This window comes from Lycium barbarum, chromosome 3 (assembly GCF_019175385.1).
Source record: "Lycium barbarum isolate Lr01 chromosome 3, ASM1917538v2, whole genome shotgun sequence".
Lineage (NCBI taxonomy): Eukaryota > Viridiplantae > Streptophyta > Magnoliopsida > Solanales > Solanaceae > Lycium > Lycium barbarum.
The window spans coordinates 6941886-7013974 of record NC_083339.1 but is presented as its reverse complement, the minus strand read 5'-3'; the positions used below and the strand labels follow the sequence as shown (position 1 = coordinate 7013974).

Genomic DNA, 72089 nt, shown 5'->3' with positions numbered 1-72089 from the left:
AGTAACCTCACGGTTGCGCGATGAAGATCAACTCAAAGACACAAGGGCTACAAAGAAGCCCGCTACACCTAGCAAGCCAGCCTCACCATCCGAAAGTTCCTCCTCGTCTGATGAGGAGAGTTCTTCTAGTTCGTCAAGCTATAGTAGACCCAGGGATACTGTCACACCACCATACTGGCCTCAACCACCCATTAGACAGCCTACTGCGGAGGAGCGCGAACAAGAGCGCGAGCGGGAAAGAAGAGAGACTGACATCCGGATGAGGGTTGTGTATGAGCAGGACCTCCGATTTTCTGTAAAGGGGTGTGAAGAACTGTACAACAAAGGGTGTGAGCTAGCAAAGCATAAGGGGCAGGGCCCGAAGAGAAGTATTTTTGAGGAACGGAACGTCAGCTTCGATGTTCTCGATGGATATGCGGGCATCCGTGACACTCTCCGCTTTCACAAGTTAGAGTTTTTGAAAAACCCTGCGGGGTCCTACATCCCGGCTCTTGTTCGGGAATTCTACGCTTCTTATGGGGCTGCTGTATTCAAAGCACAGAAAAAAGGGCAGCGCGCAACTCAAGTGTCGGCCATGAATGAGGTAGTAGTGTGCAAAAAGAAGATTGATGTTTCTCCGATGACCGTTAATAAAGTAATATTCGGGGAGGATTATATTGCACCTACAGCGGCAGAAGAAGGAGAGTTTGTCTACAAAATTGCACAGAAAGATACAATCTCAGTCAGAAGATGGGTGGCCTCAGTGATTGCACGGTCGGCAGATCCCGAATAGGCAATAGTGCCAAAGTTGACAGCCACTACGAGGATTTGGAAAAACACCCTCACACCTGAGGCAAAGTTTTGGTGGCAGATTGTTCTGTTCCGCATCCGTCCTACCCGGGCAGATAATTATTTGACCCCGGACAGAGCTGTTCTTATGGCTGCCCTTATGTCGAGGTATAAGATCAACATCGGAAGCCTAGTAGCCGCAGATCTCCGGGAGAGCCACATAACTAGCCACTTCCCTGATTCATCCATGTTTGCTCACGTTCTTATGCCCGCACGAGAAACCAGAACCCCTCCCATTTATCAACCACAGTGTGATCGCCAGGAGTATCTATGACATCACAAAGGGCAGAGACGATATGTTGGGCCAAGGTACAATGTCATTTGCCTCGTCTTCTTATGTGCCCGAGGGGCCAACGGGATCAGATGTTCTACCCTTAGCTATCATGGGTGCTGAGGCAACTGCTGCGGGTCAGCCCACAAATTTTAAGGCTCCACCGGCTGACTATGCTCCACAGCCCGTGCCAGCTCCAACTCCACCTACTTCGGGTGGTCCTACCTCTTCCACTGGAGCGAGCCCAACACCGGCTCAGTCCATACCGGCAGTCCCACCCGAACTTGCGAGAAAGATGATTTTCAACCGAGAGAATTTTGGGGCAGTGATCCTACAAACAGATAGAACATATAGGCAGGTCAAGCAGCTCAAGACCGAGCTGAAATTGTACACAAAAAAAGGCTATTGATGCAGCGTTAAGGCCGATAAAAGAACAAATGGCTGATGACCACCTACAGATCCACTCTCGGATAGATGGTATTGAGAACAGAATGACGGAGCTGACTAAGACACACCCCGCTGTGGAATTGGGGATTGTTCGGAGTGAGTTGTGGACACTAAAGGATGATGTGCAGAAATTGAAGGCACAGGAAGTGGCTGTTGTGACGGACCAGATTCCGAAAGTACACACAGAGTTGGTACAGAGCTTATATCAGCCGGTTCAGAGTCTACTTGGGGACGATGAGATCGAGAAACGGTTGATGAGGAGCAAGAGGAGGAGTTGGAAGAGGATACCCACTCTTTGGCTAAAAGGAAGCGCAAGAGAGTCAGGCTAGATGATGAAAACCTTGATCCTATTCTCAAGAGTCTTGATCCGTTTGATGCCTTGCGCCCACAGAATAAGGAGGAGGAGCGGCGAACATTGAAGAAGATCCGACATGAGTCCCGGCTGAGTTCTGACACCACTGGAGCGACTTCTAGCTCAGCCTATCCCATTGAGTCGGCTCCCCATACTTCTGCTCCACCCACTGAGACTGGGACTTCTAGTGTTGACAAGCCTGATACCGCCACTGCTCTTACCTCCGAGGTTATCCAACCTCATGATGCTGCAACAGATCCAAGCGCCTAGTGCGCTCCGGGTGGCCCTACATTCTATTGATGGATTATATAGATGCCTTGAAGGCAATGCATGTTATTAAGTTGGGGGTGTAGGGTAAATGTTGGTATTGTTGGTATTGTTTTGGTATCGGATATTGTTTGTATTGTTTTTGTTTTTATTGGTATTGTTTTTATCTTAAATTGTGATATTAAGTATGTGTTTAGGACCCTCTTCGGCTGTTCTTTGCCATGTGTTTTTTTCCCAAAGAGTGTTATTTTATGTTGAACCTGGCATGTTTAGAATGTTTAGTTAAAAGTAAAGTAAGGATGACTTAAGTGGTGGTGGTCCGTGTTTTCTGGCATATCTAAAAATGTTTTACGAGTCAATGATATCCCTCTGAAAAATAATTTGTGATGTACATCAAGAATGGGTTGTTAATATTGACATGCATGGTTCTTTTAATGACATTGCAAATAAAGGGTGTCCATGTGTGTGAAATCTTCAAACGGAAGTCAAGTCAGAGTATTAAAACAATCCTTATGCCATTGTGTTGTGAGTTCTTAGTTTCTATGTGTGTATGATGCTTGTAATCTAGAACTTGCCTGGTTGGTCGTGCGTGAATTCGAAGGAGAGTTTGATTGTAAAGTGATCTTAGGCTTTCTTTGTATTGACTCCAAAGCCTGTTTATCTTAAATGAGCCTAGCCTGTACAGAAAATGATCCCTAGTCTCCCATTTTGAGCCTATAGACTTTTTCTTTGATTAGTCGTTAACGAATCTACACCCCTTCTGTGAATAAACCCATTTGGCACCAAGTCCCTCCTTGACCCTAAAGAATGACAAAAGAGGCTAAAAGCCTAAGTTGGGGATGATAAGCGAAAGATGCGGAAAATGAGGCTAAAAGCCTAAGTTGGGGGTGATAAGTGAAAGGTGCGAAAAATGAAGCCAAAGGCCTGTTGGGGGTGATCATGAGTATTGCGGGGCATGATTCGGTGTGGTTAGAATAGATATAAAAAAATGGTGTATATATATAGATATATATATATATATATATATATATATAGATATATAAGTTCTAAATAAATCCACGCCGGAGCTGTAGAGTCAGAAATAAAACGAAGAAAGGTGAATGAAGTCAAAATAAAGTGTCAATGAGGGTGAGTCACCACTATCCAAATACTTATCCTACCCGTCTCTAAGCCAATGTTACAAGCCTCAAAAGTCCTAATGTGATCACAGTCGAACTGTTCAAAGTCGAAGGCTGTGAATTTCGGCACATTTTATGTCTTTTTCACTAGAAGTGTTGCTTGTTTTTAAGTGTTTTTACATCGTTTCTTATGTTATTTTGGTGTTTTGTAAGGTTGGTTGACTAAGGACCGACAATGATAAGAAATGCTGAAAAACGGACAACTTGGAGCAAAAGGACGGTCCGTAACTCGAGTTACGGACCGTAACGTGATCCGTACCCAGAGAGGAAGATCCAGCTATGTGTCGCTATAAAGGACGGTCCGTAACTGATGTTACGGGCCGTAACGTGTACCGTAAGCTGAAGGAAATTTCCAGTAAGAAGCCTAAGTAGTGTCACATGTTACGCCTAGAAGGACGGTCCGTAACGCAGGTTACAGGGCGCAACATCATGGCGTAACGCATTGGCCACTGAACACTGAAGCCATGATCCGCTGAAAGATACGGACCGTAACCTGTGTTATGGTCCGTCGCAAGAAGCCGTAACGGTTGACCTATATAAGCTGACAATGGACGGAACCGAAAGACGGACCGTAACTTGTGTTACGGTCCGTAATGATGCCGCGAAAGGGTGTTTTTGTCCAAAATTTTGGCACGATTTTTGGCCCTATAAATACTTAAAGTTAGGTTTTTAACATTCATTCTGATCTTTTGGAGCATTAACTTTAAGCCTTGGATATTTGTGAAGGGGTTGGAGCATTTAAAGCACCAACTTCACCTTCATTCCATATTGTATTAGCATTGTAAGTATATTATGTTAACTTTTAAGCTTTCTTTGTTAACCAAAATGATGAGTAGCTAATTTTAATTCTAAGGTTATGGACCCCATGATGGGTATTATGTGAATGGGTTTCTACTATTGATATATGCATAATGGTTGTTGGTATTTATTCTATCTTTGTGTGTTAGCGTTGGGTAATGATTGCAAGCATTAGCCTATGCCATTATACTAACTTTTTTTGGGAGAGAGAGTTAGTATTGGTAAGATTGAATAACAATGACTCGGGGCGTTAATCCTCGTTTAATAGACTAACTTAGGGATAAGAACAAGTCTAATTGGCATTATTGGTCGCTCTTTGAGTTCAACTCTTTTACATTTGGAAAAATCATAAAGAGGAAATACGGCCTAACTGTTGGAAAACATTAGGAAGTCCTTAAGAGATCAAGTGCATACTCTTAGAACAACCATTAGAAGTATATCACATTGAAACCTGAAGCATAATATCTAATCAAAGTGGGGAATACAACCTTAGTCTCTCTCTCGCATTAAGTACAATTCAAGTCAAAGTATTCAATTACATTACACAACAAATATTTCAAACTATTCAGAATAGTATTAAAGCCTTTAAAGACTAGTATCGCATACAATTAGTACCCTTTTCTCTCCATATTCCCTGTAGGGTTCGACCCCAACCTTGTTTGGGTTATTATATTTGACAACGACCGCTTTACGCCACTCATAGGTGTAATTTGAGCGTATCAGCTATCATTCGTCTTTTTCATTTTCATGTAAAATCCTTTTAACATTGCAGCCTAGCTTGCACTTCGATTTCACAGTGCAAACAAAAAAGAGAAAGAGGTACAAAGAGATCCTTTAAACATTTGAAAGGATGACTGATGATAATACAACATTTGCTGTACAAATTTTGAGGTGAAGCTAGTTTTTCCCACATTGGAGAAATGTTCTAAATACATATTTACACAAAGTTTATGCCAATAGGTCATAACTAAATAGATCATTTTTCTTTCATATCGTCGTCATCCAAAGCAGTTTTCTTGCAGATCGGACACGCGTTCTTCATCGACAGCCATTTTCTTATGCACCCCACATGAAAATCATGGATGCACGATTTCAGCGTCCCGACATCAGCCATGTTCACATACTCTTCCTGTCAAACGCAATCACATACAAAGCCCACTTGTTATAATTTAATCTTTCTCCTTAATCGCAAGAAAAGCAAAAGCTCTATATGAACTAATAGGCTGGTGGTAAAAACTACTCAATGCAGAGTCCGGTCTCAATGAGTAAACTCGCACAGAATGATAATGACGAAAGGATTGAGTTACTTTTTACACTATCAGTGTAGTTAGTTACAAGTAATGTTTGTCACAGAGATTTACTTGTAATTACTTAACTAGTTACACGATTATGTATGCATAGAATTTAAACTCATCGTAAAAGCACCTAGGACAATCCACAATGCTTGAAGTCATAATATCTATATTTGACCTGAATGATATACATTTCTGACAAGATAACAATACTCACCAAACAGATAACACAATTTCCTTCCTCGTGAATTTGGTCTGAGGAACAATAAATTGACTCGGTCAGACACTTTGAAATCAGCTCCTCCGACAAGCCAGTATTTACATGGCCAATTCTTTCTCCCAGTGCAAGAAGTTCCTGGTCAAGTTGAAAGTATTGAAGCTGAGCAGATGGCTGTAAGTTGAAAACAGAAAGCGAGACAAAGGTGAAAGTAGAGTTTCAGCATTTACCTCATAGCCCATGTCGTCAATGTCAAGTCTCATGTCCCTATGCTGATCAAACATGCTTCTGGATCCATAATAAGTGGAACGATCTGGAATAATAACACCCTGAAAGAACCCCCAAAAGATTCACATTCCTGGGAAGTAATGTATTTATGTAGCCACTATTCTATATGTACTTTGGTTTTTGGAATTAATAAGCTCCATAGTTTTGCTTTTTTTGGTTGTTTGTATTATTTGTTTTAAATGGCTCTTGTAGCTTGTGCTTTGTTCAACGATTATGGTGATCAATAAAGTTGCATACTATTTATCAATTTGAATCTTATTTTGGTCATATGGAACACCCACATATGGGGGAAATGAAAGACGAAATTGTTGGAAATAAACCCGCCACAAAAATAATATTCACGGTATTTACAGCGGAATAATAATATAGCATCGTGATACGGTTAATCAACAAGAATAAAAGAGAGCGATAATGACACCAAGATTTTTACGTGGAAACTCAAAAGGGAAAAAACCACGGGCCGAGAGGAGCAACTGATATAACTATAGCAAGGATTTTATACTTTATAGGTCTGAGTAAAATACTCCAAAGACTACTACACACTCAAAAAAAAAACCCTCTTTTAAGATTTTCTCACCTCACTACAATATCGCTTACACTATCTATTTTTCCTCATAAAGATTTTAGAATTTTGGGAATCTACATTGGTTGGTACTAATTTGTCCATGTTAGTTCTCCTATATTACTTACTCTGTATAAGGGGCTAGAAGCACATAGGTCTTGGTCGACATGTGTGCTTCCTAGGGGCAGTTTTGGTATTTTGAATTTTTTTGTGCTTTAAAGACGATGTACTGTGTTAGGTTGTGTGTGTACTTTTTATTTTTGGACTATAAAGTCACATTATCGGGCTGAATGAATTTGCTGAAATGTGAGTCCTCAGTTGAAAATTTATGCGACGTGCTGCATTGGCAGCATTTTTAAATGACTATTCTAAAAAAATGGTCCCCATTAAACTCTTATGTTACAGTCTCTTACTTATCTCCCTCTCCATCTCCATCTCCATAGCTTGTTTTAGTACTCTTTTGTAATATTAATGTTAAATACACCGAGAAAGTATAGGTAAGGATTAATTTTCCAAAAGTACTTCTTTAGTTTGGAATATATTATTATCAAGCTTCATTTTTAAAAAGTTACAACTATAATTGATTACATTTTGTAGTTCCTTGGGCGATGCCTTACCTCACTAACTGTAATTCTGTAATCAAATTAATTGAATATTGTTACAACTGATGAAATAAATTATTCAGATGTTTTTTACAATATTGTTTAATATCCTAAAAAGAAACTAAGATAGGTATTACATAATCAAAAAAGCATTTCCAATGTATTAATTTTATAATTATGGAGCACCATAATAGCCAAAATAATTTATTAGTACATGATCAGTGGCGGAGCTACTCATGGCCAAGGGTGGTCACCTGCACACCCTTGGCTGGAAAATGGTACTAGTATATGGATTAGATATTATAGTTAACTGGATATAAATTAACTTTTGAACACCCTTAAAATAATTGAGATAGATAGCTTAGAGGTAAAGAGTGTTCAATTTTATCTAAAAGTCAAGGTTTAAAGTTAGCGTCAAACGCTAGCCATCTTCTTTCTTTAAAAGAAAACATACAAACAATGTCTGAAGCTACTTGGTTAATTTGTATTTGCACTTATTTCCTTCCATGTTCTGACTAAACTTATTTGTATGTGAGTTACGACTTGCATTTAGTTTAAAGCTTGGGTTTTCTAGCAATGAAATTTATGAAGAATAACTTGCAAAATCAAATGGACCTTAAATTTTTAGGCCGGTGTGCAGTGATGATGTCAAAAATTTCGTTGCACTCATTCATCGAAAAAAAATTATATACTCATCAACATTTGAACAACCTTACCAAAATTTATGGCTCCGTCACTGTACATAATTATGATAGGTCAAGTAGATAGAAAGAGTATTTTATACCACATCTATGCCCGTGTTATATGACACAATAGACACATAATCACCATATGTATAAAACATTTTATGTTTTAGTTTAGGGGGATGGTCGTTCAAATTACGTTTTCGTATTTAAAGTAGCTAAAATTCAATAAGTTTTGAAATGCTGGTTAAAATTTGGTTGACGCGTGGTTGAAAAAGTGTTTATTAGTCTTTTCTTCCAATTTTTTTTAATAATAAAGTCACATAAAATGAAACAAAGGAAATAACCTCATAACACAAATTATTGAATCCATACTTTCAAAATTTCTATCTTTTCATACATGACTTTGAAGAAATAGTAGAATATATTAAAGATTTTTATAATTATATAAAAATAAAATTATAAATATATGTTGGGCTTATGCTGGCACAGACTTCGGTATCTAGTAAGAAGAGAGAGAGCTACAGCTCAAGCAAACATGTCTTCGTTGACATGCTGCTTGCAGCGGGGGTACTATCGGAAATTCACATTATTTATATGATTTAGATGCATTGTATTTCTAGTCGTATCACTTGTACATGAGTGAATAAATTTGCTGATAGGATGGGGACCACTTCAATTTGACATTTCTGCCATCTTTCAATGCGGGTCCCCCAATGAATGCATTAGCTTAGACATTGATTTTAGGTGTTTTTCAAATTTTAAATATAACTTCAAATTATATTTAAAATTTTCATAGTCAAACATTGATTTCCAAATAAAGTGAAATAATCTTCCAGAAAAAAGTGAAAAATTTTCATGGCCAAACGGGTCCTTAATATTTTACATAAAACATTACAAAAATTTACATAATCAACACTGCTTAAAAAATTTATATGGATACTTATTGGGCCCGTGCACAGCACGGGATTCTTCTCACTAGTTATGTATATATCAAGCAAGTTATTGTCATGAACTTGCCTTTTGTACGGAACCAATTTAAGTAAACTTTAAATATTTACTTATTTAATTGAGGTATCTATTTAATCTTGACTAGTAAATTTATCCACGCTTCGTACGGTTGTGAAAGATGTCAGTAATTTTACAAAAAAATAAAAAATTAGTAGACCTCTTACAAACATCAATGTTATCCCGCTTTTCCAAGGCAGGAAACTTATAAACAACGTAGATTTGAGTTAATTCATAAACTTGGTTTTTCCTAGAGCATATTAAAGGCTTCACTTATGTAATATATAGTTAATCATTATTTACAAATGAAGAGTATTTAACTTTATCTACGAAGAAATATTTAAGGAGTATTAGAAAACACCTTATCTATGCCCAACCATTACATGTTAATTTCTTCACTTCAGAAAAACTTTTCTTTCGCGTTATACATCTTCCTTTCTTCATCTTCATTTTCCCACCATTTTGTTACATCTTTAAGAATATTGCTTTCTTTTCAATTTATGTGATACATTTTGGATTTTGAGAATTAAATAAATTTTTCTACTGCGATTTTTTCATATGTTATTAAATTATTTTAAATTATCAATTACGATGACTTATAGTACTTTTTACGTAGTTTTTAAGTATGTAAATTTCAATCTGAGAGCCAATTTTTAAATTTTGACGGTAAATTTAGACATGAAATCTTTAAGTTTTTAAAAATAAAATTAACATATTTTAAAACTTCGTAAAAAGTACTATATGTTATCATAATTAGTAATTTAAAATATTTTTAAAAAGATATGAAAAAATCGCGATAGAAAAATTTGTTTGACTCTCAAAATTCGAAATGTGTCACATAAATTGAGACGGAAGTAGTATTCTTAAGGACATACCAGAATGGTGGGAAAGTGAAGTTGAAGAAAGGAAGATGTATAAAGCGTAAGAATAGTTTTGCAGAAAGTGAAGAAATTAACCTACAATGATAGGCGGGGTACCTTATGCATTTTAGTTGGCAAATAGAAACATCTAACAAGACGAAATAAAAGAGTGACGATGTATAAGAAACCTAACACCACCACCTTCCAACTGTGTCATAGTAACTTAGCAATGAGGAAGAAAATGGTTCCCAAGATATATCTTCTTGGCACCATTAAAATGACAGAATTTCGTGCAGAGATCAGACCAAAATAGCACTAACTACTTAATCACGTATGCTTTATAGTAGTGCAAAACTGATGAATCATAGTCATAGCACATGAAGGACAAAGTAGCGGAAACAACATATATAGCTATTAATATGAACTAATTTATTAGTTTAATTAGAGAATTAAAATAGTTAGTGGTCTTTCCAAATTCCATCTTGCAGTTATAAAAGAGCACACGATTGGGAAATTAATGAGAGTAAATTGTAAGGGATGAGTGACTTTCAGTAGTAATCATTCAAATTTAATATTACAATAAAATGAATAAAAATATGAGAGAAAAATCAAAAAATTGAAAAAAAAAAAAGATAAATGCAATTCTAGGCCATAGAGAGGTGCCACATCACCTTGTTTATGCCTGGCTTTATAATATATATAGATTAACTGATACAAATTTGGTTCTTCTAATCTGATAAACAATCAAACATATTTGCATATTCCTACTGTCGTATGTTTTTCCATCCTAAACTATAGTTCGTGAAATTCAACCATGAAAAAACATTTCTATATTTAAACGATGATTTTCAACTCAATCTACACCCCCAAATAATCATCTAAACTCGTATTTTGAAAATGGGGAAGATATATAACCTTTTGGGTTCAAAACCCTAGCTTTGAATTTCTTGTATAGATTGTTGAGGGGGCTAGTTCTAGCCAGAGACAAATTTAGGATTTCTATAACATGGTTACACCATTTAAAAAAAGAAGGAAAAATAATTAAAGTGGGAATTGATCCCTAATGCACTAGGTAATAAACTCAGCATTGAACCCAGTGCACTGTTAAACCTTTTGGAGCATCGGTGTCAAAAGCTAATATTATATCAATTCTTAAAAGATATCTAATTTTACGGGAAGACCATAGGTTCACATTGTTACACTTTGTAGTTTTATGCATTGAGATTCGTAGTACGTTGATATCTTAGTTTTGGACATTGGGATTTGTTTCAAGGATATATGAGGTTGGACATGCTTAACTTGTGTTTATAAGTGTTTAAATTCATGTTTGGTGAGTTACGGAAGGATTGGAGAATAAGTGAATCGAAGTGGGAAGGTTCGTCAGAAGTTGTTTTTGGAATTGTTTTTGGAAAACATGGTATATGGGTTGTATAAGTAGAATATGGTCCGTATTTCGAGATATGGGCCGTATTTAAGGATTTTAAAATTTCCAGAGAAGGTAATTTTGGAGGTGGTATTATATGGCCAACTATACGGACCGTATAATTTTATACGGCCAAGGATACGGATCGTGTATATATATATATATATATATATATATATATATATATATATATATATATGATGTTACACCTCACAAATTTTCGCGTTGGTTGTGAGGTAAACTAGCGTAAGCCGGAGAGGTCATGAAACCTTTATAAGGTTAAGGAAGACTTTTAACAAGTGTTAAGCAAGTATCTAAAGGTACCGAGCGGGATCAAGCGAATCGAAGAAAATAAGTTTGTTGAAACCTTGGGAAAACTTGGCAGAATTTTGGACAGGATTTTTTATCCAAATTTAGAGAGGTATATCTCTTAGCATATGAGGAGTTACGGAGTGCATAACCTATGTAAATTCAAGTTCAGAGAGTCTTCTTTCCAATGCAACTGACAGATTGCAAATTTGAGAAACGAGGCCAAAGTTACAGCCCGTATAAAATTATACGACCGGAGATACAGACCGTATAATGTTATACGACCAATAAATACGGCCAGTATAATACAATGTCGGTGGAAATTTCCAGAATTTAAGTATGATGACCCCTCTTCATTTTAATCATTTTAGCCATAACCCCAAGTCCTAGAAACGTCTAGAGACCTCTCCAAATACATTCAAACATATTTCCAAGCCTAAATCAAAGATCAAGGTGAAGATTAAAGTGTTTAGGGTTTCCAAGTGAGTTTTACACTTGTCTCCTCTTCTTGAAGAATCTTGGGTGAGTGTTTTTAAGGTGGAGTAATCTTGGAATTGAAGTGTTCTTGAATTTTGAGGTAAGATTTCATCTTAGTTTCATGCTTATGAGTTTATTTGGTAATTATGTCAAGATTTGAAGGAAAGAAATTGGAGGAAAAGTTCAAATATTAAATTGATGATATTTTGAGTTGTGAATTAACTTGAGCTATAATTATTAGCATGTTTTTAGCATAATCTTGTTATGAGGGATAATAATGATGTTAAAAAAGTGTCGTATACAAGTGTATAAGGGGTTGTGTTGAAGTTGTTGTCATGGATTGATTATGACAAGAAGTTTTGGGATTAAATTGAGTATAATTTGAATGTAATCTTTTGATTATGGAATTGTTGCTGTTTTATTGTGGTTTGGGAGTTATTTTTGAGTTGGAGGAAATAGAAAATATAAGGGGAAATGCTGCCCAATTTTTGTTAACTCATTTATTAATCTAGTTTGACCTTATAAGCGTTTAAATGACTTACCCTTAGTGCGAATCATCTGGAATGTAGATTTACAAACTCGGGAGGATAGGCATTAAGTACGCTAAGGAGACGACAATGTACGTTAAGGTTGTTCCTTTGTTTCTTACAACATGATCATTTTGATACAAACCTATTCACATGATATCCATAATGTCCATATTTTTGTAGAAATGCTAGAAGCTTATGTTATTGATTCTCTTACGACATTATTGATCCTTGTCTCATGACTTTTGGTTATTGATCTTGTCTTATGATTATTGATCTTGTTTATTGACATTGAATCTCATCTTATGATTATTGATTCCTTCAAGATGAGACATGTTGACAATGATAGATCCATAATGATAATTGAAGGTTTACCGACCTTGCGTCACTCCGATAGAGTCATAGCTTTTATTTGGGCTCTCATGCATGTTTTATATATGTGTATGTATTTTCTCACACTGCGTCGCGCTATAGTCGACCGAGCAGGCACTAGATGTGCACACCACTGCAATAGGCAGGTTATGATGTTATCCCGGACGCGGGATGATGATATGATGATAACACCGAGCCTAAATGGTCAGGCAGGATATTATATATATGTATGTATAAAAGTGTTTTTTTTTTAAAACTAAGCATGCATGACATCCACCTTAAGAGGCATTCAGAGGTACAGGTTGATCTCTTTTATCTTATGTTCTTTTCATACTTTCATTATGTTGTTACTCATGTCTTACATACTCGGTACATTATTCGTACTGACATCCTTTTGCTTGTGAACGCTGCGTTCATGCTCGCAGTTAGACAAGGAGACGGTTCAGACTCATAGGCGGCCATCTCAGTATTGGTACAGGAGCACTCCACTTGTTCTGGAGTCGCAGTCCAGTTGGTATGGTTCTTTTATGTACAGATGGGTATGGCGGGATCCTGTCCCGTCCTTATTATGTTATGCATTCCAGTAGAGGCTCGTAGACAAATATGTACAGCTAGATGTTCTGTGACCTTCTCGGTCCCTCTTGTGTTGTATCATTATTTTGGTAGCCTTGTCAGCTCGAGCACTTGAGACCAGTTTGATGACATGTATATGTATATACCTTTTGGGCTTGTGTCCCTTACAGATTATGGCCTTTAATAGTTAGCATTATGGCCTACTCAAGTATGGATATGAGATGCATGTACGTGTTATGGTGCTCGGTAGGTTAGCTCCGAGTGCCCATCATGGCCCTCCGGTTGGATCGTGACATACGTACCCTGAAATTCATACTCCCTCTGTCTTATATTACGTGATCACTTTCCCTTTTGCACACTTCTTAAGAAATTATAAATAAAAGAAGTATTTCACTATCTTACCCCGATCTTATCCAATAAATACATTCTAATCAATGTTGACTATTTTCAAGAACATTTAATACTAAGGGTAAGATGGAAAAGATTTAATTAATTTTATCTTAGTTTTGTAAATGAACAAGTAATTTGGGGCAAATATTTTTAATAATATGGCCAAGTAATATGGGACGGAGGGAGTATGTAAATTCGCCCCTGGTTCTAGCAATAGAATTATGTTATTCCACTATTAGAGCACCAAGAAATGTTACCTCAAAGTGTAATTATGGTACCAAACCGAGATATGCTCTCTCTAGGATTCAATACCCAAAGTTTTCAAATGTATTTTTTGCCTGGAAGGTCCACTTATCCGACGCATCTACAATGTATCTAATGAATGTAAATAAATTTTTTGGTTTGATTTTAACCAGAATAAAACTTACAAGTAAATTATTGTGTTTCAGGACTGTGTTTACCTTGCAAAGGTAGTGTATTGAATCCTCTAAAATTATTGTAGTGTATGTGGTTTCGATAAACATAATATATATATGGGTATGTTAAGAAAACGCGTCACAATTTGATACATGTAAAATGATGAAATTTAAAAAGAAATATTTTGCATCATGCTTAATGGAGCCACATTCGTGTTTGAAATTATGATTTGATTTTATATGTTTTGCTCGAAGAATAATCTAAATTATTGAAGTCATATTATGTACGTATATGTATAATTTGAATGATAACAATTCAATATTTATGTTCTTATTGCACAGAAACTAAAAACCCATTCCTTTTCATGATGAGCAACAATAATATAGATTGATCTCGAGAGGGAAAAAAGTTATGCCATAACTAAAAATGAAGATTGTGCATTCAAATAACTAACTTCATACATGTTCATTCAAATAACTAACTCCATACATGTTCAAGACCATGAATATATCTTTATAAAGGAATAATCCATGTATAATAGCCACTACTTTGAAAATTCACTTTAAAATTCTTTGCACATATAAATGCTTTAGAATTTTCAAATATTTAGTGGTTTTAAAGACATTTCGTACAACCTAAGTGCAGAAACAATGTCCATCTTTACACTTGGCAGCATAAGTAAATGGATAACAAAGATAATAATCTAAAATTTGGCTGATAACATAGCATTTGTCGTGGAGCGTTATTGTTAACGTCACATGCATCAATCAGACAGGTTAATTTAAGCAAATGTCCTTTTGTTTAGGCCACCATACAAAATTGTCCTTCTTTCTTTTTTTTTTTGTCACAAATATAGCCTTAAATCCTTTCAGACAAAATCATATTCGACTCTAATGTTTGCTCGTGTCGGACGAAATATTCAGAATGTCATCTAATAATTTCAATAACTTATAAAATTTTAAAGTGATATAACATCTTCTCGTAAATTTTTAATTTGTTTAAAAGGAACCTTTATACATAATTGAGCTTATTGTAACCTTTCATAGGTCTCGCTGCCCTTTAAATATGTAATAATATAGCAAGAATTAAAAATATAATTAGACTTTTTATTTAATCAATTAATTTGATATTACGACACGGCTCACTCTTTTTTTTTAAGACAAAATTAACGACACAACTTAATTTTTATTTTTCCGCCAAAAGTCACTTTTTTTTTTTTTTTGACAAAATTAACGACATAACTTAATTTTTATTTTTCAGCCAAAAGTCATAAGTTGATCACTTTCGACTTGTTGCTATTTTATTTCTACTCTTTTTTGTAATCCCTAAAACACTCTTTAGAACACAAAATCCCTAAGTCCTTGCTATCATTCGTTTTTTTCTTTTTCACTTAAAATCCTTTTAACATTGCAGCCTAGCTTGCACTTCGATTTCACAGTGCAAACAAAAAAGAGAGAGGTACAGAGAGATCCTGCAAACATTTGAAAGGATGACTGATGATAATACAACATTTGCTGTACAAATTTTGAGGTGAAGCTAGTTTTTCCCTCATTGGAGAAATGATCTAAATACATATTTACACAAGTTTATGCCAATAGGTCATAACTAAATAGTAGATCATTTTTCTTTCATATCGTCGTCATCAAAAGCAGTTTTCTTGCAGATCGGACACACGTTCTTCATCGACAGCCATTTTCTTATGCACCCCACGTGAAAATCATGGCTGCACGATTTCAGCGTCCCAACATCATCCATGTTCACATACTCTTCCTGTCAAACGCAATCACATACAAAGTCCACTTATTAGAATTCAATCTTTCTCGCAAGAAAACAAAAGCTCTATATGAACTAATAGACTGGTGGTAAAAACTACTCAATGCAGAGTCCGGTCTCAATGAGTAAACCCTCACGGAATCATAATGATGAAAGGATTTATGTTATTTTTTACACTATCAGTGTAGTTAGTTACAAGTAATGTTTATCTCAGAGATTTACTTGTACTTAATTAGTGACACAATTGTGTATGCATAGAATTTAAACTCATCGTAAAAGCACCTAGGAGAAACCACAATGCTTGAAGTCATAATATCTATATTTGACCTGAATGATATACATTTCTGACAAGATAACAATACTCACCAAACAGATAACACAATTTCCTTCCTCATGAATTTGGTCGGAGGAACAATAAATTGACTCGGTCAGACACTTTGAAATCAGCTCCTCCGACAAACCAGTATTTACATGGCCAATTCTTTCTCCCAGTGCAAGAAGTTCCTGGTCAAGTCGAGAGTATCGAAGCTGAGCAGATGGCTGTAAGTTGAAAACAGAAAGCGAGACAAAGGTGCAAGTAGAGTTTCAGCATTTACCTCATAGCCCATGTCGTCAATGTCAAGTCTCATGTCCCTATGCTGATCAAACATGCTTCTGGATCCATAATAAGTGGAACGATCTGGAAGAATAACACCCTGAAAGAACCCCAAAAGATTCACATTCAACACGTCATGAAGCTGATATGTTCAGAGATAGTAGAAATGATTAACTAAAACATCATATTAAAACCAAGTTGCCATCTGCAGTTATTTGTATTTCCCAGTGTGCCAAATTGAAATAAACAAGTGTCAATACCAAAAAGCAAAATAAATCCACTAAATTATAAGTTATGAAAATTGAGGAGCTCTGACTGAATTTCATCAAAGACTGACTGGATATAGGAAGGATCACAAGTCAAACAGCTTAAATTAATGACACGACCCTAAATATCATAAAACTGTGTGCATGCATATTCTCAGTTAATCTTTCAAAGTGAAGCACATAATTCCCAACATTAGCTGGTTAAAGAATTGTACGAAGTACACCTGGTAGCATCTATGATTTAACTATAAAGAATTTACACCAATATGTATACACACATGTAAAGCAGAATAAGACTTTTGACATTCTTGTGGAATGAAGCAGAAAGGTCATTTTTTTATCAGAGGATAAGAAAAAGGAAGTCCTGGACATTCATGCAGTGGCATGAACCAAGACGACTAGATGCATGTCATGATGGCAAAAGACGGTGTATCTGCTATAGGGAGCCTAGACAGGAGCTAAGATCTTCAAAAACACGACATGACAATTTCTTGTATAAGATGAGCATACACACCTCAGATGCAAGTTGCTCACGGAAACCTGCATCACCAGCCAATGATCTGTACCTATCACTAGATACCCTAGCTCTCCCATTTCGGTCGCTACTACGCAGTCCTAGAGTAGACAATGGCCGTGAATGTCTTGAGGAGTAACCTTCAGCAAACATCTGTGATGCGTCATCTGAAGTACCAACATGCCCATGGCGCAAATAGCTTGAAGAAGCCCTAAAAGCAGGTGAAGATCTTTGATTGTAGCTACTTCGGACTCCCCTCGAAGATTGCAAGTTGCCAGGCAAATGTTGAGGAAGGGAACTTCTGTTGGGGTTGAAATCATTGTGGTAATTTCCCATCTCCAGAGAAGTAGAGATATTGCCGGTAACCATATCATAGTGGTTCATATCATAACAATAGAAGCTTGTATCTGCAGTTTGCAAAACATTACTATTAAATTCAAAACATAACAAAGGATAACAAAATAATTTAAGAAACTAACCAGGAGGGAAATTCCTCCCATGAGCAGCAGCAGGCGGCATGACTGCATGGTTCCATTCCCTTGCTGAAGAATTTGAACTTGGAGCTAGATAGTTCACTGAACTACAATAATCAGTGCTTGTTCTACTGCTATTAGAATGATGTGGAGGAGTACTTGTTGTATGAGCCCTTCCTACATTATTTTGCAGGTCAAATGCGGCTCTGCTTCTTACATTCCTCTGAGAACCTTCACCTCCAATAGACAGACTATTACCTCTGTAACTAGGGTGTAAACCCCAACTTGTGTAATGGGAGTCCGGATTTTGTTTCTCATGCCAAGAGTCAGAAGGGAGATCAGATGAACTGCCAGCATCAAAGTATCTGCTCGTACTGCCACTTTCACCACCTGCAGGTATACTAGGACTCTTCCGTTTGTATGGCCCTCTCCCACTACCCATTGTGAGGTCAACAAGGCCTCCATCCACCCCATGATATGTCTGTCCACCGTGGCTTGATGAAGATGCTTGATGTGGATAACTCTCATGGATCATATGAAAGCCTCCACCAGTACCTGAATGCAAAAAAGGATCATGAAGAGGACCTTGAACCTGTGGCTGACAGTGTGGAATTTCCATATTTGGATTCGAGGAAGAATATCCACTTGGCCTGGAGGCATGACTTCCCTGAGCAGGATGGTGAGTCCCGTCGATCGACATACTGTCCACAGGATAAACAAGATTACTGCTTTCAGGAGCACCAGCTCTTGCTGCAATAAAAAAAAGGAGACATCGAAATGAGAAGGTTCATTACTGTTTAATTGTATCTTTCAGAAAATATAAATGGTCAATAAAGTATACTTTCAATTTTATACAGCCAGAAGGCATTATTTTGTTCACTACCCTCGGCAATTCCACAAGAGCATTTGTCAAGACTGTTAATTTCCATGTTTAGCCAAGGTCAGTTCCTTTAATCAAAAGCCAAACTCTGCTGTTCTCAGTCCAACGGTATAGTTCAAGCCCATCCACTGGTACTATATGTAGGTAGACTTTACATGGACCAATAAAAATGCCATTTTCATATAGGAGACAATCCATCATGAAGCACCAGAAAGGCACATCTCCATTTTTTAAAAAGAAGTTTCCAATGATTTAACTACTTTTAGCACTAATGTGATGATAGGATCATCTCCGTAATATAATTAGTTTACAGGCATTACATGGCAATAACCAAAGGAAGGGCAAGAATGAAAAGGAACGATCATGGTACGCTTAGACAAAGAGGGCTAGTGGCATGCTATGAACTTGCAGCTCCCAAGGCATGTGATACATTTACTTAGAGACTAATTTCGGACAAAACTTAAAAAACCGAAAGATTGGTCAAGCTTTATCTTAAAAAATGAAATCTGTACACCTAAAAGGAATATCAATTGTTACCGAAAGGCAAAGGTGGCTGCTCTGGATGATTCCATCTCTGATCATCTTCTGTCTCAAATATTTGAGACATGTTGAATGAATTTCTGTGCCCCATTGTACGTGAATGTCGGCAATAAATTTATCTCTACGTGAAAAGAAACCTGCATTCAAATAACAGGAGTTACTTCACAGAAAACATGATGAAATTATTTGCGCTTTTGGTTTCACCTCGCCGTTTTTTTCTTTATATAGAACGGAGATATAAACAGTTACTTGGTGACAAATAATTTGACCATTCAGCTATACACCACAAAATGACACATCAAAGATCCACATTAACCAACCATGACTAAGAAAATATCAGCATAAGCTAATGTACAAGTACCTTAAAGAAGCACCTTTATGATATTCTCTCTCTCTCTCTCTCCCCCTCCCTCCCTCCCTCCCTCTCTCCCCCTTTACCTTTTAGTACACATAGTAACGTATTGGAAAAGTATTATCGATCTTCCCTCATCTTCAGAACCCGACATAATTCTATATAATTTCTCATCAAACTAACTTCAGACTTTAATTTCTATAAACCTACTCAAACACATCTTGTTACACATATTTACTGATAACAGATACAAGCCAACATAGAAGAAAGAACTTATCAAAAGTAATTTTAAGGAAAGTCGGGGAATAAGCTTGGGATTTCACAACGAAACAGGAAATCCTGATTTAAAATTGTCAAGCCCCTTGACAGAAAGTAATCAAGATCAGACATCTAGATGCGGTAGAATTCTTGCACTGAAAGCCACAATCAAAAGTCACAGAGATGTGAAACTTACGTAGCAGCATGCAGGATAAGTCAAACAGAGCTAACTTATAATCTTAACGGGCACAAGACATAAGCTAATTGATATGGCCAATCTGACACAGATGACTGTTGCTATATGCTAAAACCATTTTTTCCTTTTGATAGTTTATGTCAAAAGTCGAGAAATAACGTTGTTATATGTTGAATACATCCAGATTAGTGACATTAAATATTATTCTGTGATTGGTAATCCAAAACATTAGGACAATTCCTTCTTCTTCTTTTTTGTGGAGAATGATAACAGTAAAACATCAGGACACTTCCTTCAGCCTAAATTTTCTTCTTTCTTGTATTCCAAAATTTCCTAATTTCATATTAGCCCATACTCCTGTGTAAAGAATCCTTATATGTGTAGGTTTTCTCTTTACTAGTTCCCTTTTACATGGTAAGCCTCTATAAACTTGATCAACACATAAGCAAGCAGATTCTTTATGCTAATTGTCTGGTCAAAATTTTCCCTTCTTTTTTACAAGTTACTATTTTCACTCTGATGACCGTTCTGGTGGCACCACATCTTTTCCATTGGCACCATCTCTTCAGACCACTATTCCAGTCATTCTTCTAGCAACTTTCACGTAAAATGTTCTCTAAAACTTTTCCTACTCGTCTTTTTCTTTATTTATTTTATTTTATTTTTTTAATCAACAGTTCCACCTTGCTGGTAGGGGTTAGGCATTGCCCAACCTGGTATATTTATCAAAAACCAAAAGTACACGGAGGAGGACATAGACCTTTGCCTCCAAAACATAAAATAAGAAGGTGATACTATGATCAGATCCCTCTTGCCAGAACTTCCCAAAACCATCTAGAGAAAGTTCAATAATTACATGAGATGGAGTAAAGATGGGAAACCACAGAGCCATAAGGATGACTGATAGTTCACTATTACACCAGATCATAGAAAGTATTTTCTTTATAGTTTCTTTATTTATTAAGTACAGTATTTTTCTTACTAATCACTACCAAGCGAGTACCATAAATACAAAAAAAGGCTTAATCACGGCTAAAAGTTAAGGGAATCTAGTACAGTTGACATGCTATTTCAAAAGTTCACCATGTCACATAATTATATTTTGTATAGGTCTAGATTTAACATGAGAAATGCGATCTTTCTCCTCTTAAAAGCATTTCTCTCTCCTTGCAAGGCAGACAATCCATACAATGCATAAACGGGTCGTCTGCCCCAGCTGTCTCTATTATTTGTCTGTTTTCTGTCTCTGCCAGCAGTTTAACAACTGCTTCAGATTCTGTGCATAACCCAAAAAGCACCAAATATGTCTAGAACCAAGCCCATATCTGACGTTTGGCTGCAGTGAAGAAATAGGTGACTAGTTCAAGGGATTGCTCCCATACAAAACATCTGCTGCAGAGAGTAAATCCTCCGCACTGAAGCTTATCTTATGTTAAACATGCTTCATGTGTTGCTATCCATCCAAATATTGCTACCATTGTTTTCTCTTCATGATATTGAAGTTTGGTATCGCTCCTTGGAAAATTGTTCCCACAACTTTTTTATTACTCTTCCGATGCCAATTCAAGCTACACTAATGATGTCCTAAAATTAACGTCACTGCACCTATTTGCAGTAATTGAGTTTAGATTTATTTTTTTTTATTTTTTTTTGGGGGGTGGAGGGTGTTTGGGGTTGTATTCAAAACAGTAAGAAAACAAAAGTACATCCCATCCTAGATATGTAGGGCTTCTAGCAGCTAATAGAGTATAGATTTATTTCTATGTATGTTACTAGCACTTTCTTTCACAATACAATTCATCCCAACCGCTTTCTTTCCGCTGATGGTTTACTTGTTCAAATACTACTCCGCCAACACTACTCGAGTGATTGATTACTATTTCTGTTATTTTTTTAGTATTTCTCTTTCGGGATTAACAGACTCAAGTTATTTCACCACCTTGAGCTGAAAGTCAAGAGAATTATGTCATTTTACGTTAATAAATCTAGGTTAATAGTGTGAAACATTCTTCATTGTACATAATTAAGAATTTAAGAATACTAAGAATTATAAACTTTACAACGACGACATACCTAGTGTAATCCCACAATCGGGGTCTGGGAAGGGTAGGATGTACGCAGACCTTAACCCTACCTTTGTGAGGTAGAGAGGCTATTTCCGGTAGGCCCTCGGCTCAAAAAAGTGCAATCAAAACAGGATAGAAAAGAAGATAACGACAAGAAAATAGCAAGATAAACAAAGCAATCGAAGTAACACGTAGTAGTAAATATGAAGAATGCAATACTATGCGAATACTAGGTAAACTAATAAAAAATTATAAAAATAAAAAATAAAAAAAAGAAGTATAAATTTTATTTCGCTTAAATTTTATCGATTTCATTCTTATGTGTTCTCACTGCTTAATAAGTATTTCTTTCTTTCTTTCACTTTATTCTTTTCACAACTCAAAAGCTAAAACCTCAAAGAGGAACCTCGACAAATAATTAGAAGTACAAGTACAATATTGAATTTCTTTTTCCCGCAGAGGGTTCAACAAAGCTATAGAAGTAAATAAAAGCAGAACTTTCTAGGCGGAAGGTTTACTCCTTTATGTATTCAACAAAACAAAAAAGTTTGCATGTCGAAACAAATTGCTCTCTATTCAATAATGTAAAGCCCCAACTTGCATACATTGCAGGGAAGAATCCCTTTCAGTTGTGTACTTTATGGAGAAAGACTTCCAAGAGCAAGTAGATATTTACTTGTCAAACACATTCCTCTTCTTGTTGTCACACTAGCTACCATTTTTATCATTCTCTGTCGCTTGTGCGTATAGTTAGTCTCTTAAGCGATAGGAGGACCATAATGCCTGGGGCAATGATTGAAAAGATAGATAGAGATTTTCTTTGATTTTTGAAAGGAAGAGAATAAAGGAAGCTCTAGGTCTCCAACTGGACTATTGTGGTCAAGATTAGCATCAAGATAGAATTTTCTTTTTCTTGCCCATACCATTATTCTTGGCCCCTTGGTGGAAAAAGTTAAGAACCTAAAAGAAGATTATTACAGTTCAACTTGAATTATGTTTATTAGTTATCCATTTTCCATCTCTAACACGAGTATTCAAGGTGAAGACGTCATCCGCCTCCTCCTTTTCGGAGTATTCTACTTTAAAAGAAGTTATGTTTTCACAAAAACAATACTTGCAAACTGAATCCCCTTCACAATAGAGCTTATGCAACAAACATTAGCTATCTAACCCTTTCTTCTTTCCGTTCTAGTTATATTTTATCTTCCTACCAATTAAAGCATAGAGTCTACTTAAACGGTTATCTTAACTTCAAATAGGTTTGCTGACAAGAGGAAACTCTCACGTTTATACATCTCCACAGTGCGATGGTCTATAATGGTTAATGGAATTTCGTTTGAACATTTTCAGGAATAGCAGGATGTGCACGCAGAGATCATTTATCCCCATTACTTTACTGCTTTGCCATGGAAACGATTAATAAGGTGCGGGCAAAGCAATAAATGCAGCATGTCTGAATGGTTTTATGATAAAAGCTATCAGTAAACCATAGATTGAAATATCAGTTCTAATATAGGCAGATGATACCAATTTACTAGGATCCTCAATTGACACAGATCTGTTTGCCGTTTAAGACCTTGACATAGTTTGTGGCAGTGTATTGTCTCTGAACAGGTAAAATAAAATCGGAGTTCAAACATTTGGGAGGTGCATAATCACCATTGATCTGCCTGAATCTTCCCCTAGAAGGCAAATTCAAGGAGGGAGAGCTTTGGCTACTACAGTTCGAGAGAGTATTGAAAGGATAGAAAAAAACGTACATGTCAAAACGAGGGAGAAGTATTTGATGAAGAGAACTCTTATCTACATTTTCATATTCTACCATTGGTGCCTAAAAATACTGAAAACCTTAAGAGGGTAAATGAATGAAGTAGAAATTTCACCTGGTGCGTTGGGAGAGCTGGAGAGAGACAGAGCCCCTATACGAACAGAAGAGCCTCAGTAGGAGTGGAAGCCTTACTATCTGGGAATAACTGTGTTCGACTGAGCCCTTTTGGGATGGTTATGGGAGATAGAAATTGATGAGAGTGCTAGATGGAGGGAACTATGAATAAAATGTATAAACCCATACATCTTGGATGGTTATCAAAGAGGCGATTCATTTTTATAAAACAAGCTAATGGAAAGGATCATGAAAAAGAGAGGATTTCATGAAGTTCATAGGAATCTCTTTTAGGGACGAAAACTGTACACGATGTTGGCTCGATATTTGGTGAGATGGTATTATTCTAACAGCTGAATTTTCTCATCTCTATTCAATCTCAACTGCAAAGAAAGCCATTTATGGAGATTCTTAATGCGAAAGGACGGCAGATCGCACCAGACAAGAATACAAACTAAAAATTGACAATGTGGAAAGATTTCCTTGCAACTATACAAGCTTTTCATGATTAGGGCGATGAGATGGTCTGGATAGTGACCTTCCCAAATTATTCTCCAAGACGTCTTACCATAACCTCCTGCTTGAGTGGGGTTGAAGTACAACCATTTGGACGTCAATATGGCAATTTGGAACCACCAAAAAGTGGCATTTTTCACATAAAAAGGTTGTCAATGTGTGAAAGTATTGTTATAAAGGCAACAAGACCATTAAATTATACAGTATTATCCCTTTAAAACAATAAACTAAAGTATGAAGAGATCAGTGGTAAAGAGATATGAATCACTCATAAGCTCATTAAAACTTTACGCTACTTTCACGCTCAAGATCATCCCCGAGCAATCAGAGAAAAAAAAAAACAAACAAACAAAACATGGACAGCTAACAAGTTGTCTGAATATGTGAGCCTAAAGAACAAATTGTCACTAAGCAAGATAATGATAGTAACGATACACCTATTGCACATAATTTACCCAAAATTGATACAGTCGTGATAATTTCTTTCTCAACGTTAACTCAGTAAGGATTAGAAAGTGGAAAGAGTAGTTATGTCTCTCCTGGGGATGGATATCTATGACCATTCCTATTGAACTACTCAAAATTGAATAGAAAACAAGAACACAAGCTAAACCACTTGACTACTCCTGCTGTTTCACCAAGATGACAGAAAATATTAAAGACAGCTCATTATTAATAAAGCTAAAAAGCTAAACATATCATCACAAGTACCTTTGACGAGCCATACCACCAAATAGACATGGCCAATTTGGTTTCCCTCATCCCATGGCAGTCTCACTGAAATATATTCCATTAAGAAGAAGCCCCTACAATTTTTGTTCCATCAATCTTTTCTGATAATGACTGTTTCAATGTTCAGAACTCAGATAAATGCAGGACGAAGAGCGAGGGGTGGGAGAGTAGTATGAGAGTTCCTATGCAAGCACTTATTAATGTTTTCTATGAGATGTACCAGTGTAAAAGAATATATGAGAGTTTAGAAAGAAGCAACTGCTATTTTTGTATGAGATGCACCAAAACAAGTTGACTTGTCTGAGAGAGAGAAACTATATGGATAAGGATGGTATGAGACAAGCTAAGAATAATCTTGTCAGAGGGAGAAAGTAAGGAAATAAATTTGTTAACAGTACCAGATATGCTTTGTGCTTGAATGAATTCAGTATGAAGTGTTGCGAGTACAAAATAATGAGTAGAAGCAAAAACTGTTAAATGGCTGTAAAAGCTTCCATCGTTGCATCTACTTGCAACGTGAAATATAAGAGGCACCATCTCAGAAGATTGTGGGTAGTACAAAAAGATGAATAGTGCCGGGTATCAACTAGCCCCAAGGAACTACAGAGAAATTTCCAAGATACAGAAGTGTTACAAGTTTGAGAGTTTTTTTTACATCAATGGGAGCTCAACCATAAATACAGAGGCTAACTGGTAATGTACATGTTGTCTTTCATCTCAACCACCTATGATAGTTGTCCTTCAATATTGGGTAGACCAAGCAACATTATGATTAAGTGCTCTAAAGAGTTGCAGCACACTTAGCAATATACTAACATCAATGTGCTACATCTTAGTGGCACCACTATGAAAATGTACCTTCCATTGGGCCCCAGCTCTGTATTGTGATGCAACACACAGAATCTATTAATCAGGATTGCTCTCTCACTCTGTTTCGTACTAAAGCACCAATAGAGTAAGATTACAACCTAAGCCTCCAAAGGAGCAGAGGATCACTAACTCAACAGGCTCAATTAAAGGAATTAGCAGCATACACTTGAATCGGGATAAAACCATCTGGCAGTGAGAAAAGAGAGAGAACATTGCGTCTAGTGAGCACTATAGTATCTGCTCAGTGCCTCTACTCTGAACCTTAGGGGGGATATAGTAATAAAGTTTCAACCCACTCAACCGTGCACCATTCAGTTCTTTTTCACCAGCAAACAATTCAAAGTGTGCACAGATAAGCAGCAGATCAAGATGGCGCACACCTGCTCCCATGTCACTACCAACAGACGTAACACAAATCCCAGTCAAGAATGTGCTCTGGAAGCAGCATGGTCAGCAATCATCACCTATCATCAACCAAAAATGGCATAAGCCAGACAGTCCTTCCAAGAGAAAGTTGCCCCATACTACCAGCAGTTGTCATAGTGCAAACGAGTCCCACAAACTAATCAGAAAGTTAGTTGCACCCTGTCGAGTGAAATTCAGGTTTTCATGCTCACCCCACAGTTAGGCAGCCTGTAAAATGAACTTCAGTTTTTCAACAACTCCTCACTCCCCAATTAGTGGCAGTGTGTAAAATGAACTTCAGGTTTTCAACAACTCGTCACCATCACCCCATCAGAGAAGAATCTTTAATCGTATAGGTTGATTTCATTTTTCACACTGCAAGGTCATTAATTCTGCAATAATAGCAGAACCTATTTCCTATGAGCTCTTCACGCTCATAGGAACACCATAAGAATGAGATCTCTTCATAACCTGCCAGATTGACCAAAAAGTTGCTTGCAACATCATTTGTGATTGAGGTTCTATACATTAGCAAAGCTAGCTAGCTATCCACCATATAAATACCCTGCACGAGCTCCCAGATTATTGTTCAGTGAGAGAGATGAGAAGAATCAGAAATATGATTATGACCTATCCTAATTATCTGAGACGGTAATAAGAAGCCCGGACTCAGATTGAAAAAAGAAAGGAAGAACAGGAAGATGCTACAGCAAAAGCTGGAAACAGAGAACAACGTAAGCTGAGGACATTGTTCCTCAAAATAAGTACTAAAGATAGAGATATGGCTGGACTGAGAAAGGTAGGTACCGAAACCCCTCACCTGTACTTGTAATCTGTCCTCATTCCAAGCCCTCACATCAACTTATGTCGTGTCAAAGTAAGAAATGCCAAAGGAAATGACATTTGATCATCATGCCCTCAACTCCAACAAAGCCCTAGTTTGAACTATTTAGCCCAGGAACCCCGTTCTTATGAAACTAGGGCAATAACCTTCATCTGACAATAATAAGCCGCCAGCCTCCCTAGCCTGCATATGAAAAACCATCTAAACCTAGATGCTCTGAAAGGTAATATAGAAAAATGCTAGCACATAGATTCTAGGAACGCAGTGTGCCTAAAGACGATAAATAGATTACAAAGTGGGTGCTTAGCAGGAATATGGGACAGATATTTGCTAATATAAAGCCATTGTCACATGGCTTCAGATAAATGTTTGCATAGTGTCATTTAAGTTGGTTCATCCTATTTCTTCAAGTTCATATCCTGATGCATATGGTCCCATAGTATAATCAATTAATGAGACAGCAAATGCTGAACAAGATCACAAAACATCAAATAGTTAATGGAGTAAAGCTAAATGTTTTTCAAGTTCCCGAGTAGTCCAAGGGAAGTAACTTTACATGGTGTCCAACAAAATGACAATATAATATAAGCAAATATAGATGACTCAGTGCTACGATGTATCATTGAGTAGAACAAAGGGACTGATCAAATGTTGTTTCATTTATATTTAGAAGTGTTCAAATATGTAATCGCAAAAGTTGTTAATAAGGAGGAAAATGTATCAGACAACTTTTGAAGAATAACATTGACATATCATAATATGTGGCACCATATCCTCCTCTGATCCAAGGAGAGCTATGGCCCGTGATAAGAGAACTCCAGACATCTAAAAGCTGCATGGTACAGGCAGATGTTCCACCTAAATTCTTTTAACGGTAGATCTCAAAACTAACAATTTGAGAGTTTACATGAGAAAGGACATGCTTACGTGAACAGGAGAATCTCACTCAAATCTTGTCAGCAACAAAGAAAAGGTATTACGTCTTCAGGTCCTTGCAAGGCCTTCAAGTCCGCGGTTGTATGGTATAATGCGCAAATAAAACCTGCTTCATTTGCATTGGACAAATTTTGAATCAATAGTACATATTAAAGGAGTAAACAAAATCTTGATTTTCAGGGACCACTATAATACTATATGCACCTACTCCCCCACAACCACAAGTTATGATTTCCTCATATTCTTGCAAAACACAATAACAACTACGAATCATATCTAAAGAAATCCAAATGTATTCATGAAATCAATTTCAGAACAATGGTATCTGCAATCAACAGCATAGCTCATGGTCGAATGGTATAAAATTGATTCTAGGCTCCATTTGTATTTGACTTAAAATTCATGGACAAGGTGTAATTTCTTATCCAAATAAGTTGCATTACTATGACACTCAAATCCCAGTTCAGTATAAAAGATAAATGCTGACACCTATATATCCATGGTCCATCACATCTCATCTTTGATTGGCCCCTAGGACCCTGACGCGAATTTAACTCCTAACAGTTATAATACACTGGACATGTATTTTTGAGAAAAGGAATTTCATGCTGGTCCATATAAATGCCAAACACAGTCAAACTACGGGAAAAGTTTATACTAACCCTACATGATATAAAGAACTCAAAGGTATTAATAGATTATACTGACTGCCACTATGAGTAGCTAAATGTCAATGTTCCTCTTAGACTAATTTTGACATTCTACCTTAGCGAAAGACGTATAACTGAAATAGAACTAAGACAACTCAAAAATATGTGGAGAATGAATCCACACGCACACAAACACATATATGTATATGGATTATATTTATATGGATTTTACTATTAGCCCTCCTCTTTTCCTTTTATTCGTAGCACTCAGTTATCGCGTAGTCGCTTATTCTTCGGTGTGTATTACTATTTGTTGTTGCATTTGTTTTGTATCTTGCTATTTTGCTCTCGTATTTTATTTTGAGCCAAGAGTCTATTGGAAACAGTCTGTGGACCTCACAAAGTTAGGGGTAAGGTCTGCGTACATCCTGCTTGTGGGATTACACTGGGTATGTTGTTGTTGTTGTTGTTGGTGGATTTTACCATTAGCTTACCCAAATTATGAAAAGATTCACGTCAAATTACTAACTCCATTTACTTGGCGTGAAAAGGAGTGTTGTACTTTACTGCTCTTCCAATCATACCAAAACAAAACTAAGCCATGAATACTCCAAATTAGCTTGTTTGACCAAGCTTATTTTTCCTCAAAAGTGATTATTTTTTCCAATAATTGCTTATCTTAAAAAAGTGAAGTGTTTGGCTAATCTTTTGATAGAAAATAGCAAAAGCTTGCATCTTTTGATAGATTGTTCTACAGGTTTTGCCAAGCCTGCCAGCTTTTCCCATCTGTAACCTTGCATCTTCTTGATGTTTTACTAATGAATTTTATTACTTTACCAAAAAAAAAATAGCAAAAGCTGTTTTTCAAAAACTAAAAAAAATGCTTCTGCCAAAAGCACTTTCGAGAAAAAATACACTTAAAAGCACTTTTTAAAGCTTGGCCAAACATTAATTGTTGGTCAAAAGTGCTTTTTAAATTATTGGTCAAACACAAACTGTTTTTCGCCAAAAATACTTCTTTGAAAAGCACTGATTTTATAAGCTTGGCCAACCAATTTCTCTCGTTTACTCTCCCCTCCCGTTTTGTTAAATTATTAATGCTTTCAGGAACTCCTATATAAGATTTCCACATTTAAAATCTACAGTTAATATTATCAAAATATTAAAAAAAAAAAAAAAAAAAAACAATCTATTCATGCAAAATAAAGTAAAACTAACAACATAAAAAAATCACACAGTATATATACTAAACGATCGGGTTAGAAAATCAGCTCGAAAATGATTTTTTTTTATTTATTTATTTATCTTTTGTTAGAAAATTGCAACCAAACAAAAGCCTAAAACCCAACAAAAAATTAAAACAAAAAAAAAACATAGCAACTGCACGATAACATAAATTTGATGATCGGGTGAGAAAATCAACTTAAAACAAAATTAATTTATTTTAATCGATGAAACAAAGCAAAATCAAAACAAATATAATAAATATAGGGACTAAAACAAACAAACAAAAAACATGATGGACTAAAAACGATGATCGATGAATTACCTGAAACAAAAAAAAAAATTGCCCGGGGAAGAAAACAGTACCTTTTTGCTTTATAGATGATCGGTTTGATTGAGATGAATAATTTTAATTAATTTATAATTTTGATATTTATGGAGATATAATTTTTAGATGAAGAAAAGACAAACACGTAAAGAGAAAGAGAGAGAGAGAGAGAGACAAAGAAAGAAGAGTAATTTTGTGTGTTCAAGGCAAATGAATTACTACTGCATAGCGGTTGCGTTGTTTTATAGATGTAGTGGCTTCTTTTTTATTCTTTTTTTTTTTTAATCCATGACCCCCTTTTTTCTAATATCTTTTATTTTATGCGGAAAAATTTTAGAAATATACAAGTTGATCACTTACATTGTAAAACTATACCCCAAAATTTACATTATAAAAAATAGCCCAAAATATACACATATACAGATATATACAAATATATATAGATACTTATATCAACATATATAAACATATATACAAAGGCAGAGATAGAGAGAGTGAGAGAGAAGTTTGTGTCATTTTTTATAAGAATTAAAAAATAAGTCAATTTTGATAGCATTATTATCCCAATGAACATACAGTGTAATTTTCTCATTTACAAATGCAGTGTGTTAGTTTGTCAAATAATTGAACTTGCCAAGGAAAAAAGAAAGGAGAAATTTTTAAAAGTATACACCCCACATAAAATATTACGTCACGTAACCCAATATATAATATCATACAATATTATAATTTGGAAAAAATATTATACATAACGTATCAATCTTGTATAAAATGCATAATATTATATAAAAAGTGTTTATATACTATATAATTTAATTAATTTAGAATTTGATATATGGAGATAATTAGATATTATTATTATTATTATTATTATTATTAGACAAAGAAAAGACTCACGTAAAGAGAGACACCGAGAGAGAGAGAGAGAGAGACGAGTAACTTTGTGTGTTCAAGGTAAATGAATTACTACTTCATAGCGGTTGGGTTATTTTATAGAAGATGTAGTGGCCTCTTTTTTATTCTTTTTTTATTTTTTTATTCATGACCTCTTTTCGAAAAAGACACTTTTGCTTTTTGTAAGTCTCTTTTAAAAATATGAGAATTTACTATTTTAGTGTGCTAATTTGTCAAAGAATAGTAAGCGTTTGGCCTTATTTGGAATTTTGAAGTTGGAGTCGAAGATAAAGTTAGTTTTTACAAATTATATTTAGTTTATGTATTGAAAGTGAAAATAAGATATTTGGAATTTTGAATTTCAAGTTGTATTTGAAATTTTCATGATCAAACGCTAATTTTCAAATAAAGTGAAAAAATATTCCGGAAAAAAAAAAAGAAAAATTCTCATGGCCAAACGGGTTAAACTTTTCCAATGCAAAAAGGGGAAATTTTTAAAAATATACAATCTTGTAGTCTTATTTTAGTTTATACAATATTATACCTGAGGATATATAATGTATCAACCTTTATAAAAGTGTATAATAATGTATAAAAGGTGTTTATACACAAATATGAGCTAATATAACGTATCAACCTTGTATAAAAAGTGTATAATAATGTATAAAAGGTGTTTATACACAAATATGAGCTAAAAGCGTGTAAATATTTTCTCCCGTTAAACATAAAGTGTAATACCAAAGAGAGACTTATAGTCAAGCTTATTTATAACAGTTTTGTTCAGATATATTTTAATGGCTATGGAAAATATTATTGCAGAAATCATATAATATAACATGAAAAATGTGTTCTAAAAAGAATTAACCTCTATGATAAAATGTTGTTATAGATGATGAATGTTATAGAGAGGTTTAAATGTAATGTTAAATACTTTTTGTCAATTTAGATATGTGTTCTTTGTTCGTTTATTAAGAAAGTAAAAAAGAAATGGAGGATATATTGTTTTGTTCATTTTTTTCTTCAAACATTTTTCCTAACAATTGTTTCACTTGATTATTTGGTTGGGGCTTGGTCATGAGTTTGTGTCGATATGCGTTTAGGAGCATGAAGCATTTCATGTTGATTTGTCAACTATAAGAGTAAAAATAGCCATTTTTCAAACTATTAGGTAATATCTTTAAAACCGTATATTAATAGTAAATAAATAATCAATAGCCATTACCTCATAATTATGATCATTTAAAGACCAATATCTCATCAAGAGTGAAAATAGAACAGAATGGAGAGACAATAAAGAAAAGGATCAAGAGAGACAAGTAGAGAAAAAACAAGAAAGAAGGGGGTCGGAAACATCGTCAAACTAGAATGAATATTAAGCAATAAAGCTACTTTATTTTTCACCTTTGGTTTATCATTTTATTTGCTTCAATACCTAATTTAAAATCAATACTGATTTGATTTGTGGTCGATGTTTAGTATCATAGCTACATAGGACTTTCACCTCAAATAGCAGTTAAAGTGTTTTTTTTTTTAATCTCAATCATCAAGTTATAGAGATATACTATAAAATTGCATGTGCCTTATTTGTTCGCTTTTAAATGTAAATTACTTAGAAAAACTATATTTTTCAAGACAGCTTGAATGTTTTAAGATTGGGATTGATAGAGAATTCTTTTAAAAATAAAAAATTACAATAGAGTTGAATTCATCGTGCCCTTAACAATCAGTAAAAATAATTGTCACAGTATGAGTTCCAGTTTTTAACGAGATGTTCTTATTAATGCCAAACTTATTTATCCTTCCCAAAAAATTAAAAGAATTTCTTTATAAGTAATCCATAAAATGATTTTTTCTATTATTTTTATTAAAAAAAAGTATAACAAAAAGCTATACAAACTTGTCCTGGCCAAATTTTCCATTGCATATTTCCTCAATAATTGCCACGTAGGCATGGACATAATTTACGTCAAGTTCTGGACTCTGAACCAACAAATTTACTCCAAGAAATATTTGCAATTAGTCAATAATAAAGCCAAAATAAGGACGAGATCTTCTATATAAAAAGGACTGCATAGAAACAATAACATTATGTGCACACTATGTGTACAAAAGCCAAATTTATGACGATTGCCTTTTCTCATGGTAATGTGCTAAGTGCTAACCAAGGAAAATTTTGTTTATTAACAATTGTTTTTTCCTGCCTATCATTTTATTTCCTCGCAAACACTAATAATATTCACACTTGTCAATCCTAATTGTACACATAACTACACTCATTCATTATTATTAATTAATCGCTTGATAAGAGAATATGTAATTACTATACTCAAGTAAAAAGATATGTATAAGACTAGTGATATTTTGTATTAATTGAATTTGTGTAAACAATGAGACTGATTAATTTTTGCTATTAAAAATACTTAGAAAATCAAACTGGCAAAGTTACTAAGAATTGAAAGGAAAGAGGGCATCGACTCCTTCAACCGTGGACTTTGGGTGTATAAGAAAAAAATTGAAAATTTAACTGGAAAATTAAGTCAAAATATGAAAAAAGTCAGACTTATGGTTTGACTTAACTTGATTTGGTGTCATGACATTTGTGGCTAAAAAAATTCCATTAAGGGTAAAATGCACTACTAAAAAACTGCTAAAAATCGACGGATCAAAAACCGACGCACTGGGTCGTTTAAAAAAACCGACTCACAGAGTCGGTTTTTTGTATTTTTAATTATTTTAAATTATTTTAATCAGAAAACCGACGGACAACATCGGTTTTTTTGGCAGAATTTTGAAAATATAATTCCGCCAAAATAAACCGACGTCCCACGTCGGTTTAATTAAAAAAAAAAAATTAATATAAAACCGACGTCGTACGTCGGTTTTATTTTAAAAAATATTATAAATAATATACAATTCATTTTGTTTTTAAAAAAAATAATAAACATTTTTTTTTTTGAAGAAACCGACGGACAGTGTCGGTTTCGTTTTTTTTTTTTTTAATTTTTGGGGTCAAAATCCGATCAAATGTGCGGAAAAAACCGACGGACAGAGTCGGTTTTTCCTATATATTGGCAGTAACGGGATTCTTTCCCATTTCAGCTATCCCTCTTCAAAATTAAACCCACCCTCCCCAAACCCTAGCCGCCGCCGCCCTCCCCTCCGCCCGACGCCGCCTCCCATTTCGCCGCCGTCCAACGCCGCTGCCTGCGCAGCTCCTTCCCCCCTACCCCAAACCCATTTTGAAGGTTAGTTTCTCTTAAATTAGGGCATTTAAAATTCTTTTAATCTTAGTTTTATTTGTAGATTTTAGGCCTAATGCTCGTCTATTTAGCTTTGTTAAACATCATTTGCAATGTTATTAATGTTGAATTTGTGAAAAAGAAAAAGTAAACTTTATTTGCCTAGTTTAATTTACTTGTCATTTTTTTTTTTTGGGTTGAGATTGTGCTATATTTCATATTCTTTGTCAATGTATTTGTGTTAGCTTAGTTATCATTCTTTGTAATATTGTTGATGTTGAATATGTGCAAAAATATATACTTTAATTATTTGACTAGTTTTTTTTTTGTTGTTGGATTGTGCTTTTTGTTAGAAACCCATAAGTTATTAGAATTGTTATTGATCATTCTAAATTAGAATGGATTGAGATTGTGCTTTTCAAAGTTAGAATTGTTAAGTTATAGTATTTCTATAACCTCAATACTAAAATGTAGATTTTATTTCTCTAGATTTACTTTTCAATTTTTAGAAAATTGTGCTTTTCAAATTAAGTTATAATTATTAAGTTATGTTAGAATTATTAAGTTATAATATTTCTATAACCTCAAAACTAAAATGTAGACTTTATTTGACTAGATTTACTTTTCAATTTTTAGAATTAAAGTTAGAATTCATAAGTTATTAAAGTTAGAATTGTTATTGAGAATTCAAAGTTAAAATTAGTTGGGATTGTGATTTTCAAAATTATATTAAAGTTAGAATTTATAAATTATTAAAGTTAGAATTTATAAATTATTAAAGTTAGAATTGTTATTGAGAATCCAAAGTTAGAAATGGTTGGGATTGTGTTTTCTTAAGTTATATTTTAAGTCAGAATTCTTAAGTTATAATATATTTCTATAACCTCAATAATTTGTGGGTATATTTTTGTAGATGGATCGTATGTGGATGTATAATATGAATAATAGTAATCGTGTGGGTGTACATGATGAATTTGTTGAAGGTGTTGATGGGTCTATCAAACATGCAATGACACTTTACCCTTTTCAAAATGAAGGGGTAATTAGGTGTCCTTGTTCTCATTGCCGGTGTATGAAGTATTTGAAACCGGAAGCGGTTAGGGTTCATTTATATAGTCGTGGGTTTAAGCAGAAATATTATGTTTGGACTGATCATGGAGAGACTGATGGGGTCAATGGTATATTTTACAATATGGTTGTCGGTGAAAGTAGTGTGTCGCAGGAATATAGTCACGTCCAATATGATAGAGTTAATGATATGGTTAATGATGCTTTTGGCATACAGTCTGGGTTTGAACCTGAGCAAAATTTTGAGGAACCTCCTAATGAAGAAGCAATGCGCTTCTATCAAGAATTAGAAGAGGCTAGTCATCCACTTTGGGTAGGGAGTCAGCATTCTAAGTTGTCTATTGCAGTTAGAATGATTAACATCAAATCAGATTGGACTGTTGCTGAAGCTGCTATGGATTCAATGATTAAGTTTGTAGGGGAACTAGTTAGTCCGGAATTCGACATACCTAAGAGTTACTATGAAGCAAAGAGATTGGTTTCCAAATTAGGATTGTCGTATGATAGAATTCATTGGTGTCCAAACGGTTGTATGTTGTTCTATAAGCAAGATGTTGATTTAAATGAATGTAAAATATGTGGACATGTGCGTTATAAGCGGACACCAAGTGGGAAGACGGTTCCAATTAAGGCGATGCATTATTTACCTATTATACCTAGGTTAAAGAGGTTGTTTGCATCGCCGAATTCTGCTCCTCACATGAGATGGCACAGCGAAAATAGAAGGCCACCTGGTGTTATGTGTCATCCATCGGATGGAGAAGCGTGGAAACATTTTGATAGAACTTATCCTGATTTTGCTGGTGAATCAAGAAATATTCGTTTGGGTTTGTGTGCGGATGGTTTCACACCATACTCTGTTTCGGCTGCACCCTATTCTTGTTGGCCTGTATTTCTTACTCCATATAATCTACCGCCTGAGATGTGTATGACAAGTCCCTATATATTCCTAAATTGTGTTATCCCTGGTCCTCGTAATCCAAAAGTTTTGATTGATGTCTATCTACAGCCTTTGATTGATGAGTTAAAACAATTGTGGTGTGAAGGTGTAGTGACATATGATATATCAACTAAGAGCAATTTCAATATGCGTGCTTCTTTGATGTGGACTGTTAACGATTTTCCTGCGTATGGGATGTTGTCTGGTTGGATGACTGCTGGAATGCTTGCTTGTCCTCATTGCATGGAAACTAGTAAAGCTTTCACTTTAAAACATGGCCACAAAAATTCATGGTTTGATTGTCATCGTCAATTCTTGCCTATGGATCACCAATTCAGGAAAATGAAACAAGCATTTAGAAAGAATAAAATTGAAAATGATCCCCCACCTCGAACATTGTCAGGAGAAGAAATTTGGGGGAGGGTTTGTCACTTGCCTAAGGTCACAGAAGTTGCCCCTTATAGACTACCTGGTTATGGTGTTGAACATAATTGGACTAAACAGAGCATATTCTGGGAGTTACCGTATTGGAAGGATAATCTTCTACGGCATAATCTTGATGTGATGCATATTGAAAAAAATTACTTTGATAATTTGTTCAACATTGTTATGGATGTTAAAGGCAAGACAAAAGATAACCCAAAAGCTAGATTGGACCTAAAGGAATATTGTAGGCGCCCTGAATTGAACTTGCAAGAGTTAGCGAATAATAAAGTGTTCAAACCCAAGGCTAGTTTTTCATTCACTTTGGAGGAGAAACGACAGATTTGTCAATGGATTAAGAATTTGCGGATGCCAGAGGGGTATGCGTCTAATTTTGACAAGCGTGCTGATATGAATGAAGGAAAATTAATTGGTATGAAAAGTCATGATTGCCATGTTTTCATGGAAACTTTGATTCCTATTGCATTTAGCCGCCTACCGGAAAGAATATGGAAACCAATCACAGAGATAAGTTTGTTCTTTAAGGATTTATGTTCTAACACTTTGACGGTAGAAAACCTTCAAAGAATGGAACAGAATATTCCAGTCATTACAACTAAGCTCGAGAAGATCTTTCCATGTGGATTTTTTGATGTGATGGAACATCTTCCCATTCATCTTGTACAAGAGGCGCGCCTTGGAGGCCCGGTTCAAACTAGGTGGATGTATCCTTTCGAGAGGTAAGTAACCAAACTTACTAGCTCTTTCTTTAACAGTATTTTGTTAACTAATTACTGTTCCTATTGATATTAAACATGTGTGCAGGACCATTGGCAAATGCAAAAAATCGGCTAAGCAGAGATCTAAGATTGAAGGATCTATTTGTGAAGCGTATCTTGCAAAGGAAATAGCGCATTTCTGTTCATATTATTTCGGAGAGCAAGTGTCGAGTATGAGAAATAGGCCCAACCGTAATGATGAGGGTGGGGTTGAACATAACTACCCACCAATGTCCATCTTTAATCAACCAGGACGAGGTTCTAAAAAACCTCCAAAACGAACCCTGAGTAGTATGGAGAGGCAATCAGCTGTGACACATGTTTTGTTCAATTGCCCTGAAATTCAAGTATATATTCGGTGAGTGTCGAATTATGTTACTGAATTAAATGGGTAACCGATAAGGGTGAAACTAATGAAAATCTTGCATATGTCGAGCAGTTACTTCGTAGAACTTGAGGGCGATGAAGCCATATATTCTAAGTTTTCCCATTGGTTGTACGATTTTGTAAGTGTGGAAATTCATTGCATAATTTTAATTAAATGTAGGCTACATAGAAGTTATTGAATTTTAATTTTCCTCCTTATTATATAGGTTTATCATACAGGAGAACATTTCCAATTTGTGAAAGATATAGCTCTTGGACCAGGCAATGAAGTTAGGACAATGAAAAAGTACATTGTTAATGACTACAAGTTTCAAACCGAAGAAGTTTCTCAATATAAGAAGACGAATAATAGTGGAGTGTGCATTAAAGGCGATGCTGATGGTAGCGGTGTAACTGTTGATTATTACGGTGTGCTACAGGAAATCATACAACTTAAGTATCCAGGTTACCCTAAGAAGAAGATAACATTATTTCGGTGCAAGTGGTTTGATCCAAGCCAAAGAGGTACAAGGGTGAATCGTCAACATAACATAATTGAAGTCAAACACACAAGACAATACAATCGCTATGATCCCTTTATAATTGCACAAAATGCTAAGCAGGTCTATTATGCTCCATATCCTTTGCGTAGGGATAAGGTTGATTGGTGGGTGGTTATAAAGATTAAGCCTGTGGGGAGGATTGAGGTCGATAATGCATTAGATGTGGCGTATCAAAATGATGTAACAGTTGTTCATCAAACGGTTGACACAGAGTTAGAAAATAGTTTGGAACATCCTCAACACATATTGGAAGAAGTTGATGAAGATGATGTAACTATCATAGAAAATGTTGAGGAAGAATCGACCGATGGACCTGAAACAAGCGATGAGGAAGAATCATCTGATGAAAATGAAACAAGCGAGGATGAGTGGGAGGATAACTAGTTGCATGTTAGTTTATTCTATACTTGATAATAACACAATTCTATACTTGTTAAATTTTTACCTACGATCAATATATCATTATTGAGTTATTAATTTTATGTATGCAGATGTCATTAGGTGGTAGTGATCAAGGTAGAGGTAGAGGTAGAGATAGAGGTAGAGCTGGAGGTACGAGTAAGAGAAAAGATAAAAGACCTATAGATCCTACAGCTACTAGTAGTCAGTCCATTCCGTCCGCTCCACATATGCAGTCTACTCCGCCTTCTTTTTTTATGCCTGGCTCTTCTATGCAGGGCCAGTCTGGTCAGTGGGTCTTTCAGCCGGCACCACCTCAGCCGGCATCATTTACCTATCCTACTTCTATACCTACACCTATGTATTTCCCACCACGTGGCAGATCTCCTAGCACATCGGCCACTTTGTCTTCTTCTCCTTCTCCTTCTCCAAATGGTACACCTCCAAGTGTATCTAATTTGCGCCTTAGAGATAGCAGCTCTGAGCCTGAGTCACTGCCATCCAACCAGTCTCAGACCCATCGTCGTCCTCCTGCACCTGCACCTGCACCGGCTCCTATGCAGGGACCGATACATCATGGTTTACAGCCGGGAGATAGAGATGCGATAGGTCGGATTTTCATCGTGCCTGAGGGAGTTGGGTAAGATTGTCTTTTATTAAGTTTTCCTAACGTTTTTTTTCATCTTAATCTAATATGCATTATTTTTTTTAACTGCAGGTTCTATCCAGATCACGACACTACAAAAGTCATACTGGATGTTGTTCGGAGGCTTTATGGCAATCATTTTTATACTTCATGGACTGAAATCCCATATGATACTCGACAGGTTATGTTTAGAGAGTTTAACGTATGCATCTTATTATACATATTTTATAACTTGAATTTACTTTTATATAAATCATCTAACATTAGCTATTTGATTTGCAGATGTATTGTACATGGGATCCAATGGACAATGATAGGATTGCTGCAAACTTTGAGAAGAAGGGGAGTGCAAGGTTGTCTGATTGGTTTTCGAGGGCTAGAAGGTATGTGACGATGCCCCAATGGCTAAACGCTGAACAGTGGGAGAAACTTAAGGCATATTGGCAAACTCCTGAGTTTATCGCCAAGTCTGAGCAGGCAAAGGCTGCCCGTGCATCCCAGAAAGGTGTCTCTTTGCACACTGCGGGTGCAAGAAGTCAGGGGCACGTGGCTAGGACAATGGTAAGTAATTTTATACTTTTAAAGTTACCTACGATCAATATATCATTATTGAGCTATTAATTTTATGTTTAACTTTTTTTTTTTTTTTTTTGCAGAAAAAAGCTACGGGACAGATGCCAACTCAGGATCAGCTATTTCTAAAGACCCATACAAAAAAAAAGAAGCACGAGTCGGATCCGACCTTATGGGTTGAGGACAGGGCTCGTGATTCCTATGTAAGTGATAATTTTATTATTTAAGTAATTATATATAAGTTTAATTATGATAATATTCGTTATATACTAAGTTTCATTTTTTAATATACAGAGGCAATATATGGATCATGTGGACCAGTACAGCCAAACTCAGCCTGAGCATCCGAGCCGTCCTCCACCGGAATTAGAGATAGATTTTTGGTGTAGAGCAGTTGGGGGAGTACAAAAGGGTAGAGCGTACGGTCTAGGCCCAAGGAACAACTTAAGTCGCCTTCGGTCAGGATTGCGAGGTGAAGGGTCTTCTCGACAAGCCGAGGGAGTTGATGATGTTCAGGTCGCAGCTATGGCGCAGCAAATTGCTGAACTTAATAGGAAATTAGCTGAAACTGAGGCAAGAAGAGTTGAGGAAAGTAACACCATGAAAGCGAATATTGAATTGCTAATGGCACAAGTTAAAAGCCACATCGCATGTGGAAGTTTTGGTGTGCCCCCTTCTCCCCCTCCCTCTGACCCAGAAGATGATGATGACGGTGATTTCGTAGCCCGAACACCAGATGATTAGTTGTAGTAGTTTGAATTTAATAATGGACTTATGTTAAAACTAGTTAATGGTACTTTTGGTTGGTCATTTAAATATTTCAGAATTTTGAAGGTTTATTTAGATCGTATTTGATGTGTTTTATTATTACTTAGGATGATTTTATGTGTTGTAGCTCTTTTAGTATTGATTTGGAGCATTTTAATGCTAGTTTTGAGCAGCTTTTGTTATTGGTTTCTGAGCAGATTTTGGTACTGATTTTTGTGCAGGTGTGGTTGCAGAAAATGCATGATTTGCATGCTGAAAATTTTCCAGAAAATCGACTCTGTCCGTCGGTTTTCTGGAAATTAATTTTGCAGATTTTCCAGAAAACCGACTCTGTCCGTCGATTTTCTGGAAATTAATTTTGCAAATTTTCCAGAAACCGACTCTGTCCGTCGGTTTTCTGGAATTAATGCTTATATTTTACAAAAAAACCGACTCGCTGTGTCGGTTTTATAATTAAAAATAAAAAAATTATATAAAAAAACCGACGCAGTGCGTCGTTTTTCATAAAATATATATTATTTATATATAAGATAAAAAATTCGAATTTAATAAAACCGACCCTGTCCGTCGGTTTTTTTTTTTTTAATTTTTTAAAATATTTGAATAAAACCCGACGGACAACGTAACCGATGCTGTCCGTCGATAAAAACCGGCGTTGTCCGTCATTTTTCTGAAAGCGAGGCTATTAAAACCGACGGACGTCAAAATGTCGGTTTCCCGTCGGTTTGGTTAAAAAAACCGACGCTAGACGTCGATTTTTGTCAACGGTTTTTTCCGTTTTTTTAGTAGTGATGGAATGTTTAGGTTAAATCATTTCATTATTATTGCAAAATGTGTGTGTTAGATTTGTTGTTCTTTTGACGACTTAATGATTGAGGTTTGCTATTTATGATATATGGAACTTGTGTTTTCAATCTGAGCTTGTTTGGAGTAGATTTGAGTGTTGAATCGTGTATTGGATTTTTTAAATTCGAAGAACAATTTGTTTTGGCAAAAAAATTCTAGACACATATGGCTAAAATTTTAGCCAACTTTTTACATGCACTTCTGACTAAGTGAAGACATGCATGATAAAAAAGTAAAAAGGTTGTGTTTGTTAGATTTGTTGTTGTTTTGACAAACTGATGGTTGAGGTTTATTCTTTACGACATATAAATTTGAACTTATTTGGAGTAGATTTGGTTGTTGGATTATGTTTTGGATTGTTGAAATTCATAGAGGAATTCTTTTGTCACTAAAATTTAGACACACATGACTTAAATTTTAGACAATATTTTTATACAGTCCAGACATGTATGACCGTAGTGCAAGCATACGTGAAAAATTCAGACACAAGTAAGTGAAATTTTAGGCAATTCTATATGCACTTTAGTAAGAAATGTGTGAAGTTAGCTTTGGAAAAGTCAGATAAAATTTCAATAAAAAATATCCGAAATTTGGTCTTGTCAAATTCACAACTTCAATGAAAATATGTCTGAAATTGGGCTTGGCGAGTCATATCAAAGGCAAAAATGTTTGATGCTTAACCTTCGCAAGATCACTCTCCATATGCAAAGTTTCAACTTCCAATCGCGTACGTCTGAAGTTGTTTTCAAAATGGATAAACTTGGAAAAAAAATTTAGAAAATCAATAGGGATATACAAAGATTCACACACATATTGATAGAGGAAAACAAAACAAGAGATGCACTGGCAAATCAAGTTTTGGATAGAGGTGCAGTTACATGTCAACATTTTAGGGATTTGGAGGTGGAGCTAAGAAGGATCTCAATAGCGACAAATCACAAGTTCCATACTTGAGAATATAGGCAAAAAATAAGGAATACAAGCAACTCAAAGAAGGGTTTTCATACACACACAACATACATCAACAAGAACTTTTAAAAAATGGGAGAGATACAGGCACAAAATCGACATGCAAGTAGTCAGAAGAGTGAGGATGCGAATCTACACATCAATAAATTCTGGTTGCATGCACAGCTTGTAGAAAACAATAGAGACTCGATCTTAAAAAAGAGAATTAATGTCTGCAAACAACACACAGAACCACTGTGAGGAACACATACATACCAATTTTGCAACAACAATCAACAAACAAGAAAAGAAGGAAAAAGAGATAATACCTTACGAAACCATCAGATCAAGAACATGCGGAGTTCAAACATGCGAGTGACAAATGGATTCTACGAGGAATCACGTGAAAATGCGTCATAGAAGATGTCGAAGAACTAGATCGCCATAACTGGAGCCTCTACCGACAACAAATCGAAGATAATAGCAGAATCAGGTGTTTCATTTAGTTTACTTTCCTTTTTATAAGTTTACTTTCCTTTTTATATTTTCCAGACTTTATTTTTGCTGCTGAACCCTTTGCTTTTCGATATTTATCAAATAGCCCCTCCAAGGCTTTAATATACTAAAAAGAATAAGAGTTAAATGGGCAATTCGCAGGATTTCCCTTCTTTTGGGGTGGTCTTTAAATTTTTCCCCTCATATTTGTGGTCTTTAATGTTTGCCCTTCGCATTGCAACCCTTAGCTTCGCGCAGAAATCATGATGTTCTGGGTTCGAACCCCGCTCAGGCATAAAATATATATATAAAAAAAAATCGCAAGGCAAGGCTTGGGGCGCGTGTATGCCGGACCCGACATACACTTCTTAAGGAATAACTATAGTTATACCGAACCAGACATAAGTATAAGTTCCGCCTTATAAGGCAAAGTTTAATGCCTTAAGGAAAAGTTCCACCTTAGGGGCATACTTTTAGTTATGCCTTAACTAAACTAAAAGTATGCCCCTAAGGCGGAACTTTTCCTTAAGGCATAACTAAAAGTTTGCCTTATAAGACAAAATCTATGCCTTAAGGAAAAGTTCTGCCTTATGAGGCATACTTTTGGTCATGCCCTAACTAAAAGTCTGGCCTATAAGGCATAACTAAATTATGCCTTAAAGAAAAGTTCTGCCTTATGGGGCAGACTTTTAATTATGCCGAGGTTGTTCCTTAAGAAGTGTATGCCGGATTCGGCATACACGCGCCCCAGGCCTTGCCTTGCAATTTTTTTATTTTATTTTATGCCTGAGCGGTGGTTCGAACCTAGAACCTCAAGTATTCGTCCATCTTTTCAAGCGAAGGGAAAAACTTAAAGATCACAAATATGAGGGGCAAAATTTAAAGATCATAAATGTGAGAGGCAAAATTTAAAGACCACCCCAAAAGAAGGGCAATCCGCGCAAAAAAATGTAGTTAAATGGCCGCTCCAAAAACGGATATTCGTGCACTTAACCCACCCCAAACATCTACTTATAGATCCAAAGAAAATTTGGGCTCACTATTAAGCCCCAATATATGGGCCGAATTTAGGCTCATATATAGAGCCCGTTTGGATTGGCTTATAAGTTGCGTATAAGTTGCTTATAAGCTGTTTTTAGCTTTTTTGAGTGTTTGGCTCGCCAGCTTAAAGTCATTTTGTGCTTAAAATAAGCTCACAAAAATAATTGGGTCCATTTGACTTAGCTTATCTAAAGCAGCTTATAAACTGAAAACAGCTTATAAGCCAAAAAAAATAAGTTAGACTACCCAACTTATTTTTTTTAGCTTATAAGCTGCAAACAGCTTATAGGCATAAGCCCATCCAAACAGGCTCATAGTCACATTGTTTTCCACACACACTTTACTTACATCTAAACTTCATGACGGCTGAAGTCCAACAACTACTACAAAATTGAATCTCCTATCTTTGTGAGTTTCTAAGTTCTTTTTCGCTGAACAAAAAGATTTTCTATTAGTAATTGTTCTAACAGATATTTGAAAAAAGAAAAGAAAAATAAATCTACCCCTAATATATCAATCATCTTAGACCTATTTTATTTACATTAGTAACTGTTCTAACATATATAATCTTAAAAAAAAAAAATACCCTTAATCTGTCTATACTATATTAAAAGCACGAAGGACCTTAGAAATATTGATTGAACTTTTTGCCCTTCATTAAAAGACTCTACAATAGATAAAATCGTCATTTACTATATTCGTCAATAATTAATTATCATTTTAATTTAATAATGAGTAAACCAATTCAGAATTGGTTTCTCGTCTATCTCCATCTGGACTACGCAAAAAAGAATTGGCTACTGATTTTTTCAATAAAATATTATGGAAGACCACATCAATTATGACATTGGACTTTATGGAAAGTCCATAGTCTATGGGTTTCAATTTTGAAAAATTTACCTGTCATAGCTATCTCTAAAATTTATTTATGAATAATAACTATCTTATTTTTCATTTAATTTTTGTAGCTTTATTTTTTCAAAATTACATTTCATAACTAGTTTTAAAATACATGTACCTCTCTATATTCTCCCTCACTACACATTTAAGATTTATCATCTTCTCCAAACCCTAAAAAAAAAAAATCTCTCTCCTCTCTCTCCTTCCCCTCACTGCCACCTCTCTCTCTCCCTTTCTCTATCTCCAGCCTCTCCTCTCCTTCCCCTCACTTACCCCTCCCTCCCTTCTCCATCTCCACCACCAACGCCGCCGTCAGCACCACTACTACCATCTCCATCTCCGAACTCAAAAAGCTTAAAGTTCTAGTTCTTCAGATCTGAACTCCATATGTGATTTCTCGCTGATTCATAAATTTGCTGCTTACTAGCCCATGATAACTTCTTTGTTACACATTTATATTCGTGATGAGTGTTTTGCTAATTAGTAGAGCATATTACTTGGTTATTATCTTGTTCTGTAGGTAATGAGTAATGTGGTGGAGCCGGTAGTTGAATCCTACATTCGAGCATCTAATGAGCAAGTTGTTACACAAGAGACATTTTTGACTGAATTTAAGAAAGTCGCAGAAAGTGTTGCTCAACGTTTTAAGGAGCGGCCAGTGATTGTTGCTCACGGAAAAACACTAGTCATGGATCGAATTGCCTCATTTTTCCTTAATTAGCTTTGAGACTGTCACGGTGGTTGTCGTTTTTGCCAGTTCTTCACGTTGGTCTTTAGTGAGGAAGATGATTTTCATTTTGTATTTCGTTGTATTTCAATGTATTCATTTTTTTTTTGTGTGTAAATATAGTGAATGTTCCAAATATAGAGCCTCATTTTTACTCTACTTTGTTGGGTTTCATTTTGTATTTCGTTGTATTTCAATGTATTCATCTTTTTTTTGTTGTAAATATAGTGAATGTTCCAAATATAAAGTCTAAATTTACTCTACAATGTCTCGCGTTCTTTGTATTTTTCTGTATTTCATAATATTGAAATACACGTGTTCTTTGTATTTCTCTGTATTTCATAACTAGTGTCCTATTATGGAAGTTTTGCGTGATTTATGGGAAAATTTAATTTGATCTCCCAGAATTAAAAAAAAAAAAACAGTTCAAAAAATAGAGCCTAAATTTACGCAAAAAATAGAGCCTAAATTTAATTTGATTTGTGTGAAATATGGTTGATTTATTTTGACTTACTATTTAAAAAGGAAAAGAATATTATGTTCCAAAAATATAGCCTATTTTTTCTCTCAGATTTTTTTTTTAAAAAAAATATGTTCCAAAAATAGAGCCAAAATTTACTCTAACGTATTTTGTATTTCTCTGTATTTCGTTATATTTCACTGTATTTCAAAAATGCGAGATACAACTGAAATACAGCCAAAAGAAGCTATGAATTGTAAATCTTCAACTTATAGCTATAACTAGTTAGAAGCTATTAAAAGATAGCTATTTGTGTAAGTTTTACTTCAATTTTTCCATAGAAATTGTCCATAAAATTCTAATTATGGAATTAGACTTGAACCCCAAGTAAACCCTACCTTAACCAAATAAGAGAAAGGTTTATAAATGACCCTATATAAAGGGTGATGGAAAAGTTTCATAACAGGTTTTATTATGAGAAAAACGCTTATTGAAAGTGTATTGGACCAAATCAAGATCGTTCATTTGTTGTGAGTTGGGATTTTTGAGAAAAATTTCAGCAAAAGAGTTTTAAACTAATTTGTTTGCAAGTTCCGTTGATTAAGGAGTTGATAACAAAAATCGATCTTGGTGTGGAACAATGAAGCAATTTGTGATCTTAAATATACCTTGATCTTTTATTTTTTTCCTTATTTTTCAAGTAATATCATAAGATATATGTGTTGAATTAGATCATCACTGCCTCTCTTATGCTGGTTTGTTGTCCAAACATGAAGCTTTTAATCAGTTTGTGTTCATGAAAATAAAATATCATATTATTTTTTGCCTTTACTTTATTTTTTTTTGTAGCAGAATTTGTCTTGTCATGGCAAATACTGCTGAGATTAGGGTTAGTAAGATCTTTGAAACTAATTTTGTTTCATCCATTCACGAAAAATTTCTTCATTAGTTTTTATCTATCCCCTTTATGTATGTATGCAGTTATTATGATACATAAATGATCAAATCTATCTTTTATGTTTTCGTGGAATTGATAGGTCAAAAATTATTATGAATAACAGAAAGAACTATGGTGTAGTAAGTCTCTTTAATCGATCTGATTTTTTTTTTATGTACTTTATTGTTAGTCTATGCCGTCACGCTACACTATGTTATTTCATCTACTAATTGGTGATTATATAGCCATAAATTTTTAGTTGGAAAAATACTTTATTGTGGCTAAATTACTAGAAAAAATTGTTCGTAGAATATAATAATTAATGACTGAGAAGTTAATTTGTATTTTCTTTCTTTATTGAATTAACTTTTTATGATCCATAATTATCATTTTCAATAATCTAAACTTTATGATTCAAACTAAAATTTTAACATGATAATATATATTTTTTCTTTAAAAAATATAAATAGATATACTTTTACAAGCATTTTTTTATTTTAAAAAGTTTTTTTTACAAAGTTTAAATATATATGAAAAAGTTTAACAAATAAAATAGGGGTCCTTTTTTATTTTTCCCCACTTTCAAAATAATTATTAGATTTAAGACTCCTTTTTCTTTCTATGATATTTTAGCATGTTTGCATTTTGAGCACTATCGAGTTTATTAGGACTTGGAAACTCCAATACAAATTAAATTTGTTCATTTTGAAAAAACAAAATTGTGAAAATAATGCAAAAAGATCGGATTCTTTCATATCACTTTAAGTAGGCGCTTGGCCATGGCATGGTTTGAAACCATGGTTTCAAAACTAGCATTTGGACATGAGTTCGAAATCATGGTTTCAATTTTTTTAAACATAAAATTTAACCCATAAGTTTATATTTTATAAAAAAAGACTCATAAGTTGATAGATATTTTTAACAATTACCCCCATCAATCATTTACCAATCCATTAACTTCCACCAAATTTTATTTATATCTACCAACTTGTTAATTTTGTAAAAAAAATCCATAGTTTAATTTTATTTATTGAACTAAAATTTGATCAATTAATGTTGTATTTTTAGAAATGTCTTCTAGTATTAATTTTGAGCCGGTTGTTATATATTAGCGTATCAATTTTGTTATGAACTATGACTTGCTCATTTGGTAAGATTGTATAGGAATTGAGAATATTTTGATAGTTTTCACAATTTGTGGGGTTTTTATGTTTATAAGAGAAAATGCTCCTTAAAATATCCAAATTACACGTCCAAACATGATTTCAAACCATGTCCAAACGGGGCCTAACTTTGGATTTCTTTTACCAAATGGCCGTACTATACAAAGGGGAAAAACCCGGCAACTATTGTAGATTAGGTTTAGGATTTTTTGTTTTACCAGAATTACTTTAGGATACCGAAAAATAAGACCCAGCTATGAATGTCACTTTCTGAGCCTTTAAGTAACCGTAAGTTAATATTTTTTATTTTTTAGTATTAATTTTGATAATACCTTTTTTAGAACAATTTTTTTTTCAAATTAAAAATAATTATTGTTGTTCTAGAAAAAAAAACTTTTAATGTAACTAAAAAAAAGTTAAGACATCTTATCCTTGTATATTAAAAGGCACGAAGCCCCTTAACGAAATGTTGTTCGCTTTTTTATTCTTTGAAAATAGATTTCATGTTGGACAAAATTGACATTTAATTATTTTCCTAATATATATTAAGTTATCTCACTACTAAATAAAAATGAATTATCGATGGAAAGTTAGATAGTAAAATTGACCGTTAATCCTATTTAGCGACAAATTAGTAACGAATTATATTTTTTTTTTATAGTTACGAGCAATTTAGCGACTGTCAACGACGAAGTCCGTACTAAGTCCAATTTTGTTTACGTAGTGTTTGTTGTCAAATAAGGTACACACTTTGGTCACGCGCAAAGCACTACATCGAAACTAGTATATCCATAGTCTTAGGACCCGTTTGGCCATGGGAATTTTTTACTTTTTTCCGGAACTTTTTTTCCAATTTATTTGAAAGACCACGAAAATTCCAAATACAACTTGAAAAACACCTAAAAACCTATTTCACCTTTTTTCACTTTCGGTAAATTCAAACAACCAAATATCCTTTTGCAAAAAGTATAACCAAACACAACTCCATTTTCAACCCCAACTTCAAAATTCCAAATAAAGTGAAAAAATGTTGGGGAATTCATAGGAATGCCCCTTGTTCGGGGTGGTCTTTAATTTTTGCCCTTCACTTAGAATACCCTGAGGTTCTGGGTTCGAACTCCGGCTCAGACATAAAAAAAAAAAAAAGGCAAGGCAAGACTTTTGAAAAAGTCTGCCTTATGCAGCAAGGTTGCCAGGGAGTCTTTTCCCAAAACCTTGCCTTGCGATATTTTTTTTTAACTGAGCAGGGATTCGAACTCAAAACCTAGGCTATTTTCAGTAATTTTTTTTTGAAGCGAATGACAAAAAATAAAAACCACCCCAAAAGAGCACAATCCGTGCAAAAAAATGAAAAATATTTGGTTTTCATGGCCTAACATCTACTTAGATCCAAAGAAAGAATTTGGGCTCACTATTAAGCCCAAAAATATTGGGCCGAATATATAACATCGCATAATTTTCACGCAAGACATCTTCTTTTGGAATTTCATCTAACATTTTTCATAACGGCTTACTTTAGGTCACTTGTTAATAAAGCCTCCAATTACTCTTCACTTACTCACTTCATCGCCCACCGCCGGCGCCAACCATCTCCGACGAACTTTAATTATCTCCGACACCGTATTTTCTCTTCTAAATCCCATAATAATATGGTCAGCTTTTTCCCTATACTCATTAATTCTAAAAAAATCTATTTTTTTTCTACTTTTTTAATGTGAATTGAAATGTTGTTAGCTCAGTTTTTGTTTTTTTTTGTTTTTTTGTATATTTATTGATTTTTTTTCCTACTTTTTTAATGTGAATTGAAATGTTGTTAGCTCAGTTTTTTTTTTTTTGTTTTGTATATTTATTGATTTTGTTTTTTCTGTACTTTTTTTTTATGTGAATTGAAATGATTGTAGGCTGAGTCGGAGAGTAAATCACACGAGACAGTGAAAAATTGCAAACCGGAGGTAAGAATCTGTCCACTACTAAAAAGGCATGAATTAGCGACATACAAATTTTGCAGCTAAATCGCTAATCCTATTTAGCTACGAGCAATTGGCGATGAAGTTCGTAGCTAATTCCAGTTTTTTAGTAACGGGTATCAAACAGTTTAATAGCTGATACTTCATATATGGTCAGGAGGAGGCAATAAATTGAACTTTCATAAATGCGTGAGAGCATTTATTTCAGTATGAAATAAATATTAAAATTGGAATTAGCTACGAACTACGTAGCTAAATTGCTCGTAGCTAACATAACTTTTTGATAATCCGTCGCTAATCTGTTGATGAATAAGATTAGGACAAATTTTGATGTATAGCTACATAATTTGTCCGTTGCTAATTCCTGTTTTATAGCAGTGGTCTGAGGTAATTTTGTGATACACATTGTGAATTTCCTTTGTTGAGCTTGCTTTTGGATTGACTTTGAGTATCTGATAGGCGGCGACAGCAGCAGAGGGAAAGCAATTAACACCTGAAGAGCTCGAAAAGAAAAAGAAAAAGGAAGAAAAGGTTCGAACACTATGTTGTAATTCCACAATATTTTTGGTGTTCAAACATCATTTCCTTGTTAAAATCAATATTCTTAGTGATATGCAAGTATATGGATTCTAACTTAGGATTAATGCAGTTAATTCAGAGGCGAATATAGAATTTTACGTAGATGGGTGCACCGTTAGGGTAAATATTTACCCGCACTTGTATAATAAGCGAGAAATTAATTAATTAAGTTAACAATATTTATTAATTAACTATGATTTAGGGTGCGACCCTTCTCCGGACCCTGCTAGAATTTTACGAAGATGATTTAGTTATAAGGTTGTCTGCATCTCTACCCCGGACCTTGCTAACGCGTGATGCTTTGTGCATTATGATTTAGTTATATTTGTCTATTTAAAGACATATATGGTATATCCATTTAGTTAGTATATATAAACACCAGATGCAGTTAACTTTTCACCACACTACTTTTAAAATATATAGTGACGATAATTTAGTGAGCACACAATAATTAATACTCTGCAGGTATTTAATTAGGTTATAGTTGGCAATGGAAATACATGGAAAAAGGGGGAAAAAGGAAAAAGGAGAGTTCCAGGAACAAGAATAAGTAGATTTCTATCCCTTCTCCTTTAGGAAATAAAGTAGCTACCCTACCGGTGCACCTCTCGGACCTTTTAGACCATGGGGACCAGCAAGTGATATTACAAATATCATGAGCATTATGCACACTATATGCCAGAATGGATGACCCTGGTTCACGTGAACCAAAGTTTACTCTTAAGATCCGCCACTGAGATAATTGATTGATTCAAAATATTCTAAGTGGTCCTTTTGTGTTAATTGGTTGACAGGCTAGAGAGAAAGAGTTGAAAAAACTCAAAGCTGCACAAAAGGCGGAAGCAGCAAAACAGGTAAAACTACTTTGTTTATTTATCTAGTTATGTTTGATACCTGTGTACTTCATAAATGCTTGGCTTGGTGGAATGGCTCTTAGCTATATCTGTTATGCCGTTTGCAATATATTGATTGAGCAAAAGGAATTGCCAAACTCTAGGTTCTACCTACCAATATTTTTCAGCAAGTCCAGACAGTGATGAATTATAAAATTTGTTTCAACTCTAAATCTAATTAAGGTTTTCCCAAGCTTCTCTGACATGGTTTGTCTGTATTAAGGCACAAGCCAGCTCCAATGTGTCAAAGACTGCCAAGAAGAAGAGCTCAAAAAAGGATGGCGGAGAAGATAATCCTGAGGATTTTGTTGATCCGGAAACACCTCTGGGGGAGAAGAAGAGGCTCTCCCGTGAAATGGCAAAGACTTTTAATCCCAGTGCTGTAGAGAAATCGTGAGTTTGAAATTGGTTTACCTTTACTTTCTAATTTACTAATTCAGAAAAAAGATTCTCTTGTTAGCACGCTATTATGATACTTTATGCTAACCTGCTAGGTGGTATTCGTGGTGGGAGAAGTCCAATTTCTTTGTTGCAGACCCAAACAGCTCTAAACCACCTTTTGTGATTGTGAGTTTATCTTCTGACTTCTTGTATGTTGTTCTAATTGATGATTTTGGTGTGAATGAATATCTAGGACATATAGAATCTAAAAGGATCTGGGTTCATCTACAAATGCATTATGTGTACTTCGAGTTCTTAGGATAGTAAGGAGAAGCAAATGTTGGTATCTCATGGCGTTTAGCAATTTCTACTCACTGGGAGGTTAAAGTTTGATTGTGGGATTTCACTGGGTACATCTACACCTTCATTTGTTTTCTTAACTTGATTTGGTGCCATGCCGTGGTTTTGGAAACCTACTTCGTACCCTCTTTCTCATGGATTGCAAGAGTATTTTAAAAGCACCTTGAACAATTTAGTAGTTACAGATGAGGATGGAAAGTTTCAGTTGCTCATTTTCCTGGAGCACTCTCGGACAATTTAGTCAATTTCAACCACTCATTTCTCTGACAGTTTGTTATGATGTGGGTTTGGAAACCTATTTTCTATCCCCTTTCTCATGGATAGCAATACCATTTTAGTAGTTAGAAAGGATAAAGGGAAGTTTCAGTTGATTAATTTTCCTTGAGTTCTCAGACAGTTTGTCAGTTCCAATAGCTCATTTCTCTAGGATTTAAAAGTGGAGGATGTTATTATTCTAGTTAAATTACCTTTTTCTTGGGATTAGGTGAAATTTTATTAAGACCAGAAACAGTTGTGGCTGGTAATTTCACTTAGGAAACAAGCAGATAGTTAGACTTTATAGATTCTGCAGTGAGCTATCAAATTCAAACATGGCAATCAAAATCATTTACAACAGCCATTCTGTTCCCATAATAAAGCAAAATTATACATTTTAACATACGTAAGTACTATAATGAAGAACTTAACTGGTTGTTTTCGTTTGGGCAATCACTTGGTGAATTGTGTTACTCAATAAGTTGGAAGGAAAATGAGCTGAAATGAAAGTCTTTGTTTGTTACTGTGTACCTGGTCTAGCTTGGACTTCTTTCTCTAGAGCTGCTAACCTCTTTGTCTAAATGCAGGTCTTGCCCCCACCAAATGTAACTGGTGCTCTCCATATAGGACATGCACTCACTGCTGCCATCGAGGTATCAGAATTCAGAATCAGCGAGCCTAGTTCTGAGTGTTCTTTTTATACAGATTTCATATTTTACCTTCGTTTCCAGGATACTATTATTCGTTGGCGGAGAATGTCTGGATACAATACCTCGTGGGTCCCCGGGATGGATCATGCTGGGATTGCAACACAGGTTGTGTTTCAAACATTCAAATCACGACTTTAAATATTTTTCTTGTTTTTTTTTATTTGCACAGTATACGGAACTGTGTGAGATAGGACTTTTGTTACTTAGCGTCTGTGTTATTATCGGAGGGGCATGATCTTCATACATACACACTTACTTTACAAAATAGATCTTATAAGGAGATGGTGTGCTGTTTCTTTTTTAGATTATGCAAACCGCTGTCACTGTAGAAAACTGTTCTATATACTTGCTTTGGTGCCTGGGATGAAATGAGTTCACAGTTCGAACATGATATGCAATTTGCTAGAGACAGGCTTTTTGGATCATATGTCAATATTCAGAAAAGAAAGAAAGATTAAAGTAATAGTAATATTTTCCTTAAGTTAGTCAAATTAGAAGGCACCAATTACGTTCGCTAAATCAGCATTATATTCGTTGAGAAGAAAAACAAAAAATGTGTTTTCGTTTTGGTCGAACGGAGTGACAATTGCTTAAATATGTTCATATTACCACAACTTGAATAAAAAAGTTACTTAAAGAAGATGGTCGAAATTACAATGTTTTTTCAAGATGAATCAGAGTTAAGGACGATACTGCTACTAAAAGGTAAAACAATAAGATAATATCATAGGTCAAGCTTAGTGTTCCTGGACCTTCTTCTCAAAGTTTTGCTAGGGGTTAGGGCATGGTTTAAGTTAATCCGGTTATCTTTACCAGTTTACCTATAATAACATAAGTCTTTTCTGCTATTTATATACTATGTTCTAATTGTTGATTGTGGATGCTGAATCTAGGTTGTTGTGGAGAAGAAGATCATGCGAGAGAGGAATTTGTCTAGACATGATATTGGTCGGGAGAACTTTGTAGCTGAAGTGAGTATATACTGCTAACACATTATTTATACCTTAAGCTTATTTTGAACTTTGAAGTTTATGATTATTAGTATTTCATTCCCTTGAAAAAATCACTTCAATGGTTATAATACCCCCTCCAAATTGTTGTTGCAAGCCACAAAAAAAAAAAAAAATCTTTCCAATTGTTGCCTCTTTCTCAATCTGGAGCAAGGCCTCTGGTGAAGAGTTAAATAAAGAAAACCAAGTGCTAATTTTGAACGATTCTTTGCACCCATAGACTTATTAATTGCACTCGCTAAGGTTTTTGTAGGTCTGGAATTGGAAGAATGAGTATGGGGGTACTATACTGCAGCAATTACGCCGCCTGGGTGCATCACTTGATTGGTCCCGTGAGGTATGAGTCAAGATTTTACCCTTTCTTCCTCCTGTTGGGAAAGTCCTGAAGTTGTAGCTAACATTTCTTATTTGCTATGCTCTTAACACATATTCTTCCAAATCAGTGCTTTACCATGGATGAGAAGAGGTCTAAGGCTGTTACTGAAGCATTTGTTAGGCTTTCCAATGAAGGTCTTATATACAGGTATGCAGCTCCTTTTTTTTTTTTTTTTTTTTTTTTTTTTTTTTCATTTTTTGTCTGTCTTGTCTCCTCATTATGTGCATGTGAATGTCTACTTGCCTATGTATAGGACGTAGCCATATTCTTGAGCGCACAGGTCCCTTGAACTATTTTTGGTTCTATATTAAACTTTTGTTATCATTTATGAAGGGCTCCACGTATGGTGCACTGGGATTGTGTCTTGCGTACTGCAATATCTGATATTGAGGTGAGCCATGTCGCCATGCTGAATCAAGTTTTACATGGTTGGCAAATAAATCTTTATACAGTGTTAAAGGTGCTTGCTGTTTGTAGGTTGACTATACAGACATCAAAGAGAGGACTCTACTGAATGTTCCCGGATATGAAGAGCCTGTGGAGTTTGGGCTGCTGACATCATTTGCTTACCCCTTAGAAGGTGGTCTTGGTGAAATTGTTGTGGCAACCACCAGAATTGAAACTATGCTTGGTGATACTGCAATTGCTATACATCCTGAAGACAAAAGATACAGTCATCTTCATGGGAAATTTGCTATTCATCCATTCAATGGGAGAAAGCTTCCAATAGTTTGTGATGAAATACTTGTAGATATGAACTTTGGGACTGGTGCTGTTAAGGTATTCTATATCATTAGTTCTGTGATTCCCGTATCCCTAATACTCATTATTGCTTATGGACGATTCTTTGAATATCCTTGCAGATAACTCCAGCCCATGATCCAAATGATTTTGAGGTTGGACAGCGTCACAAGCTTGAATTCATAAGTATTTTTACTGATGATGGGAATATAAATAGCAATGCAGGTTCAGCCTTTGAAGGGATGCCTCGTTTCAAAGCTCGTGTCGCTGTGACAGAAGCTTTAAAAGAAAAAGTATCTTCATAACTTTTCTGTACTGCTTTAGCTGGAAATAAAATGTTAATAGACTGTGTGCATGTAAAAGATCTAATTTATGAGGTCAGGAAGATAAAAGATCCGTGGACTTGTCTTCATCAAAGGAAAAAAAAAAGCATCCATGGATGTGTGATGTACTCAATTGCGGCATAAGGATTTTATGACATACTTGAAACAGTCTAAAATAGTAACTTGGGTTGATTTGAGTTGTGTGTGGCTAAGATGCGTTGTCTTTGATTTATGGGTTCCAGGGTCTCTACAGGGGTGCTAAGAATAATGAGATGCGCCTTGGGATTTGTTCAAGAAGCAATGATGTCGTGGAACCGCTGATAAAGCCCCAATGGTTTGTCAACTGCCAAATTATGGCCAAGCAGGCTTTGGATGCTGTTATGGATGATGAAAATCGGAAACTGGAGATCATCCCAAAGCAATATTCTGCAGAATGGAAAAGGTAATTTTGGATCTGGCTCCAAAAATACTTTGATTCATGTTGATCATTACATAAAAGCCAGGGTTCAAATGAGATATGCTAATTTGTGCTCTCCAGGACGCTATGCGTATGTAGACTAGTGCATGGTGGGGTTTAGGTTCTTCTATTCGATATTGTCTTCTGTAAATTGATATTTTATCTTTTACTTTTGTGCAAGTATCTCATCAGACATAGATGCATACATGCAAAAAACTTGGTTGCGATTTTTGTTATGGATTTTAAACATAAAGTTTATACCGGATGCTTCCATAAAAAACTTTATATAGGATATCTTGCGTCATTTTCTCATTTCTTGCGTCATTTTCTCATTTCTTGATACGTCACCTGCTTAAACATATGTTGTCCTTTATGTCATGAAGACTTATGTGATGAACATGCAGATGGCTTGAGAATATTCGTGATTGGTGCATCTCGAGGCAACTTTGGTGGGGTCATCGCATTCCTGCTTGGTATGTGACACTTCGTGATGATAAGCAGAAGGAATTTGGTGTCTGTGATGATCATTGGATTGTTGCTAGAAATGAAGAAGAAGCTCGAGATTTGGCTCATAGGAAATTTTCGGGGAAGGAGATTGTTGAGCTCTCTCAGGATCCAGATGTGCTAGATACCTGGTTTTCGTCTGGTCTTTTTCCGTTATCTGTATTGGGGTGGCCAGATGATACTCCAGATTTCAAAACATTTTATCCAACTTCAGTTCTTGAAACTGGACATGATATTCTCTTCTTCTGGGTTGCACGTATGGTGATGTTGGGAATAAAGCTTGGAGGTGATGTACCATTTTCAAAGGTGAGCAAACCTTATCCTTGGTCATAGGAAAAGTCATCTTTTCTTATTGAGCTTTATGTTATAAGTAGAGTTTGGTTCTTTGAATCTATTTTAGGAATTAGTTTCACCGAGATCTGTTTCGACCCTCTTATTCAGTTTAAAATGATTTGCAGGTTTATTTGCATCCAATGATCCGCGATGCTCATGGGCGTAAGATGTCCAAGTCGTTGGGAAATGTTGTTGACCCTCTTGAAGTTATTAATGGGATTACCCTTAATGGTCTTCATAAGAGATTAAAGGAGGGTAACCTGGACGCCAAAGAATTTGAGAGGGCAAAAGAGGGACAGGCAAAGGACTTCCCTAATGGCATTCCTGAATGCGGTGCAGATGCTCTTCGATTTGCCCTTGTCTCATACACTGCCCAGGTTTTTCACATCTGCGTCTTAAAATTTTATATGCTGTTTTTTTGACTTTCTTTGGACATTGTTAACTTTCTTTATTTGTTCTTCCAGTCCGATAAGATCAATCTTGATATCCAGAGAGTGGTTGGGTATCGTCAATGGTGTAACAAACTGTGGAATGCCATTAGGTTTGCCATGAGTAAACTGGGTGAAGATTACACCCCTCCAACAAAGATAGTTCCTCATGAAATGCCTTTTAGCTGCCAGTGGATACTCTCAGCACTTAACAAGGCCATAGGGAAAACTGTCTCATCCCTGGAAGCTTATGATTTCTCCGATGCAGCAACAACGGTATATTCGTGGTGGCAGTTTCAGTTGTGTGATGTGTTTATAGAAGTAATCAAGCCATACTTTGCTGGTGATAATCCACAATTTGTATCTGCAAGAAGATTTGCTCAAGACACGTTGTGGCTTTGTTTAGATAACGGGTTGAGATTACTCCATCCATTTATGCCATTTGTTACTGAAGAACTGTGGCAGCGCCTTCCTGCTAGTGGGAATTCTATAAAGAAAGAATCTATAGTGATAAGTGATTATCCTTCAACTATAGAGGTATGATCTAAGCGCAATTTTTAAGGTCCAGAACTAGCAAGTAGACATGTTACCTCTGTTGGTGTCTGTTAAGTAAATTTTGACATATACTCTCTTTTTATTTGACTGAGGTTAAAGTGTTGTTTCTTTTCCTTCTTTCGCTCTTTCTTTTTGCTATTGGTTTTGGGGTGATGGTGTAGAGTCTTGATGGTTTCGCTGAACTTAAGTATATGATCTATTTCTGAGAAAACAATTTAGAATCATGCATATATGTTTTGTCAAACTTCTCATCAAGTATCTGTGAAAAGAAACCCATGTAGGCAATTCATTTTGCAAGAATACGTATGTGGAATATGTTAACTTGCTTGAGGATCTGAAACATGCATCTTATCAGGATGCGTTTAGTAGTAGAAAATAGGACTTAATATAAAGGCTCCATGCTAGATGATTCTTGCTTTTTATTGACCATGTTGCTTTACGTCTGTTCAATTTTTCAGAGCTGGAATAATGATATAGTGGAAGCTGAGATGGAAAAGGTGTCATCCATTGTTAAAGGCCTTAGGTCAAAGAGGGCATTGTTGCCTCCAAAGGAGAGATTTGCAAGGTAAACATTTCGGCGTGAACTTATCTTTTTGATACATAAAAAGCAGTTTAAATGGCATTTTTCTGGTTTCCTTCAGTAACCTCTTTCTGTGTGAAGCCTATATTATAAATGCCCGTTTTATGTTCATTGTAACAGGGCATTAAGTGATGATTTTTTTTTTTTTAAAAACATGTGCAACCCTATCCACAAAAGAATGTTTGAAGTACTGTAGGAATTACTTTTCAGTGAAAAAACAATATGGTGAATAAAGAGCATGTTAATACCATCTTGTGTTTAATGCCCGTTGAATAGGCCGTTGTTCAATATGGCATTTTGATTATTAGAGATGTGAGAAGGTTGAATTTACCTTTGAAGTGGTGGGAAAGATAATTCATTCTCTATAGTGGAAAGAGTTAAAAGTAGTCACAACTGCGGTGGGAGTATAATACAAATAAAGAAGATTCAAGTGCCTGTTCATTAAATAATCGACAATCAATGAATTAGTCAATGTCTTCATTCCTATTACAATCTCTCATCTTAGTTCGTAATATCACTCTTTCTTGCGCATTTTTAGGAGATTGGAGTTCACTACTTCAAATTCCATACTGCTGTAAATTGTAATAGATATTTATCAGTTAGGTTGTAATTTCTTTAGGGGGGCCTATGCTAAATTCCACAAGATATAATATATAGCACTTGGACGAAGGATACTAGTGTGCTGTGATCTGTTTGATTATATGTTTGTGAATCAGTAAGTGATTCACCCTTGATACAGATAGATGATAGCAAGAGAGATTGATATGTTAGTCTTTCTTTGTATTTCTTGATATTATAGTTTGGTTTGATAAGGAAAAAGAACTTTTTTATAAAGAAAATTAGGACGTTTAACTTTCCAATCTAATGGTGGTGATCTTGCTGTCCTCAGGCGAGAAGCATTTGTGCTTTGCCGGACAAAAGATACTGTGGAGATCATTAAAAGCCGCGAACTTGAGATATCTACTCTAGCTACACTGTCATCTCTGAAGGTATCTCTTTCTTTGTCTGGTTTGGCTCTCTTTGATTCAAGGCTTCTTCATCTCCTCCTTACGTCATCTCTTCGTTTTGTGGAAAAAAGAAAAATATCATATTGGTAATTCCGTTTATTTATGATTAAAAAAAAGATTATACTGTTAATTCTTTTTATCTAATCAATGCATGTTTTGATGTGAGCTGTGCAACTATGCTGTGAAAACTAGTTTTATTGTTTTGCAATGGCATCAGAAACATGTTATTCATCCTCGTTTTCACTCATTTTTTTTTTTGATAAGAGTTAATAATTTTATTAATAATGGGAAAATGTCCCATATACAAGACGTATACCAAAAAATAGAGAATCTACAACAAACACCCCTACTTAGTTGGTACCTTTCCTTTTCCACATGATATGAAGCTGGACATGCATTTGAACATCCTTAAAATATCCTGTATGTTGTCCTAAATATTTCACTTGGCCTTTAAAATATAATGGTCACTCTTCAAGTAATGATCAACAACAGCCTTGCCCCAGCATGTTTTTAGTCAAGGACGCAATCAATTGAAGCCGTGTCTTTTGAGGGAAAAGTGGAACTAGATGAGAGGGAACAAAGAGTGCATTTAAATAATCCTATGTAGTATGTATATGAGCTTGACTTTTCAGTGTCTATTGGGTTGGAAGTATGGTATGTGCATGTTTTTTTAAGTTATATTTCCTCATTTTTCTTACGAAACTATATTTCTTGCATTAATTCTCATCAGGTCTCAAGTGACAGTGATGCAGCTCCCACTCAATGGCTGACAGAAGTTGTGGATGAATCTGTCACTGTTTTTCTTGAGGAAAAAGGGTCTATCAGTAACCCAGAGGCTGAAGTTGAAAGGCTCAAAAAGAAAAAAGAAGAGACGAGGAAGTAAGTGAAATCTCACGGACTATTATTACAAATTTTGATTTTCTGGCTAGTAGGGTAAGTGCCTTTGAATTGCTTAGCTAGACTCTTTGTCCTGTCAGGGAATGAAGAAATTTAGCTTTTGTGTAGAAGAGAAGTAAAAGAGATGTTGAATCCTATGTTGCTCAAACTCTTCAAATTTGATGTTGAATCCTATGTTGCTCGAACTTTTCAAATTTGTCGACGGGTATGTGTTGGATCCTCCAAAAGTAATGCAGTCATGGAGGATCCGACCCGTGTGCGGCAACATTTTTGGAGAGTCTGACTACATAGATTGAATCAGTATAGTATAAAATATTTCAGCTTGAAACAAAAGGAGATTGGTGATTTTCTTTAGTTTTACGAGTTACTGGAACTTGAGGAAAATCAATCAGGTAAGGCGTAGAGTGATTGAGTTACGTCAAGAAAGATGTTGGGCGAATTTAGGAAAAAGTGTGTAAAAGATCAATCTTTTCACTAGATATTACTTATCAATCTTTTCACTGGATATTACTATCTTTTTCCAGATACTCACCTTCTTAATATACATCTGGCATGTTCCTTGATAGTCCGAAATAACGTATTGTACCAATTTTTGTTCAATTAGCGCATCCACTTGTCGAATAGTGCAGAAATGCAATTTGGCCTTTCGTCGTTCAGCTGTCTTCGTTCAAAACTGGACTCAAGTGGATATCATGAAATTTGAGTCAGTTTATATTGTGAAGTTTACAGAGCTGTTTAATTTTCCATGTACCAACTCTTTCTTCTTTTGCAGGCAATATCAAAGCTTAACCAAAATCATGAGTGCCTCTGGCTACAAAGAGAAAGTTCCGGCTAATGTCCATGAAGAAAATACATCGAAACTTGGTGTCCTCAAGCAAGAACTGGAATCATTCGAAGAAAATATTGAGCGTCTCATACGTCAAATGGAAGCACTATAATTTGCAGTATTTTCAGGTTGTTGTACCGAAGATCACCATTTTTGGAAGAAAGTGACTTTACCCTCTCGATTGTTTAACACATTTGGTCTCCTATAGCTTTTACAGCGAAGTTTGTTCTATTGAGGAGTTAAATTATGTTGTTACTAGTGTACCACATTGCATTTTTGATATAATGACGATTGTTGACATTTGTGATATGGCAAGGTCTTTTCTGTAATTATCGTGAACTTCTCTCTTTTGCAACTCTTCTAATTTTTCTGTAAATCATTGAAGTTGGTTCAGACGAACTACTTCCTACTAAGGTTCTCGTGGGAGATAACAATTTACCAATTGACCTGTTCAAATCGTTCAAATTTAAGCGACTTTGATCCACTTCTTATTAACTCAGTGCTTTCTCTATTCAGCCATTTAAAATTGTGTTTATTTAAGATTTGGAGGTTGAGGATTAGGATATAAGGTTAGTAGGTAATTAAGTTTCGTCGCGCTAAGTGGGTGAGAGATGAGGAGGCTAGCCTTTCCATCCCTTCTTCTTATTCGTCTTCTTCTTCTTTTTCTTAGTAGTATAACTTTTATTTTGGTATCGCGTAGATTATTATCCTTATGTATGTATTACCATGTTTTTCTTCATTTGTTTGGTGTCTTCATATGTTGCTGTCTCTAACATTTCTGCATTTGACTATGTTTGTTTTTAGTCGAGGGTCTATCGAAAATAATCTCTTTACCCCATAAAGGTAGGGGTAAGGTCTATGTACATCTTACTCTCCGCAGACTCCACTTGTGGAACTACACTGGATATGTTGTTGTTTATTTGCGCAGTGAGTGCCTAAATTGACCCGTAACAATTTTTTGATATGTTATATATGTATACATGGAAAAGTAAAGATTGACACGTGGCACATTAACAACAGGGCATGTGGCAACTCAGGTAAAGGCATTCCTAATCATTTCGTCGGGACAGGATAAGGGTCTCTGAGTCTAAATCGGAGGAAATCTGTTGAGCGGGTATTGCCACGGGATGTCATTGGATCGGGTCATGGATACAGCTCGTAGCCGTTACACGATCGGAGCAAATCCGATTGAAACGTTACAATTAGGATTGAATGAGCATTTAAGACTCATAATTAGTCTTAATTATCAGATAATCACAGCCAAAGGGCTGATTCTTATACTATAAATAGGAGCATATTATTCACGTTAAGGTCATGAGATTTCTAGTACACAATATTCTTTACAATTTCTTACTTAAGCAATATAATCAAGTTTTCTCTTGCATTCATTTTTAACTGTCAATCCGGTTATCGAGCTTCAATTAGGAACGGGTTGACTCCAACCGAGAGAATCACTCCGGCTTAGCTATTCAAGCTCTTTCTTTTTAATTTATTTACTGTTCTGTTATTATTATTCGACTAAAATTCATTTTACTACAAATCGATATACGTATTCTTTAAACCACTAACAAATTCAACTCTACCCTTTTCCGGGGTAAACAATATAGCCATAAGAAAGTGAAATAAAAGTTTTATTAATTTTGTTGGTAATTAGACAAATTATAAGAAAATTGATAAAATTTAAAACCTGGTTAGAGTTGGACTGGTTGGGCTATGTCTTATTATTTTAATCCATCTTTTGATCTAATCCAGCTCAATTCAGTCTGGCGCTAACAAAAGTCGCTTACTTTCCTAGTAGTGAAAAGGGCAGACTTCTTTCTTAATAATATCGGACGGCTCTCTTATGCCGCCCTCTTGTATATATAGTGTATTTTTTACTGATGAACGCCCTTGCCCCTATTTGACTCCGCCCTGTTAACAACTCTAATTCAGCCAAATCCGCCCATTTAATGCTCCTAATTATCAGACTTGGTGTAAGTCAACAAAAGGCTTAATACTAACCTCAATTAGCAAATATTTTATCCTTGCCCGCGTAATTGACTTTATAATTTTCTTTTTCACTGTATCAATGTATGTTAACCTCATGCAGCAGACTTTTTTTTTTTTTTTTTTTTGTTGTTGTTAAATCTCACTTTTATGAACTGTTACATGAAGTTAATTGATTTGATAGCATGAAAATTCTTTTACACAGTATATATATATATATATATATATATATATATATATATATATATATATATATATATATATAAAAATCTTCAAAATGCAAGTATATATAACATTTGGTAATTTGGAATCAAGTGTATCTGTCCACAACTTCCAAAAGAACAAGCTAAAAGCAAACTTATGCACCATGGTATAGACAGTATTCCAAAACACAACCAAATAAATTGTTTACATGAACTTAAAAATGTTCAATTCCTTCTGAAGCTAAAGCAGCAAAAACAAATTTGCAGCATCTCTATAACTATTCACTGTTGTCTATTATATAACATTCAATCAAATGCTGCTCTAGCTCTGAGGAACAAACTCTAGTATATAATTCCTAATACTTTTCTATTTTTACTACAACTCAGTACACTTTCGATCCCTATATAAACCGCACATTATCTACTAACTTACTTAGGGTGTTTATTAAAATAATTCTTCTTCTTCTTCTTCTTCTTCTTCTTCTTCTTCTTCTTCTTCTTCTTCTTCTTCTTCTTCTTCTTCTTCTTCTTCTTCTTCTTCCTTTATTTTTGGTGGGGGTGGGTGGGTAGGGAGCTTGGGGGAGTAAGTGGAACAGAAGTTTCTGATTGGATATGACAAGTGCGTCATATGTCTAGCTAGTTTGTGGTAGAATATGTCCCCACTTTATCATATATTTCATACATCACACTAGATATATAAATATCATATTCATGGAATGTGCTTCATTTTGAAGATGTCCTGGTGGTGAAATGGAAGACGTGCGAGGCTAAACAATCCTATGAAGTTCGAATCCTCTTCAAGGCATATCATAACGAGCATTCTCAATAAGAGAGCTCATTGAGAACATGCTATGTTTCAATAGGGAGATTCTTAAATAGCAGACTTGGTTTGATCATTAATCCGCTCATGAAAACGAATAAAACACACTCTCCAAGTGCATTTAAGTAATTAAAAGTTGTGCTCTTTCTAATAATTGGTGAGCTAGCTAAAAGCAATATTTTTTCTTTACGGGGATGACTAACACATACCCATGACCATGAGATCTTCAGGTCTCTAGTCAAATATAATATGTCGAGCAAAATTGATGATACTGATGAGGTCCACACCTATTTCATTGATGAAGAGGAAAAGTGAAGTCTGGACATGAGTTTGGCACTAACAAGTTGGCCACTTGAAGACTATGTCATGACAGCTTGCAATTGCAAATTGCAAATGTTTCCTTCATTTTGATTGGTTAAGAGGGAGGCAGTTTTCCCTATAAATAGAAGCCTTCAGGCTTCTCATTTACATACCAACGAAAAGAGAGAAAGAGTGAGGCATCACAGACAGGGTTAGAAATTGTCTGTGGGGAAAAATAGAGAGTGTGAGCGATATTGTAGTGAGGTGTGAAAATCTTAAAAGAGGGTTATTTCTTTTGAGTGTGTAGTGGTCTTTGGAGTATTTTACTCAGACTTACAAAGTGTAAAATCCTTGCTATAGTGATATCAGTTGCTCCTCTCGGCCCGTGATTTTTCCCTTTTGGGTTTCCATGTAAAAATCTTGGTGTCATTATCGCTCTTTTTATTTTTGTTGATTAATCGTATCACGGTGCTACTTTATTATTCCGCTGTTAATACCGTGACTATTATTTCTATGGCGGGTTTATTGCCAACAACTGGTATCAGAGCACAAGTTCTGCTCATTTACAAAAATATTTTTTTGCGGTCGGTTGTACTATACACAGTTAAAAAAAATGTCTGGAGTAAAGTACGAGGTAGCAAAATTCAACGGTGATAGCGGTTTCTCAACATGGCAGAGAAGGATGAGGGATCTGCTCATCCAACAAGGATTGCACAAGGCACTAGTGGGAAAATCCAAAAAGCCTGAATCCATGAAAGTTGAGGATTGGGAAGAAATGGATGAAAAGGCAGTTAGTGCAATTAGGTTGCACTTAACAGATGATGTGGTCAATAACATCATCGATGAGGAGAGTGCATGTGGCATTTGGACAAGATTGGAAAGTCTATACATGTCCAAGACGCTGACAAATAAATTGTACCTAAAGAAACAGTTATACGCCCTACACATAGGTGAAGGTACGAATTTTTTGTCACATCTAAATGTGCTTAATGGATTAATCACGCAGCTGGCCAACCTCGGTGTAAAGATTGAGGAGGAAGATAAAGCCATCGTGCTCTTGAACTCGTTGCCATCTTCTTACGATAATTTGGCTACAACCATCTTGCATGGTAAGGACTCTATTGAGCTGAAGGATGTCACATCAGCTCTTCTACTCAATGAGAAGATGAGAAAGAAGCCTGAAAATCACGGACAGACTCCCATCACAGAGAGTAGAGGCAGGAGTTACCAAAGGGGTTCGAGCAAGTATGGTAGATCTGGAGCTCGTGGGAAATCTAAGATTCGATCCAAGTCAAATGCCAGAAATTGCTACAATTGCGATCAACCAGGTCACTACAAAAGAAAATGTCCAAATCTAAAAAGGGGCAAAGGTGAAAGCAGTGGCCAGAAGAATGACGACAACACAACTGCCACGGTGCAAAACAATGATAATGCTATTCTCTTCATAAACGAGGAAGAAGAATGCATGCACTTGGCAGGTTCAGAGTCGGAATGGGTGGTTGATACAACAACATCTTACCATGCCACACCGGTAAGAGACCTTTTCTGCAGATATGTAGTAGGAGATTTCGGCACTGTGAAAATGGGTAACACAAGTTACTCAAAAATTGCGGGGATCGGAGACATTTGTATTAAGACAAATTTTAGATGCACATTGGTTCTGAAGGACGTGCGCCATGTACCTGATTTGCGGTTGAACTTGATCTCGGGAATTGCTTTAGACCGAGATGGATACGAGAACTATTTTGCAAATAAAAAATGGAGACTCACCAAGGGATCATTGGTGATTGCAAAGGGAGTTGCTCGTGACACGTTGTACAGGACAAATGCAGAAATATGCCGAGGTGAATTGAATGCGGCTCAAGATAAGATTTCTGCAGACTTGTGGCACAGAAGAACGGGTCATATTAGCGAGAAAGGATTGCAAATTCTTGCCAATAAATCACTTATTTTTTTTTTGCCAAAGGTACAACGATAAAATCATGTGACTACTGTTTATTTGGTAAGCAGCATAGAGTCTCATTTCAGACATCGTCTAAAAGAAAATTGAATATACTTGATTTGGTATATTCTGATATTTGTGGTCCATTGGAGATAGAATCGATGGGTGGTAACAAATATTTTGTTACTTTTATTGATGATGCTTCACGAAAATTGTGGGTTTATATCTTGAAAACCAAAGATCAAGTGTTTCAAGTTTTTCAGAAGTTTCATGCTCTGGTGGAAAGGGAGATAGGTCAAAAGCTAAAGAGTTTCCACAGTGACAATGGAGGTGAGTACACTTCAAGGGAATTTGAAGGGTACTGTTCAAGCCATGGGATCAGACATGAAAAAACAGTTCCTAGAACCCCACAACACAATGGTGTAGCTGAGAGGATGAATCGCACCATTGTTGAGAAGGTGAGAAGCATGCTCAGAATGGCTAAACTGCCTAAGTCATTCTGGGGTGAAGCAATCCAGACAGCTTGTTACCTGATCAATAGGAGTCCATCCGTTCCATTGGAGTTTGACATCCCAGAGAGAGTTTGGACCAACAAGGAGGTGTCCTACTAGCATTTGAAGGTGTTCGGTTGTAAAACTTTTGCACATGTACCGAAGGAGCAGAGAACAAAGCTGGATGACAAATCTGTTCCCTGTATATTCATCGGATATGGAGATGAAGAGTTTGGGTACAGACTGTGGGATCTTGTAAAGAAGAAGGTCATCAGAAACAAAGACGTAGAGCCCGTTTGGATTGTCTTATAAGTTGCTTATAAGCTGTTTTCAGCTTTTTTGAGTGTTTGGCTGGCCAGCTTATAAGCCAAAAAAAAAAAAAAAAGTTAGACTACCCCAACTTATTTTTTTTAGCTTATAAGCTGCAAACGGCTTATAGGCATAAGCCCATCCAAACAGGCTCGTAGTCTTCCGAGAAAGTGAAGTTGGAACTGTTGATGATCTGTTAGAGAAGGCCAAGAATAGTATAGTCCCTAACCTTGTTACCATCCCTTCTAACCATCCCACAAGTGCAAAAAGTACGATTGATGAGGTTGCCGAGCAGGAGGAGCAACCTGACGATATTGCTGAGCAAAGGGAGCAACTTGGTGAATATGCCGAGCAAGTTGAGTACCCTACTCAAGAAGAACAAGAACAATCTCAACCTCTGAGGAGATCAGAAAGGAAAAAAGTAGAGTCATCCAAGTACCTTCCTCAGAGTATGTCCTCATTAGTGATGAGGGGGAGCCAGAAAGTCTGAAGGAGATGCTGTCCCATCCAGAAAAGAGCCAGCGGATAAAAGCTATGCAAGAAGAGATGGAATCTCTACCAAAAAATGGCACGTACAAGCTGGTTGAACTTCCAAAGGGCAAAAGACCACTCAAATACAAGTGGGTCTTCAAGCTCAAGAAATGGAAATGGCAAGCTGGTCAGATACAAAGCTCGATTGGTGGTAAAAGGCTTTAAACAGAAGAAAGGTATTGATTTTGACGAAATTATCTCACCTGTTGTCAAAATGACTTCTATTCGGACCATTTTGAGCTTAGCAGCTAACCTAGATCTTGAAGTGGAGCGGTTGGACGTGAAAACTGCATTTTTTCACGGAGATTTGGAAGAAGAGATCTATATGGAGCAGCCAGAAGGATTTGAAGTATCAGGAAAGAAACACATAGTGTGCAGATTGAATAAAAGTCTTTATGGGTTGAAGCAGGCACTAAGGCAGTGGTACAAGAAGTTTGACTCATTCATGAAAAGTCAAACTTACACAAAGACCTATTCTGATCCATGTGTATACTTCAAAAGATTTTCTGACAACAACTTTATTATTTTGTTGTTGTATGTGGATGACATGTTAATTGTAGGACAAGACAAGAAGCTGATTGCTAAGTTGAAGGGAGATCTGTCCAAGTCATTTGACATGAAAGACTTGGGCCCAACACAAAAAATTCTGGGGATAAAGATTGTTCGAGAACGAAAAAGCAGAAAGTTGTGGCTATCTTAGCAGAAGTACATTGAACGTGTATTAGAACGCTTCAACATGAAGAGTGATAAACCCGTTAGCACGCCTCTTCCTGGTCATCTGAAGTTGAGCAAGTAGATGTGTCCTACAACAAAGGAGGAGAAAGAGGGCATGGCCAAAGTTCTTTATTCGTCAGCAGTCGGAAGCTTGATGTATGCAATGGTATGCACTAGACATGATATTGCTCATGCAGTTGGTGTTGTTAGCAGATTTCTTGAAAATCCTGGGAAAGAACATTGGGAAGCAGTCAAGTGGATACTCAGGAACCTGAGAGGTACCACTGGAGACTGCTTATGTTTTGGAGGATCATATCATGTCCTGACAGGATATACAGATGCAGCTATGGCAGGTGATCTTTATCACAGAAAATTCACTACTGGATATCTGTTTAATTTATCAGGGGGAGCTATATCATGGCAGTCAAAGTTGAAACGGTTTCTTCAAGAGCTTGGATTGCATCAGAAAGAGTATGTCGTCTATTGTGACAGTCAAAGTGCAATAGATTGGAGTAAGAACTCCATGTACCATGCAAGAACAAAGCATATAGATATGCGATATCACTGGATTCGGGAAAAGATAGAGGGCGGATCTATGCAGATCAAAAAGATCCCTACATCTGAGAATCCTTCGGATATGATAACCAAGGTGGTACCAAGAGACAAGTTCGAGCTATGCAAGGAACTTGTCGGGATGCACTCAAACTAGAAGCCTGGTGTTACCTCCTTCCGGTGAATGGGTCTGGAAGGGGAGATTGATGAGGTCCACACCTATTTCATTGATGAAGAGGAAAAGTGAAGTCTGGACATGAGTTTGGCACTAACAAGTTGGCCATTTGAAGACTATGTCACGACAGCTTGCAATTGCAAATTGCAAATGTTTCCTTCATTTTGATTGGTTAAGAGAGAGGCAGTTTTCCCTATAAATAGAAGCCTTCAGGCTTTTCATTTACATTCCAACGAAAAGAGAGAAAGAGTTAGGCATCACAGATGGGGTTAGAAATTGTCTGTGAGGAAAAATAGAGAGTGTGAGCGATATTGTAGTGAGGTGTGAAAATCTTAAAAGAGGGTTATTTCTTTTGAGTGTGTAGTGATCTTTGGAGTATTTTACTCAAACTTACAAAGTGTAAAATCCTTGCTATAGCGATATCAGTTGCTCCTCTCGGCCCGTGGTTTTTCCCTTTTGGGTTTCCACGTAAAAATTTTGGTGTCATTAACACTCTTTTTATTTTTGTTGATTAATCGTATCACGGTGCTACTTTATTATTCCGCTGTTAATATCGTGAATATTATTTATGTGGCGGGTTTATTCCCAACAGATACAACAGGAATGTACAAATAGACAAAAATATTTTGTACTATTATCTTATGGATAATACCACTATTGTTTGAAAAATAGGTAAACATGATTGAAGAAGAAATGGCTTTGAGGCACTGGCGGAGCCAAGATTTTACCGAGAGAGTTAAAAAGTATAAAGAAGTAAACACACGAAGAAACGAAGGGGGTTCAACATCTACTATATAAACATAAATTAATTTTAACCTTCTATATACAGTGTAATTTTTTGCGGAAGGGGGTTCGGATGAAACACCTGGCCCCTTACTGGCTCTGCCCCTGCTTTGAGGCGTGAAGAATCGACTTTTCTTAAAGAGATATTGTCCATATACAGATTGGGGAAAATACAAACAATTCCCTTCAGGATACAACATAACCCATGTTTATACCTGCAAGATTTTCATATTCTACTTCAAGAATGTCCTTATATTTATAGAGCTGAAGAGATAGCTTTTCCTAAATAGTCATGCTCTTTCACAAACAGATGTGTCTATTCAATTTAAGACATTTTATATTACAAACTATCTAAGAACTATCGTTATGGGAATAAAAGAATCTTTTGAATACGCAGATTTAAGAAGCATATTTAAGAGCACACCTCAATAAAAGATTTGATACCCATATCTTATACTCCGATTTTCTTAGAAAGGAAGAGACAGTAATTTAGTTGTCTTGTTCGTGCATGTTAATTTTTCCCTGCATGTTAATTTATTAGGCCAATTTAACTGATTGTATTTAGCGGTACAGTCAGGATTTTCACTAAGGAAAGTCAAAATTCGAAGAAATAAGCACATGAAGAAGCCAAGAGAATTCAATATTTACTATATATAGATGTAAAAAGTAATTTTAAACTTATATATACAATATGGTAATTTTCTACTGAAGGGGGTCGGATTCACTTGGCTGCCCCTGGTTATATTAAATCTTATTTCTTTAACTTCTAAATTATCTTATTAGCTGAGATTTGATGACTATGCAAGTTTTTTCAGTTTTCACCCTTTACGTACCTCATATTTTTATTTATTTAATTATATCTTTAATATGTTCATTCACGTATCGGTTTGACTCCTTTTTAATGAGGCAAGGAACTCTATTTGCTTTGATACTTTGTCGAAGTGTATAATCCTCTCATCTAATAGATTCTTTCTTACTTAATTATATTATATTTCAGCATGATAATAGAAGAATTTTCTATATGGATAATCTTGCCCGGATAAGAAACTAAAAATACTTAACTTTTGGAGAAACTACTTTAGAAAAATCAAGTTTTGAAGTATTTTCAGGTTTAAATTTTTCTCTTTTCAGTTAATAAATGTTAGGGTTTTGCCGTGATTTTCTTACCATATTTGGATTTTACATTTCTTGAAGGAAGGACAAAGAGTTTACCATAATCTTCCATATTTGAATAACCCTTTTCTTGGAGGAAAAGTTTTGAACATCTATAAATTGAAGACCTCCTTCGCACAACTAGAAAACACAATAGCATCCACAATGTAGTCATTTAGAGAGTCTTGTTTATGGGGAGATTATTCTCTCCATAGTTTTTAATGCTTTCTTTTAAATTATTGTTTTTAATATGTAGGTCTCTTGACCAAACCATGTTAAATATTATTTTCTTATAGTATGTTTTTCTTTAACATCTGATTCATCGTTGTTCAA

The 72089-nt window shown here is 35.5% G+C and overlaps 3 protein-coding genes across 13 annotated transcripts; 1 reads left to right on the top strand and 2 right to left on the bottom strand.

The window, feature by feature from the left end:
• Positions 1-4957: 4957 nt before the first annotated feature.
• Positions 4958-5995, bottom strand: LOC132633687 (probable E3 ubiquitin-protein ligase HIP1). The gene is made up of 3 exons (XM_060350200.1): positions 5881-5995; positions 5651-5788; positions 4958-5270 (listed from the first exon to the last, which is right to left on the bottom strand). Exons 1-3 carry the CDS (start codon positions 5932-5934, stop codon positions 5118-5120), a joined length of 345 nt encoding a protein of 114 aa, XP_060206183.1. The 5' UTR covers positions 5935-5995; the 3' UTR covers positions 4958-5117.
• A 9605-nt stretch (positions 5996-15600) lies between these two features.
• On the bottom strand, positions 15601-30665 carry LOC132630077 (probable E3 ubiquitin-protein ligase ZFP1). 11 transcript variants are annotated; one of them, XM_060345609.1, is made up of 11 exons: positions 30480-30665; positions 28231-28345; positions 27280-27486; positions 25164-27024; positions 19180-19319; positions 18021-18512; positions 17769-17939; positions 17290-17696; positions 16511-16609; positions 16281-16418; positions 15601-15911 (listed from the first exon to the last, which is right to left on the bottom strand). In XM_060345609.1, the coding sequence occupies exons 5-11, from the start codon at positions 19271-19273 to the stop codon at positions 15759-15761; spliced, it is 1554 nt and encodes a 517-aa protein (XP_060201592.1). In that variant the 5' UTR covers positions 19274-19319; positions 25164-27024; positions 27280-27486; positions 28231-28345; positions 30480-30665; the 3' UTR covers positions 15601-15758. The 11 variants fall into 11 exon arrangements, with proteins under 11 accessions (XP_060201592.1, XP_060201582.1, XP_060201583.1 ...); XM_060345599.1 differs by having other exon boundaries at positions 17769-18512; positions 25164-25258; positions 26043-27024; XM_060345600.1 differs by having other exon boundaries at positions 17769-18512; positions 30439-30665.
• Positions 30666-50087: 19422 nt separating this feature from the next.
• On the top strand, positions 50088-62127 carry LOC132630076 (valine--tRNA ligase, mitochondrial 1). Its single transcript, XM_060345598.1, has 22 exons — positions 50088-50268; positions 50518-50568; positions 51043-51114; positions 51957-52016; positions 52279-52448; positions 52550-52622; positions 53639-53704; positions 53783-53866; positions 54655-54732; positions 55025-55108; positions 55215-55294; positions 55481-55538; positions 55625-55927; positions 56011-56181; positions 56454-56653; positions 57073-57478; positions 57631-57882; positions 57970-58470; positions 58947-59053; positions 59958-60057; positions 60806-60954; positions 61745-62127. Exons 1-22 carry the CDS (start codon positions 50266-50268, stop codon positions 61908-61910), a joined length of 3234 nt encoding a protein of 1077 aa, XP_060201581.1. The 5' UTR covers positions 50088-50265; the 3' UTR covers positions 61911-62127.
• Positions 62128-72089: the final 9962 nt, after the last annotated feature.

Excerpts from the sequence above, each read along its gene's own strand:
- LOC132633687 (XM_060350200.1), bottom strand. The coding sequence starts at position 5,934 with ATGTTTGATCAGCATAGGGACATGAGACTTGACATTGACGACATGGGC. Across the intron at positions 5,789-5,880 it reads TTGACGACATGGGCTATGAG|GAACTTCTTGCACTGGGAGA; the intron begins GTAAATGCTGAA and ends CAACTTGACCAG. Across the intron at positions 5,271-5,650 it reads GAAATTGTGTTATCTGTTTG|GAAGAGTATGTGAACATGGC; the intron begins GTGAGTATTGTT and ends TGCGTTTGACAG.
- LOC132630076 (XM_060345598.1), top strand. Across the intron at positions 53,867-54,654 it reads ATGCTGGGATTGCAACACAG|GTTGTTGTGGAGAAGAAGAT; the intron begins GTTGTGTTTCAA and ends TGCTGAATCTAG. Across the intron at positions 57,479-57,630 it reads GTGATGTACCATTTTCAAAG|GTTTATTTGCATCCAATGAT; the intron begins GTGAGCAAACCT and ends AATGATTTGCAG.
- LOC132630077 (XM_060345600.1), bottom strand. The coding sequence starts at position 19,273 with ATGGGGCACAGAAATTCATTCAACATGTCTCAAATATTTGAGACAGAA. Across the intron at positions 16,610-17,289 it reads GTGAGCAACTTGCATCTGAG|GGTGTTATTCTTCCAGATCG; the intron begins GTGTGTATGCTC and ends GGGTTCTTTCAG. Across the intron at positions 15,912-16,280 it reads GAAATTGTGTTATCTGTTTG|GAAGAGTATGTGAACATGGA; the intron begins GTGAGTATTGTT and ends TGCGTTTGACAG.